The sequence below is a fragment of the Sorghum bicolor genome, chromosome 2, assembly GCF_000003195.3.
Source record: "Sorghum bicolor cultivar BTx623 chromosome 2, Sorghum_bicolor_NCBIv3, whole genome shotgun sequence".
Classification (NCBI taxonomy): Eukaryota; Viridiplantae; Streptophyta; class Magnoliopsida; order Poales; family Poaceae; genus Sorghum; species Sorghum bicolor.
The window spans coordinates 18,434,758-18,506,846 of NC_012871.2; the positions used below are offsets into that span (position 1 = coordinate 18,434,758).

The 72,089-nt window shown below is 46.3% G+C and overlaps 2 protein-coding genes across 3 annotated transcripts; one reads left to right on the forward strand and one right to left on the reverse strand.

Annotated features, from left to right (window-relative positions):
- Positions 24,225-60,087, reverse strand: LOC8061665 (anthocyanidin 3-O-glucosyltransferase 2). Of its 2 annotated transcripts, XR_002450546.1 has the most exons (3): positions 27,557-29,647; positions 27,323-27,482; positions 24,225-25,441 (listed from the first exon to the last, which is right to left on the reverse strand). XR_002450546.1 is itself a non-coding variant. In XM_002461915.2 (2 exons), the coding sequence occupies exon 1, from the start codon at positions 59,943-59,945 to the stop codon at positions 58,416-58,418; it is 1,530 nt and encodes a 509-aa protein (XP_002461960.2). In that variant the 5' UTR covers positions 59,946-60,087; the 3' UTR covers positions 24,229-25,441; positions 58,413-58,415. The 2 variants fall into 2 exon arrangements, 1 of the variants encoding a protein (XP_002461960.2); XM_002461915.2 differs by lacking the exons at positions 27,323-27,482; positions 27,557-29,647 and adding an exon at positions 58,413-60,087 and having other exon boundaries at positions 24,229-25,441.
- On the forward strand, positions 30,208-31,104 carry LOC110432639 (uncharacterized protein DDB_G0283697-like). Its single transcript, XM_021453415.1, has 2 exons — positions 30,208-30,333; positions 30,412-31,104. The coding sequence occupies exons 1-2, from the start codon at positions 30,208-30,210 to the stop codon at positions 31,102-31,104; spliced, it is 819 nt and encodes a 272-aa protein (XP_021309090.1).

The window sequence follows — 72,089 nt, forward strand, 5'->3', positions numbered from 1 at the left end:
GATTAATTGGGCCCAAATCAGATTTTGGTCCATTAAGGCCTATGTGCATTTTAATGAGATATGGTGGAAAGTTTAGTACCACATCGCCTGCTGAACCAAAAAGGCACAAAGGAGGAGGCTATATAAGCAAGGCCCCTGGCTCCTGGAGGAGAACACATCATTATAGAGTTGAAAGGTGCCCTCGAAGGATAACCTTTCCTCTATAGAGAATTAGGGCTAGACATTCCAATGTAGTAGATTAGTTCTAGTCGGGAGTTAGGGAGAGCGGAGCTGCGCTTCGGTTCTAGAGAAGTCTTCAGAGTTTTGGTATGTCTTTATATTTATTGTAAGACTTATGCTTTAATATATTTATCTTCTCTATTTACTTTTATGCCGTTATTATTATCGAGTAGTGTAGTTGTTATATTTTGGCATAGGATCTCCGTTTGCATCGAGTGCTCTAGTTATTCATGGTAATTAGAGTAGTAATCGTTAGTGTAGACGTGGTGTCTATACTAGAGGTTACCTGAGGTTGCACCCAGTCCTGCGGATTGTTGTGGTAGCCCTAGGGTAGTGACAGCCCTAACGGTCGACGTATTCCACCTCGTTCGGATCGGTGTTTGTAGGACCGTAGTTAGAGCTTCCCAGCCCCCTTCCATTCTCTTTCTGTGGTTGGTGTTCTGATGTCCCAAAGTGCTAATATGTGATTGCTATATCTATTCATTCTTTGTTATCATAGAACTAAAGTAATAGAGAAGTATACAGGAACCTAGGTCTCCCCCGTTGTCCTCCCGCTATGGCTATCTACGCATTTATCATAGATTTCTCACCTTTATATTATTACCTATCATAGATTTCTCACCTTTATATTATTACCTATCATATATCATTTACCCCTACTTTAGTATAGTTGGTTTATTAAATTAGTAGATGCATGATAGTAAGTTATCAGATTCATTGACCTTAGCTTCCCAGTGGTAAAATATAAATAACGATACCTGGAATACTCCCAGTAAAATGCTACGATGATGTTCTGTGCGCTTGTGGAAATTTTCTTATTCTTATTCAACTTAACGAATGTCAACAGTAGCCAACTCTCCATTCCATGATGGGGACATTCCAGGATGTAGTCTTGGAAGCGCTCCCATGCTTCTGGAACAGATTCATCATGTTGTTGCTGAAAACTTGTAATTTTCCCACAGAGAGCATTGGTTGCCCATGGGAAAGAACTTAGCCAGAAAGTTCGTCGAGCAGAGTGCCCACGTAGTACTCTTCTCCTTTGTAGCATAGAACCACTGCTTCGCTCTCCCTAACAGTGAGAATGGGAAGAGGCGAAGTAGTATAGCATCTCTGGGGACTCCTGACATGGTGAATGTGCTGCAAATCTCCAGGAAGTGTTGGAGATGAGCACTAGCATCTTCATGTGCCTTCCCACAGAACTGGTTGGCTTGCACCATGTTGATGAGCCCAGGCTTGAGCTCAAAGTTGCGGTCGATCTGTATAGCAGGTCCACAACGGATGTTATCCATAGTGGGAGCTGAGAACTCACGGATCGACTTGTTCGCCATTGCTTCGAACTCTGAAGACAAGTTCCAGATGAAACTTTGGCGGTCTTCTGGTTTGGACGAAGCTTTGCGTTGAAGTGTTGATGGTCTGAGCTTGGCTTTGGTTTTTCTGAATAGCGCTTCAGGGTCGTCAACAAAAGTTTCCCGAAGATGTCTTCTATTCATACATCACCCCGCATAAAATAATAAAAAATAGCAAAACACAGGGGTAAAGCTGTACGAGAGAATTGATGATCTCAATCATATTAGTGACACGAATGATGACTCATAATTCCGTATTCATTCCTTATTAGTAATCAACCTTCCCCGGCAACGGTGCCAAAAATACTTGTTGGGCATTCTTAACGTCATTACCAAAAGTAGACTTAGTTTTCTAGTTCTGATAACGGCGGCAAAAATGCCGAACCTATCCCTCATGCCACTTAAGCCAAATTGTCATCCCCAACATGACATGAGAGATGCAGTATTGAAATATGCAATTGCTCTTCTGAATGAATAATAAATGAGATCTGCAAATGCACAGATTAATACCGATGTAGCATTTTAACCGGGAAGTATTCCAGGTATCGCTATTTATATTTTTAACACTTGGAAGAGATTGCTAATCATCAATGTTGATTATGGAATGAAATATGGAATTGAGTATCTATCATTGCATGTGTAATAGAGAGCATTTATCTATCTCTTTCATACAGGGATAAATGTCACATAAAAAATAGATAAAGTATGAATGGTGACAAAGATAATTAATCTGATCAGCATAACTAGCCTCATATAATAATGATAAGCACCTCAACAGATATTCTAGCAAGTCATTAGCATGGAATTAGGATGAACTACAAGAATATTTCCTAAGTTATTCTTAACTATAAAGTCTAGCATATCATAGTCAGTGCAATTATACTTAGCAATCCTTGCGAGACAGGACTACGCCTATGCATAGTGATATTATCAAGGAAGATGAGAAACATAGCAATCACTCCCCTGTAATAATGTCGCTCTGCCTGCCCTATACACGGGAGGGAGACTATATAAGAATCAATGGAGGTGTCACCACCACGAACTACCCCGCGATCCGGCATATAGCGTACAATCGCAGATAAATACGGTATAGGCACCACGCCTACACAATACTTATCATTTACCCACTGTACACATGGATAAACGCTATACAATCCTAAACATGTATATAATTCCAATCTAAGTAAGCCAGGCATATAACTATGATAAACTAAGAATGATATAATTGCAAATATAAACAAGTAGAGCAAAGTCATAATCAATATATTGAAGTAGAACAAAGTCATATTCATGATATTGAAGAACAATGATGAACAAATGAAGAACAGTAGAGGAATTACCAAAAATCCTCTTGACAGATCTGGAAACCAATCGAAGATTGACTCTTTCTAGTTCTAATCCTATGTAGCTATGCTAAACTAGAGATCTAGTTGATGTGGTGGCTCTAGGGCTTGATCAGAGACTTCTCCTGAGATGAATGAATGAATTAGGGTTTTTCAGAGGTCCTCCTCTCTAGGGGCTAGGGGGCCTGCTTATATAGTTCTTCCAAATGAATATGGGCCGTCGGATCAAACCGACCTTAATCGCACGATTTTCCTCAATCCTCTAGGTCGGTGGAGCATGATCCACGAGACTCAGCCTGATTGGCTGCTGAGCCAGGGCGGGCGCCCAAGGGGGGAGGGCGGGCGCCCTGTCCCCGGGCCCGCTCGGCCTCCCGCTCGTTTCCGTGGCTTCTGGACTCTTCTAGGTTAGGGAAAATTGCGCGGCACATAATTATCTCTATGTAAACCCGACTTGTGGGCCTTTCCTCCATATTTCCTGATAACCCCCTACAGAAATAGACAAACACCAAAACTTGTGGAATTCTGTCAGATAAAACCCTAAGTCTAGGTGTTAGTTGCATTTGGGTCCTTTTCTCTATTTATTTGTTGATTATATTTGATACTTAAGGACCGTCAATAATCATGCACCTCTTCAAGAGTACCACTAGCCAAATTCCAAACTCTATAAGCTTTGCTAGTAGTGGAGTAACCAAGCAAGAAGCCTTCATCATATTTCTTTTCAAATTTGCTCAATCTAGTGCCTTTCTCCAATATATAGTATTTGCAACCAAAAACCCAAAAGTATGCAATATTGGGCTTTCTTCCATTCAAGAGTTCATATGGTGTTTTCTCCATCATTGGGTGACAATAGAGTCAGTTGCTATAGTAGCAAGCCGTGTTAATTGCTTCGGCCCAAAAAGAATGACTCACATTGTACTCACTCAGCATTGATCTTGCCATGTCAATCAAGGTTCTATTCTTCCTCTCAACAAGACTATTTGATTGTGGAGTGTACTTTTCCGAGAATTGATGCCTAATGCCAAATTCATCACATAGCTCATCAACTCTTATGTTCTTAAATTCACTTCCATTGTCACTTCTCACTTTCTTGATGGTTGTTTCAAACTCATTGTTTATTCTCTTGACAAATGTTTTGAAGGTTGCAAAAGCATCACTCTTGTTAATAAGAAAGAACACCCATGTGTATCTTGTGAAATCATCCACTATCACAAATCCATATTTATTTCCACCAATGCTTGTGTATGTGGTTGGTCCAAATAGATCCATGTGCAACAACTCAAATGCCTTGCATGTACTCATGATGCTCTTCTTTGGATGAGTGTTGCCAACTTGCTTTCTGGCTTGACATGCACTACAAAGCTTATCTTTCTCAAAAGTGACATCTTTCAAGCCTCTAACAAGATCATGCTTGACTAACTTGTTTAATTGTTTCATTCCAACATGATCAAGCCTTCTATGCCATAACCAACCCATGCTAGATTTAGTGAGCAAGCATATTGATAATTGAGCTTCACTAGCATTGAAATCAACCAAGTATAGATTCTCATATCTAAAGCCTTTGAATATCAAGTTAGAGCCATCTACACTTATGATCTCTACATCATCAACTCCAAATATGCATTTGAAACCAAGATCACAAAGTTGAGCTATGGATAGCAAGTTGAAGTTCAAGCTCTCTACTAGTAGCACATTGGAAATGCTCAAGTCATTAGATATAGCAATTTTACCGAGCCCTTTGACCTTGCCTTTGCCATTGTCACCAAATGTGATACTATCAACACCATTATCATCATTTGGATTGATTGAATTAAACATTCTTGAATCACCGGTCATGTGTTGTGTGCACCAACTATCAAGTATCCAATGCCTTCCTCTGGCTTTATAGTTTACCTACAAAACAGATCAATGTTTCTTGGGTACCCATACTTGTTTGGGTCCTTGGAGGTTAGTGACTAAGCTTTTTGGTACCCAAATGTCCTTCTTCTTTGGACCCACAATTGGTGTACCAACAAACTTAGCATGCACACCCTTCTTACCCTTGGTAAGCACATAACAAGAATCAAATGGAATGTAAGATACATTAGCATTTTTCTTGTTCTTGTTCATTTTATTGCAATTAAGCTTTAGGTGCCCAACTTGCTTGCATCTATTACAATAACGACCATTGCTCTTCACAAAACTAGTTTTGTGAGTTGCAAAGGCCTTCCTGCCTTTCTTGGGAGTATAGCCTAATCCCTCTTTGTTGAGAGAAAACCTTTGGCTATCTAAGCACTTTAGCAAGTGGGCCTCCCCACCATAGGCTTTGCCTAAGGCGTGAGTGAGCTCATCCACCTCTCTCTTGAGTCTCATTCTCAACCTTTAGTGAGGTATCACAAGTGACACCGACACTAGAAGTAGAGGTAGAGTTAGTGGTGGTAGATGAAGACCTACAAGAAGAGTTAGTGGCAACAACAATAAGTGGGTTGGGTGATTCCTTAATTAAGTCACATGTTGTGCCCACAACACATGATACAACAACTTTTTCCTTGTTCTCTTCCAATAACAAGGAGTGAGCTTTCTCAAGCTTGGTGTGAGCCTTGCCAAGCTTCTTATGGGCATCCACTAGCCTCTCATGAGTAGCATTGAGCTCATCAAAGGATTTCTCAAGAGCCTTTAACTTCTTGGCCAATTCTTTGCACTTCTTGTTTTTAGATTGAATAAGTGAATCGGCTTGTTCTAGCATGTCCATGAGTTGTTCATTAGTGAATTCATCATCATTATCACTATCACTATCATGTCCATTTTTCACTTTCACTTTCACTCTCATCATATTGTACCTTGTGGCCCTTGGCCATGAAGCATGAAGGAGTGTCGAAGAGTGATGGCTTGTTGTTGATAGCAATACTAGCAAGCGCCTTCTTCTTGGATGCCTTGTCATCATCACTTGAATCATCATCCGAAGAAGCATCACTATCCCTTGTCACAACATAGGATCCACCCTTCTTCTTCTTCTTCTTCTTGAAGACCATCTTCTTCTCTTTCTTTTCTTTCTTCTCCTTCTTGTTCTTCTTGTCATGTTCATCATTATCAGTATTGTAAGGACAATCTTCCACAATATAATCGGGGCTCTTGCACTTGTAACATAGCCTCACATGCTCCTTGTTCTTGAAGTGATCTATTCTCTTTCTTGTGTGATAGCCCTTCTTCTTTATCATCTTGCCAAACTTGTGGACGAAGAGTGCTAGTGCTTCATCATCACTATCATCATTGGAGCACTCCTCATCACTTGATTCTTCCTTCTTGGCCTTGCCCTTGTTCTTGCTCTTGGATGAAGAGCTAGCTTTGAATGCTACACTCTTCTTCTTCTTATCATTCTCATCCTTCTTCATGACCTCATCATCATCATTATCATTATACTGATCTTCGGTCATGACATCTCCAAGTACCTCATTGGGAGATACACCCGTCAATCCACCTCTAAAGATGATTGTTCTCAATGTCTTGAACCTTTTGAGCAAGCGCATCAAGAACTTGTGAATGAAGTCCTCATCCTTCACTTTCTCACCAAGGCCCATGAGATCATTGATGATGACTTGGATCCTATAGAAAATCTCTGGAATTGACTCATCATCCTTCATCTTGAAATTGGATAGCTTGTCCTTGAGCATGTAGAACTTGGCACTTTTTACCGTTGTAGTGCCCTCATAGGTTTCTTCTAGCCTTGTCCACACTTCACTTGCCTTCTCAAGATATTTGACTTGTTCAAATACCTTTGAATCAATGCCATTGTAGATTGTGTTGAGAGCCATAGTATTGCATTGTTTGTTGGCTCTTTCAATGTCAGTGGGGTTAGCGGGATCAAGGATCACAAAGTCATTTTCAGTGACTTCCCACACTCTATCATTTATTCATCCAAGATACATTTTCATCTTTCTCTTCCAATAGTCAAAAGAACTTGTGCCATCAAAGAACGGTGATTTGCCCCCAACATGGTTGAACACTAGTTGAGCCATAATTTGAGCATCAAGGTTGTTAAGCCTTCACAAACAGTGACCACGGCTCCGATACCACTTGAAAGGTCCTAATATGGCTAGAGGGGGGGTGATAGCCTATTTAAAAATTCTACAAACTCACTAGAGCAAGAGGTTAGTAAATAATAAAGCGAAGTTTTTTGCTCTAGCTCTAAAGGGGTGTTTGCAAGCCATCTATCCAACAATTCTAGTTGCTATGATCACTATGCACACAAGCACTAGGTCTCTACAAGTTACACTGGTGAGCTTAACTACACAAGACAAGACTAGCAACTAAACTAGTTACACTACTTTGCGGTAAGTAAAAGGAGAGGAAGAGATATTTATACTGCCATGTAGGGGATGAACCAGTCACCAATATATCAACAATCAAGCACCGAGAGAATGCCAAACAATCACAATTGAGACACCAATTTTTCTCCCAAGGTTCACGTGCTTGCCCGCACGCTACGTCCTCGTTGTGTTGACCAACACTTGGTGGTTCGGCGGCTAAGGGGTGTAGCACGAACCTCGTCCTCACTAGGACACTGCAAGAACCGACCCACAAGTGAGGTAACTCAATGACACGAGCAATCCACTAGAGTAACCTTTCAGCTCTCCACCGGGGAAGGTACAAAACCCCTCACAATCACCGGGAGATGGCCACGAACAATCATCAACTCATGCCAATACTCCTCCACTGCTCCAAGCCATCTAGGTGGTGGCAACCACCAAGAGTAACAAGAAAACCACAGCCAAATCAATCCCCAAGTGCCACTAGATGTAATCACTCAAGCAATTGCACTTGGAATCACTCCCAATCTCACAAAGATGAATATTCTATGAAAGAGATGAGTGAGAGGTGTTTGCTTAGGCTCACATGGATGTCAAGTATGCTAGAATGCCAAGAGATTGAGCCCCAAGCCGGCCAGCAACTATTTATAAGCCCCTCAAACAAATAGAGCCATCGGCTCTTTCACTGGGCTAAAAACGGGGTCACCGGACGCTAAGCAGGAGGCACCGGACGCTCAACCCCTGCGTCCGGTGCTCCAGAAGCAGCCATGTGTTGCCCTTTCCACTTTCACGTGTCGATCTCTAACGGTCACCTGCAGAGCACCGGACGCGGTGAAGTTGGCACCAGATGCGTCTGGTGCACACCGGTCTTATACGCAGGTAGGTCTGCAAACGCGTACGGTCACCAGACCCACACCACAGTCACGCTCCTGAGCGTCCGGTCCCTTACCCAGAGAGCACTTCAAAATGCGCGAACACCGGACGCACCCTGAGCGTCTAGTACTCTCAGTCAGAGACTCCCGCAGAAGTTAGGTAGCACTGGACACACCAACAGGGTTTAACCTATGTCCGGTGTCTAGCGTCCGGTGCCTAACCCTAACAGGGCCAGGCACTGACAGCACACCGGACGCATAGGCTCAGCGTCCGGTGCTACGTCTGGTGAGTGTTTCAGACTTCTCCAAACTTCCCACCAGCGCAATAGAAAATATGCATTCCATTTTCTCAAAAGCGCCGAATCCCGCCTCGCAAGCTCGGTGGGAGGGAGAGAGGAACCCATCCTCTCTCTACCCTTCAAGCTCCACCTCCTTCTCAAAGTGTGCTAACACCACAATATGTAAACCAACATGTGCATGTGTTAGCATTTTCACAATCATTTTCTTCGAAGGAGTTAAGTTAGCTCACTAGGTTCTAAATGCATGCTCATGAACAATGACACCTAGTGGCACTTCATAACCGCTTAGCCAAAGAATTCCCCTCTTTATATTACGGCTATCTATCCTGAATGTGATCACACCCTCTATGGTGTCTTGATCTCCAAAACCAAAACCCTAAGCAATACCTTTGCCTTGATCTCCATAGGGTTTTGTTTTTCTCTTTCTTCTTTTCCAAGTTGAGCACTTGATCATCTTGTGGTCATCACCATCATTACCATAATCATCACTTGCTCCATCACATACTTAGGATAAAGGTTAGTACTAGGGTTTCATCAATTATCCAAAACCAAACTAGGGCTTTCAACGGTTTGCTGATATTGACTTAGTTTAGCTTAATCTTGTATAATACTTTTATATTTTCCTGTTTTTATCCCAGTCTCTTCATTATTTTTGTGTTTATCCTTATGGATATTTATTTAAATTCCATACCTATCTTTATGGCATGTGCAAAAGCTTAAAGTATAAACCTTATCATAATATCTATAAGCTATGCCCATGTCTACTTAATATAATAAACCCTTCTCAAATATATCTTGGGATAATTAATCCTGATCTTGGTTTGCTAGGCCCCATGTTTATTCAACATTTGGGTCTTACCAAGATTTATAAGGAATCCTTTGATTTATCTTCTCGATTGTTCTTTCTTATCTTTTAAAAAGCAAGAGATTATGCTCAAAAGAGTTGCTCTAGCTATTTCTAAACTCCCCAAAAGAAGAAAAGGATTTATTATCTGAACTAGACACGAAAGTCTTGGTATGTAAAACACAATCATTTTATTCCTAATATTTAGCTATCAATCCTAAACCTTTAAAATTCCACTTCGATGATTTAGACTTCCAATTAGCTAAGATGCTCCTAAACCAATGCATATCAGATCTTCTTAGAAGAGTATCTTAGAAAAAGCATCATCAACTTTCCTTCCTTCCTAAAAAGACATTGGGGAGAATTCAGGGATGGCCTGCCAAGTAATGCCATAGAAGGAGAGCCAAGCCACTTAAAAAAATTCTATCTTCTCCCCTTCTTTGAACCATTCTCTAAACCCATCCTTGACCCCAATAAATCTTTTCATGCTCCTTCTACTAAACTTCATAATGACCGTAGAAATCCATCCTAAGAATAGGAGTCATGAAAATTATAGGAATACCTAAGAAGAGCAACAACAATAGCAAGAACACGTAGAACATATTAGAAATACATATGCTATTGTCGAAGAATGGATGGAAGAATATGAAGTTTTAGCACTAGCATCTAAACTTGGTCTAAATTCAAATGTTAAGCTTAAATCAATTTCTTTGCTAAATAAAACTCCCCCAAGTTTAGAGAAAGCTTTAAATGAGACCAACCTTAGGGACATCAATTCATGGGAAATTCTAGAAAATAAAATATCTAATAAATGTCATAGGCATGAAATAATAGAGACAAACTTATTGCCTATATACAACCATGAAGAGACACCCTTGGAGTTTGAAAAGGGAGATCATATTGTCGAGCATGTGAATTATTTCATTAAACACCCTATCAGACCCATGCTCATATGAGAAATTTGCTAGATCAATTAGTCTTTAATATTATCACACATGAGATCATCAACCCCCTTATTCTACCTATTAATAAAATCATTAAGAGGGTGGTTGTAGACACATATGTTTACCATAAATATTGTAGATCTCGTTGTGGTGAATAATACACTTAGAGTGGTGTTGGAAGGGAAACCACTTCACCAAACCACATCTTGAAGGTTTCCCAAGGACAAGCTTAATGTCCTAAAACAAGCACTGTTTAGACCAGAAAATGAGTGTTCTTCTACTGTGCTACCCTTGTTAATTGAGCATAGAATATAATTATGAAAATATTCCTTCGGGTATTCTTGTCACTAACCCTCCTAGATTAGAGCAATAAGATCAAAGGATTGACAAATGCAAGGTATGTCCAACCAATCATTATGCAACATTGAATTACTTTCATTCAATCTTGACTTTTGCAAAAACCAAGCTTGGGGGGATATGCTTACATAGATACATCTTTTGCCACATTGCTCTATTGTCTTGATTGCCTCTACCTTTAAGATATCCTCATTGTGCTAAACAATAATAATACTCTTTCATCACTGTTTGAGTAAGGCACTGTTTGGTTCCCCTTGCGAAATTTTAGCTAGCTAAACTTTAGTCACTTTAGTAGCTAAAGTTCCAAACACATTGACTAAAGGGAGCTAAAATAGTTTAGTTTCATTAGTCACTCAAGAGTAGCTTAAATAATTTTAGCTAGCTAAAATTTAGCAAGGAGAACCAAACAGGCCCTAAATCTTTATAATGCTCTCATGCTACCTTTGTTTGCTATAGTATATGTTTAGGTTTGGAGTAGTTTCATACATCTCTTAAATGAAGCATGGTGCCTAGTTTAGGAGTGGTGATCTTAAATTCAAAGGCTTTTTAAATTAAGCGTGGTGCTTGTTGACACTAGCTAACACCACTTAGATACTAGGTTGTCATCCCTAGCATGGCGCCAGAGTGTACAAAGGTATTTATAAATGTAAAGGCTCTTTAGAAAATAATCTATTCTATCCACAAGCGCACAGATAAAACACCTCATTGTAGCATTTCACCAGGATAAGTATTCCAGGTATCGTTATTTATAATTTTGCTCAAGGGATCTCAAGAAGATGGAATTAAATCAAGGGGCAAAATCTATCAAGGCATAGACTAGAGATAAACTTGCAAGAACATGATTACTAATGAGAAACTCGTCACACAGTCACTTACTTTAGCAGGGGGTAAACCATAAAGATAATGATAATGAATTATAAGTTCATGGGTAGATAACACAGCGATTAGAAAATAGACTACTCCTCATATATGTAGGTGATGTCGGATTAGCTAGAGAATGGATTCTAAGTTATCTACTAACTACTAAGTCATAATCTACTCTAGTTATCTACAAGATCATGTATAGCATAAAAGACTCTTCATTCATGTATAAGGAACATTGATAAAGTAAATCAGAACATCGCATGACTTACTCCACAATACCGGTTCTGCCTGTCCTATCAACGGAGGGTGGACTATATGGGAATCAACGAAGCTGTCACTATCGCGAACTACCACACGACCCGGCCAATAGGATACATTTGCAGATAAATAACCTCTAAGCACCACGCTCACATGTGATCTATCACCTAACTCCCTCGCGTCAAGAGCTAAGCGCTTTGGAAACTTATACATAAACTCATTATCAATCATAACTATATCAAATATGGAACTAGAGCAAACTAAGAACATAATAATTAGAGACATAATGCAATTAGAACAAAGAATTAGAGAAAGATATGAATAATACCAATCTTTATTACCGAAGATCCGAATCCAGAGCGTAGTGCTCTACTTCTCTAATTGCTATCTAATCAACCTCTAAACTTGAAGGATTAGGGAGTAGCTAATTCTAATTCTCTGTGGGAGAGAAGCTCTAAACCCTAACTTTGATGGCTACCTCTGAATAATGATTTCTCCTCCTCTCCTCCAGGGGCCAGGGGGTCTGGTTTTATAGTCCCTTCAAGTGAACGTGAGCCATTGGATCAAACCGACATAGATTGTATGGTTTAGATTGATCCTTTAGGTCGGTGGAGTCTTGCCCCGAAGCAGAGTCCTGTTTGGCTTCCAACCCTAGGCGGGCGCCCAAGGGGGGTGGGCGGGCGCCCTGCCCCCGAGCCCGATTCGCTTCCCGTTCGTTCCCGTGGCTTCTGGACCCTTCTAGATCAAGGAAAATTGCGCGGCACGTAATTATCTCGTTGTACACATGACATGTGGGCCTTCTCTCCATATTTTCTGATAACTCCCTGCAGAAATAGATAAACACCAAAGCTCGTGGAATTCTGTCAGATAAAACCCTAATTCTAGATGTTTGTTTCATATTGATCCTTTTTTATGTTTATTTGATTATTAATTTTAGTACTTAAGGACCGTCAACAAACTCCTCCAAGCTTACCCTTTGCTCGTCCCTGAGCAAACAGCTAAACTCAGACGGGTCAGGAGTTGCTTCGATGTTTTCCTTCCTGACAGGCACACATGCTTTTACATAAAAAATTCTTCTAGATTAGAGTGAAGTGTTATGAAGTTTAGTACCTGCACTTAAATCTTAAGTAATCGAGAGACAAAATAGTTAAGTCAAGCACTATTCCTCCTGTCTATACTTCACCTTTGTTCTAGAGTTTTTCATAAGTTTTCAAAATAAAACTCAGAGTTCCCAACAATGATTCTCTCAAGTCTCTCTATATGTGGTATTTGTGGATCCTTACCAAAATGTCACTTACCTATAGCTAATGGAATATTTAAGTGGAGCTCATAGGAGTGAAAACAGCTCATACATATGTTGTCTAATCGAACCATGGATCCAAAGGAACTCAGCATATAATTAAATCAAGATGTGCATGTGTGATGGAGTAAATGATAGTGATGGTGAAAAATGCATAAGTGATTATAAAACTTAGTTCTCATTGCTCCTCATACTGCTATCTCTCCTCCTCTTTGATCTTTGCTTTGGGAAAACATGGGCTATCTTTTTCTTCTTTTTTTTAAGATGGGTAGTAGATACCCCTAATTCTACTGTCGGACACTTGTCCATTTTTTTTCCGCTCAAGTGGGCATTTTTGTACCCCTAATTCTACTTCGGACACTTGTCCATTTTTACCTCTCATCTCACTCTTTTTCTTTCTTTTCCGAGGTTCCGGGCACTTGCCCCTTTTTATTTCCTCGTATATTTTTGCATAACCCATGCCTCTTCTGCATTGAATCTTTTTAGAGAGAGAATAACAATATTCGGGACAGGGAGTGATAATATTTTTTAGCAATTTTAATGATGGATGCTGTGGTAGATGCGTGCAAGTGAATATCTTAATTTAACCACATGAAAAGCTCCTAAGGGTCTACACAGCTCGATCAAACTCAATGTGAATATAGTAAAAGATGTTATAGCAAGTATGGCTGTGGTAGGTAGTTTTGTTATGCTAGGAACTCATCATGTGATTTGTAGGTTTTCAAAGTAAATCTCTAGAACTTAGTGTAGTAGGAACAAGATAAACAGTAGCTCAACTTTATATCATGCCTTTCTCTTACCTAGACTTTAGTTTCATGCTTCCCAAAGATAGTAATTTTAGTTTTAGTAATTCCTGGAAGAACTCTAATATAAAAGCTAGGTACTTGTAAGTAAGCAAACAGAGCAGCTATTCATCATTTCCATCATGTATCTTTTTGGGCTTTTTATTTTTTTTCTAGAGATTAAACTTAGCAGGAAAATAAAGCACACTTATCTACACACTCTTTTTATTTTTTTTTCATGTTTATTAAAGTGCAGTGAATTAAAGCAAGAAAATATTTATTTGGTTTTCTAAGTTTTTCCTTTTAAGATAAATTAAATACTAAGACAGAATAGAATAAATAAGAAGAGCAAATAAAAACTTACTTGATAAATTTGGGAGGAACTCCCCCAAGCTGGATGTTGACGTCGGTCTTACCCGATGTTCCAGAACCGCATCATGGTTGTGATGTTGTCGTTCATTGTTGTTGTATCTTGTCTTAGCTCTTCTACTGCAGCGGCATGGTCCTGGTTCCATTTTTGTTGTTCTTCCAGGAGTCTTCCATGTTCTACTTGCGTGTTCTGGATGTTGAGGAGGGTGTTGTCGGTACGAGTGAAGAAAGCGCCGGCCTCTTGATAGTAGTCATTCGTGAAGGCGTAGGAGGCGTCGGAATATCGTCCTGCATCAAATTGGGGCGGAGGTCTGGATCCTGAAGCTCCGTATGGATCAGTGGAGTACCTGCCCGTATGAAAAGGCGGGTTTGTCCACTGGTGGTCTTGGCTCTCCGGCCATGTCTCTTCTGTTGGCTCTTGTGGTTGCGCATGTCGAGCCCATGGGTCTCGAAGGACTCGTGGATTGTAATCGCAATAATGCAGGTACACTGCTTCTTCTGGTCTAGGGTCAGCTCCATACCAAGTGCGTTCTTGGTGAGTGGTTATCCTTTCAGATGCCACTCGCTGTGGAGTTCTCTGGTTCACTGGTGTTGCTGCAATCTCAATCAAAAAGTTTTGCACAGCGTAGAGGCCAAGGTTCGGGTTAGGTAACCGAATCTTGCCTTTATCATCATATAGCATATACATTATATTCCCCTCTTTCTTTAACATCCGAGATTGTCTAAATGTGTCATAGCCATGATAAATTCTTAATTCTTCTATGAAGTCCAGTGATGAGTTTTCTAGTAAGTGAAGATTAGTGGCTAGACGAGTGATAAGTGAAGTACATCCTATTGGTCCCTGAAGACTAGGTATACTAAGCCAATGTGAAACTAATAATGTAACAGGTGAAGTAGGTACTTTACTAATAGCAGCATATAAAAGTTGTAAATCTCCTATTCTTACTTTCCTAATATCATCGCGATAGAAAAGATTGTACCCAAGCCATTTGTGAAACATCCTAAGAGTGGGGTGTTCGATGTCACTGGTTCGGGCTTGACTATAAAAATTATCTCTAGATATTTCTCTCCAAAACTGGTGTCTCTCAAAATTGGGTAAATCGGAGTCAATGTTCAGGATGCATCTTGAAGAGAAACCAAGATGGTCTCTCAGCTCTCTCCAAGACAACATAATTTCTTGTTTGAACATCCGAAAAACAATTCCCCCCTCATAATATTGTAAAGTGTAAAGAAATTCGAGGGTGAGAAGACGAGAACCCAGCTCAGTTATATTCCAAAAATTTGTCCAACCCATCATCTGAAAAATTAAGTCAAATTCAGTGTCCATACCTGTTTCTTGTAGTAGGGTTGGATCGAGAGTAGGGGTATGAATGAAATCTTTGTTCTTCAATTGCTGATAGACTTCCTTCTCCCTTCGGGTCTTCAGTCCAAGGTCTCCTATCTTGAGAAGGACCTTGACTTGCTGACCTGATGAAGATGACGGAGCTTGTGTGGGCGTCGGGTCAACGCTCATCTCTGATGGCTGTGAGGAGTGTCGGGTTGAACTCCTTGTACCAATGTTCTTGAGAGCCTTCCCTGCATTCTTTACCTTCTTAAACATCCTGTAAACAAACGTTGGCAAAAACACAACTAGTGGAAAATGTGAGATAAAATTTTAGTGGTTAGCTGTCCGTAGTGTCAGTAGTCCAGGGGTTAATTGTTCAAGACAAGTTTCTATTTTGGTAGAGCCTCCCCTAAACAACTTTTACTTCCACTTAGACAACGGGATCACTACTTGCTAGGTGATAATCACTTTCTTAAAAGAACTCCAACTTCCTCTTCCACTCTCCTCTTCCTCTCTACTCTCTTCTCTTCACTACAAGAACTCTTTCTTGGGAAACTGAAACTTGTGTGGTTTTCTGGAGTGCTTGTGTGGAGAGGATGGAGGTAGAAGGTGGCTATTTATAGGAGGAAAAGGGGACAGGGCGGGCGCCCTTGGTAGGTGGGCAGGCGCCCACTTGTAATGCCCATCCTGGGTGTGCTTCCTCCATTTGCTTCCTTACTTTGATCTCACGCAGAATAATGTTGTGTTGGTGGTGGTTGGACGGTGGAAAGATGTCAAGTGAGTGGAAACATATTGGTGGATGAAATTATATGATGGGATGTATGTGAGGTGAAGTGTATGACATGTGGGACCCAAAGAGTGTGGGTCATGCTTCTAGAAGGTTAATATAATTAAATATAATGCAGGAAAATCTATAGGAATTAAAACTTAATGAAAATGATAATGGAAAATATTTTTGTGCCTCCACAATAATTAATAAATATGGGTTGTTTCACACCACGAATATTATTTATATGGGGCTTTTTGATTATTATAATTATGCTATGCATATATATGACTAATGCAAGAATTTAAATATGGGAAAATTAATAATGCGGATAAATACCGATTTACCTCCCGGTGAGGGTTTGGGATTTTTAGGTCCCCCAAGCTAGACCTCCAAATCTTTTAATCTCCTGAGTTGCCTTCCTCCGGAGATGGTGTCTCCAGTGGTTCTTCATGAACTTCCTTCACTGTAGAGTCTCTCTCTGGTCTGGGTTTGAATGTGAAGTGTTCTTCTTGACCGTTTATGTTGAACTTGATTTCTCCCTTCCCGACATCAATGTGGGCATTGGCAGTGCTCAGAAATGGCCTTCCAAGGATGATGGACACTTTTGAGTCAGGACTCATGTCCAGTACTACGAAGTCTGCTGGCACCAGGAAATCTCTAATCTTGACTGGAATGTTCTCGGCGATGCCCAACGGGTGTCGAACCGATTGATCCGCTAGTTGTAGGCACATTGATGTTGGTTCTAAGGTTGCATGCTCAAGCTTTTTGTAGACTGATGCTGGCATCACACTGACACTTGCTCCGAGATCACAAAGTGCATTGTTGAAGTGTTGGTTTCCGATCGAGCAATCAATAGTGGGACATTCAGGATCTTCCTTCTTCTTTGGTGGTTTATTGAGGATGGCCGCACTACATTCTTCTATCAGCTTGATAACCTCAGTGGTGGGCAGTGGCCTCTTCTTGTTAAGAATATCTCTGATATACTTTGCATATGTAGGTACCTGTATGGCATCGAGCAGAGGTATGTTGACATATAATTTCTGAATGACCTCTACAAACTTACCAAACTGCTCATCCGACTGCAGTCCTCTGTTTCTTCTGGGAAACGGCAAATAGTTGGTATCGTAAAAATCTTTCCTCATTTCTCCAGTTCTTGGTGGTTGGAGCAGATCTTCTGCTTCAACTGGGCTTTCTTCTTCTATCACTGCTGGTTGCACTGGTGCTGATGTTCTTTGTTTCTCTTTTGGGTATGGTGGATCTCTGGTAGCTTTGCCTCCTCTAGTAGTTATATTCTTTACCTGCTCAATGTTAGTAGCAACAGGCAGTGCAGTAGCTAACTTTATTAATTTAAGCTCTACCCTCTTATTAAGAGTGTTTTGCTCATCAAAGGCAGTTATTAGAAAATCCATTTTATTGTGTATATCTTTTAGAGATGATTCATTTGTATCTAGCCTTTGTTTAACTTCATTATTAATTTTGGTTTGTTGAGCAATTATCTCTTTTAATGAAAGTTGCTTGACAATATTACCTGAATTCATACCTTTGCTATTGGGTTGACTTGAAGTTGGTTGATATTTGTATGCTGTCTCAATGGCCCTTTGATCTTCTTTGAACTTGGCCCTCTGGTCAATCCAATGGAGCAAATTTTCCATCTTAGTTGATAATGCTTTTACTTCCTCTGGTATTTCTTCAGTTTGATGACATTGTTGAACTTTATCTTGGAACCAGCTCTGATTTTCTGCTATCTTATCCAAAAGTATTTCTGCTTTTCCAATTGTAAGCTCCAAGAATGATCCTTTAGCAGTTGCATTTAGGCACTCACGAGCCTTCTGGGTTAATCCATGGTAGAAGGTCTGCATAAGTAACCATGTGGCCATTCCATGGTGAGGACAATCTGATATGTATCCTTGAAAACGCTCCCATGCTTCTGAAATGGTTTCTGTCTTCTGCTGTTGGAAACTGACAATATTTCCTCTTAAGGCAGTTGTTTTGCCTATAGGGAAAAACTTTGATAGAAAGGTATCTGACAAGTTCGTCCAGTTATTGATGTTATCTTGATGAGTGTAGAACCACTTCCTCGCTTTTCCTTCTAGTGAGAATGGAAAAAGGCGAAGCAGTATGACGTCTTTGTCAACTCCGTTGATGTGGATTGTGCTTCCAATCTCTAAGAAATTCTGCAAGTGTGCACTGGCATCTTCATGTGCCTTTCCACTGAATTGTGTAGCTTGTACCAAATTGATGAGGCTTGACTTGAGCTCAAACTCGGGTATTCCTTCTTCTACTGCAAATCTTGGACCAGTTGGAATGTTGTCAAGACTTGGAGCAGAGAATTCTTGCAAGGTCTTTTGTGCCATAGCTTCAGCAATTGGTAGCTAGCTTCTTCTTCTCTTGATTGCTTTGGTTCTGATGATGAAGAGTTGAATGTACCCAAAGTCAATCCTGTTATACCCTGTATAAAAATATAAACATAGAAAAACAACAGGGTGAACCTGCCAAAGCAGAGGTGCCTTGTTATGATTTCTCACTTAGTAGCTGTTTTTATGCAATTATTTCTCTATAGTCTAGTCTAAAATTTATATGAATAACCTTGATTGATTTCCTGGCTTTCCTAAGCATTACCCTTTTGTTCCCTTTTTATGACTTATTCCTGAGACTCGTATAATTATCCTATAATTCCCCGGCAACGGTGCCAGAAATGCTTGTTGACACTAGCTAACACCACTTAGATACTAGGTTGTCATCCCTAGCATGGCGCCAGAGTGTACAAAGGTATTTATAAATGTAAAGGCTCTTTAGAAAATAATCTATTCTATCCGCAAGCGCACAGATAAAACACCTCATTGTAGCATTTCACCAGGATAAGTATTCCAGGTATCGTTATTTATAATTTTGCTCAAGGGATCTCAAGAAGATGGAATTAAATCAAGGGGCAAAATCTATCAAGGCATAGACTAGAGATAAACTTGCAAGAACATGATTACTAATGAGAAACTCGTCACACAGTCACTTACTTTAGCAGGGGGTAAACCATAAAGATAATGATAATGAATTATAAGTTCATGGGTAGATAACACAGCGATTAGAAAATAGACTACTCCTCATATATGTAGGTGATGTCGGATTAGCTAGAGAATGGATTCTAAGTTATCTACTAACTACTAAGTCATAATCTACTCTAGTTATCTACAAGATCATGTATAGCATAAAAGACTCTTCATTCATGTATAAGGAACATTGATAAAGTAAATCAGAACATCGCATGACTTACTCCACAATACTGGTTCTGCCTGTCCTATCAACGGAGGGTGGACTATATAAGAATCAACGAAGTTGTCACTATCGCGAACTACCACACGACCCGGCCAATAGGATACATTTGCAGATAAATGACATCTAAGCACCACGCTCACATGTGATCTATCACCTAACTCCCTCGCGTCAAGAGCTAAGCGCTTTGGAAACTTATACATAAACTCATTATCAATCATAACTATATCAAATATGGAACTAGAGCAAACTAAGAACATAATAATTAGAGACATAATGCAATTAGAACAAAGAATTAGAGAAAGATATGAATAATACCAATCTTTATTACCGAAGATCCGAATCCAGAGCGTAGTGCTCTACTTCTCTAATTGCTATCTAATCAACCTCTAAACTTGAAGGATTAGGGAGTAGCTAATTCTAATTCTCTATGGGAGAGAAGCTCTAAACCCTAACTTTGATGGCTACCTCTGAATAATGATTTCTCCTCCTCTCCTCCAGGGGCCAGGGGGTCTGGTTTTATAGTCCCTTCAAGTGAACGTGAGCCATTGGATCAAACCGACATAGATTGTATGGTTTAGATTGATCCTTTAGGTCGGTGGAGTCTTGCCCCGAAGCAAAGTCCTGTTTGGCTTCCAACCCTGGGCGGGCGCCCAAGGGGGGTGGGCGGGCGCCCTGCCCCCGAGCCCGATTCGCTTCCCGTTCGTTCCCGTGGCTTCTGGACCCTTCTAGATCAAGGAAAATTGTGCGGCACGTAATTATCTCGTTGTACGCATGACATGTGGGCCTTCTCTCCATATTTTCTGATAACTCCCTGCAGAAATAGATAAACACCAAAGCTCGTGGAATTCTGTCAGATAAAACCCTAATTCTAGATGTTTGTTTCATATTGATCCTTTTTTATGTTTATTTGATTATTAATTTTAGTACTTAAGGACCGTCAACAGTGCTTAGGTTAAAATGTCCTCCTAAGTCAAATTAGACGTGGTGTCTAGGTTGATTTTTGAGCCGATAGTATGCTGTAGTAGATATTGGAATATTTTGTTAGACTAACCCTGCAGGAAAACTTCCAAATTCAAATTGGGAAAGTCCTAAGATGAACTCACACTAGAGATGAAGAGAGACACAATAAATTTGCACAAGGGTAACATAACTCACTCGTAGCCAAGAAGAAAGAAGGGTGCCACAAAACATGTTCCACAATCAAAGCAATCTCATTTCTACGGTCAAGAAGCTGAGACATGAGGAAGAAAAAGTCAACCCCTCCATATGATCCAAACAAGTTCTTCCACATCTCATGCTTTCATCGCTCCACACACTAGTTTGCAATCTCTAAATTTACTATTGCTGTATTTCTATAAGTTTGAATTGATTCATAATGCCTATATTTCAAATTTAAAACATAAGATGGGAAAATAAAATCAATCCTTTAGAAAGAAGTAATTGTGAATAATAAATACGCTATGCTAAGTATGCTCAAGCAAATTCCTTTTTGTAGCATAGAAAGTGACCCTTAGCTATGTTACAACAATGCCCTTGTCATTACTTGTATATTCCTTCGGGTATGTGTTGTCCACTAATTTGTTGCAGGCATAATAATGACTGAAGTGAAAAGAGTCAACAGATTAAAGAAGCAAAAATGGTAAAAGAATGAGTACAACAGAGGAGACAAGATGTCTATGAATAACTCAAGATGTAAGAGGAAGGACTACCAGTCATTTACCCTTCATTAGTTAGTGCCATCACGCTCTAATAAAGAAGGTAATATTCTAAGGTAAGTGGTCACTCTCTCCTCTTGATCTTAGTGTGCACATAAATTAAAACACAGACATGTTAGAGTTACAACTTAAATTGATCAACCTGGTTAACTCAACATGATTTATCTTTTAAGATTGTTTATGACATCGTCCTCTTAATCTCAGTCTTAACTAAACAAGTTAAAACATTATATTCATTCTTGGGAAGATGATAGTCATACTTATTTGAAAATTTATATAGAGATGGACAATCCTTCCATTGGTTAAGCAATTTCATTCTTTTCTGCCATGTGAACTTAAATGCAACATTAAATGCTTAAGCTTTTGATCTTACCACTTATAAATAAATAAATCATGTAACACAACTTTATCTTGTTTAATGTGCCTAAGGTTGTAGAAAAATAAATAAAGAAATAGATTTGGTTCTGTTGGTGTTTTTCCACCAGTAGAGCCCATGCACTTGATCTCTACCTTAGTTTTGCAAACATGACGACACATCAAGCAAAGTTTATTAATTCTACAAGTGAAAGATCTGTAAGCATGCACACTGAGCAAGATGTTGCCAGCTACTATTTAAACTCTCTTTCAAACTGCAGGCCAAATCAAAGAACAAAGGTGACATCATCATCACTAGAGGTATGCAACCATCAAGACCTCCATCTCTCGAGATGGAGAGATACACTAGAGTGGAAAAAGAAGACCTATCAGTAAACTTTAAATTTTACATCATTGGCGTAAGGTAGTATAGTAATTGTCGGTGTTTTCCCCCGGGGGGTCACACCAACGAGTAAAACTTGTATGCGTGCTCCCTTTTCCAGATGGTGATGCAAGAAAAGACACAAAGATTTATCCTAGTTCGGGCAAGAGAAGGCCCTACGTCTAGCGGGGGGGAGTGTATGTATTATCTTGCACCTAAGTGCTTGTACAGGGGTGAATACAGGCGTGGTATGAACTGAGATGGACTGAGGTTGCTCTACTATGTATGTCTTGTGTTGTATCGCGTGTCTCGTATCCGCTCTCGGACCTCCCCTTTTATAGTTCCAAGGAGAGGTCTAGGGTACATGTATAGGTGACAGAGTAGGGGTCGATAGAGGTATGGCGTGCTGACCTACTCGAGGCCTCCGTACCGGCGTGGCCTCGAGCCGTCCCGTCTTGGTACCTTGATGATGATTAGGCGTGCCCCTGAATCCTGCTCCCGTGCACCGTCCAGGACTGATTTATCTGTTGCATGCTCGTACGTCGCGGCAGCAGCTACGTCGGAGTGGTTGAAGTGCTGTCGTTCGTCGCCCGACCCTTCTCCGGGAAGGAAACGTGCCTACTCGAGGGTCAGATGTCGTACGACGCCTTGCCGGCCACTGCGCTGACTTTTGGCATCTCGAAGGGGGTCTTGACTAGACGTTTCGACCCACTCCCTGCACCCTGCCACGCTCTGGCTTGTTTGGTGGGGAAGGCTGCAAAAAGAACGACAGGACGGGTGCTCGTTCCCTATCACGCTTCCCGTGACTGACGGGTTAGGTGAGAACGCGGCAGGCACATTAAATGCCCTGGTTCCTATGCCCGCATTAGGCGGTGGACGGCGTCCTTGTGCTCGAGGCCTCCTGATTCGTACGAGCCTGTTTCCGTATTCGACGGTAGCCGGCGCTCGAGCCCTGGCCGATTCGCAGGACGCTCTTTCCATGTTCGAGGCTACGGTCGTCGAGGACCATGCGTACAACTAGGCGTCGAGTTGGTGACCTCGACTTTCATATGGATACTCTCGATATGCACATCAGTTAGGGTACCCCTTACCGATATCCTCGACAGTAGCCCCTAAGTCTCTACTCGAGAGCTTACGCTCGAGTGGAGGCTATATTTTGTGGTCGAGTTTCCGTGGGGGTGCGCGAGCGACCCCGCGGGGGTAGCCCCCAAGCCCTTGGAGGAGTTTTTGACTCCTTCGAGGGTTATATTGCCTAATCTACAGAAACACTCTGGATGTCCATCATGAAGACGAGCTGAAGGCCGGGATTGGTTTATTTCGCACAGGGGTCTCGACGTACTCCCGGTGGAGCGGGCGTCATCTACCCCAGATTGAGCTCCTAGCGGGTAATCCAAGCGAGAACCTATGCCCTGTTCGAGGGGGTCAGCTGCAGCCCGGAGGTGTTCTCATAAAGCGGGGTCGACGTGGTCGGAATGCTGGTCTCGTTCGATAGAGTCCAGTGGCTCGATGCATCCCTTCTGGGGGATTCCTCTTGACCATCTCAACCCTACCTTGGACATCCCAAGCGAGTTCTCGAGGCGGGCCTCGATTTTTGACCACTCACCGGGCATCCCTGACTCTAGTACTCGAGATCGGTTGTCAAACCCATTCGGCGGGTCAGCCTGCGACCTCTCGAGATTTTCGTGGGTACATACCTTGGCTTACAGGGGAAGGAATAGGCCGTGGCAGTTCACCTTTTTGCCCGTCGGCGCGTCTTTTCAGGCGGGAGCCGATGCAGCACTGTGCCGGCGTGGAATTCATAGCGTCCCATCTGTGAGAGAGATAAGGACCGTTAAGCGGCGCATTTATGGGGGGAGTTACCGTATCCATCGGATCTGTCCGTTGGTCGGTTGCCGTCTATAAATGCCCCGTGGCCTTGTTGCTGTCGCTCCTTCTGCCTTCTGCCTCCGTTCTTGCCTCAGCTTCCTTGCCATCTCACACGTGCGCACCCTCGAGCAGTAGTAAAGTCGCTTTTCTCCCACCTGAAAATGCCTGTGAGACTCATCGTCGCCGATGACTGGCGCCCGTCGTCGATGATGGAGCGCCGGCTGCTGGAGCTCGAGAGGGAGGGACTCCTGTGACCCCGCACTTCGTCGTCGTGGCCAGAGTGGATCACGCCGGCGGCGGACCACCGGGAGCCAAGGCCGCTGTCGCACCCGGTTTTCCAAAGAAGACCAAGCGTTAACTATATGTGTGCCCAGGATGTCCACACGACACATATAGCGACAAATATAGAGAATATCAAGAACAATGCTTTATTATTTATCGGAACATAGTTACAACATGGCTTACATCTATTACAAAGCATAGCGGAAACTAATTCTAATCTTCACTTTGGGTCTCCATTTTCCACAGAGACGGTTGACTGGGGGTACACTCGCCTAGTACTCCTGGAATGTCTTAAGGAACTCCACCTTTGATTCACCATCTGGTACCATCCGGGATTTTTGATTGTTGAATGTAAAGCAAGTGTGAGCGCACCATACTCAACAAGTATAACATGAGGGGATGCAAGGCTCAAAAGGCTTGACTTGGTTTGACTGCGATAAGCATTTTTAGTTGGTCATATTTTATTATTAGACCTATGTTTCTAGGTTATGCTTAAGCTCCCAAGGTGAGAAGTATAATTAACATCAACATTACTCATCACCCAACCCATCCATAGAACCATCTATCTCGAAAAGGATCCAGGCCGCTCTTGACCGAGAGCACGACTGATATCTCAGTTTTTATAACTCTACAGAGTATGTACATCTTTACCCATGAGTCGTGATTGCCCTTTGCCTGAGGGAGCCAACCTCTTGACTCACTTCCAAGGTAAGTTGGTAGGGATCACTACGTAACCTTTCACTAGACACCCTAACTAGTTAGTGGCCGCGAGGTTTCAGCGGCAAGTGTGCATAGAGACCTCCTCCAAGAGGCACATGTGGTCGCGGCACTGTACACACCAAGGTAGGATCAAAACTATACACCACGAGGCACCCCCCTCTTGCGCCTTTCGGTAACCACTAACAAGCTAGAGACGTACTAGATACTTGATTAAGATTAGAGCCATGTGATTCTCATGATTGTACTGTAAGTCCTGGGTTGCTGCTTTAAGATTCAGTCCTTATGGAGGGCAGACTAGAGCACCCAAAAAGGCCCAATGCTCTAGCCCCATGATATCCATGTTGCTAGAAAGCATCATTATAATATTGATTCCATAATCATTAATCAGTATTAGTATTATACAGTTTGGTGATTGCAGACTAAGCAAACTACCCATATGCATAACCCCAGGGTAAACAAGGATACAAGATACAATATTCTAGGTAAAGTCCTTATGGGTTTATCATATTAGGCACATGCACATTAAGAGGTGATTAAATAGTTATTAGGTAACAAGGGAACTCATGTTACACTTGCCTTCCAAAACACTTGCCGATGGTTCCACTTCTCAAAGATATACTCCTCATGTAGCTCCACTTCTAACGTCAGCAATCAATCGATACAAGCATCACAAGAGAACCTAAAAACAATACACCAAGCATTACAAAATAAGACTTAAAGGTTTTAAACACGTAAGGATTGTAACTACGAACGTTGAGCGCAAAAACAACTAAAAAACTACTATATAAGGGCATGAAGGATCGAAGGTAGAAGTTAGAGGGTTCGGTAAATAATAGGAATAGAATAGACATGATGTATGTGGGCTATTTTGAAAGACTTGAGAATAAGGATTTATAGATGAAGAGTAACTGTTGAAGGATTGTATACAAGATAGACTAGAGATTATGGAGAATGAAGTAAGCATATGAAGAGTTAACGGCTTGATCACACAGGATGACTATACAAGTATGATGAGAGGAAACATATACTTGGCATTGACTATGCAAGAGTGAGATGGTATGATAAGATATTATCAAGAATATTTGACTATGGTTATAGAACACAATGAGGCAAGGACAACTATGATTGTTGGCATGGCTAGAACTTCGCGAGTGCATGCGCCCATAGATTTAAGGTGGAAGTGAGGCTGCACATAAGGTCTTTGTATTCTGATTACTCCATATATTATATATATATATGATGGAGTACTGCTGCATATGAGAGGTCGTATGGGATCATATTTTGGTTACAAGTGCACTAAAGCTAGTAGCTAAATCCACAGGGGATGTGATTACAATGATCTGCATAATGGTTGAGCATGCATGTGCGATGGGAAGTAGTGGTTCTTGCCAACAAAATGCAGGTCTATGCTAAGCTTCTGGGATACATATTTGTTGGATTTATGTGCAGCAACCATAGACATAGTCATGCAAGAGAGACGAGTGATTTGAACAATGGTTTGGTGGGGAACGTGGCGAGACATTGGTGCACCTATGATGTGCATGGCAGCAGACAACAGAGGTTATGATCCTTGATGACATGCTCTGATTAGCACAAATGAACAATCCATATTTTTGAGTCATCGTGGACTGTATGAGGTATGCTCTTGTAAAAGAGAATGGTAGTTTGACCATCTGTTAGGCGGAGAACACGAACTGAAAATGGGTGGCATGGCTGATTTCCGGACAGCAAGAGTAGCAGGTACTTTGGCCTCAACATCTCAGCAATTGGGGCACCTATGGCCAAGCCAACCAGTAGAGATTTGTACAAGGATAAGACACACATGATGCCTAAAGGGTTTGATGATTTGACTAATGTATGATGAGGAATAACACTACCAAACAGAGCCACAACGCTGCTGAAACAGCAGAGACAACAGAAAACCGAAAAGACAATGATATCTCTTTCATCTTGAATTCTATTACCATGGAATTTCTCAGGGGTGTGTGCAAAGGTACAAAACACACTATGGTTGAAGGACACGGTCACTGGAGCGATGGTTCAACGGGAATGCACATGCCAACCGACAGGAATGCTAATGCGGGGCAGCAGGGACATCATGCACAAGAACATTTATAACTGTTTTGTGTTGGGCTCTATGGTGATGAAATTTGGCAAAGACATGTGCAACTTCATGAAGAATATCATGTTCAAAGGATTTGATGATTGGAGGAAACGATCTTATGGAACATGCATGCCAATCGGAAACAGTGCTGCTGCAAGGATGCAGGAGCAGCAAGCATGATGATATCAATAACTTCGGTATCGCTGGTCCTATGACCAAACTAATTTGCAGAGGTGTGTACAATATCAAGAGCTATATTATTATCAAAGGGTTTGATGACTAGAGGCCTGGATCACTCAGAAAGTGAACTGTAACCGGCAGCAGCATTGCTGTCCAAAAAGGACAGCAACACAATTGCAGGGATACATCACCAATATTCGATCAAACTCGGATTATGGCTCATGATTTATGTAAAAGAACATATATATAGGATGGGTACAGGGGAGAGGGCCTCACATCATGGTTCGTGGTTGCCAGGGATGAGCTCGATGGCGTCCAACACTGATGATGGACAGCAAAGCGGTTGACGATCGACGGGATGGGGCTGCTGGTTCGGGAAAACAACAAGGCATGCCGGGGTGGCATCCATGAAGTGCTGCAGCTCTGCTATGTAGCCCTGGGAGTCACAACGGACAGGGGACAGTGAGTATGACCTTCATGATGAAGAACAAAGAAGGAGAAACTCCTTACCATGGCATGATGCACTGGATTCCAGTGATGAGTTTCGATGTGTAGTGGCAAAAACAAATTGTTGCACTGAGAGGGAAGGGGAAGGAGGCAGCCATGGCTGTATTTTTGTGTCCTCTTCTTCACCTGCAAGAGGGAGGGGTGTCCAAGAGATATCTTTAGGGAGAGTAGAACAGCAGGAATGCAAGGGAAATTGTAGGGGGCAATGGGGGTTATATTTATAGGAGAAGGAGAGGGAGCCTCCTGCGTGAGAGAGACAGGAAGGAGATATTGCTGTAGTTATGTGCATGCATGCAATGGAGTAAAGGAGCTGACATAAGAGAGCATGAAAGAGAGGTGTAACGAAGGGAATTAAGGGAGGAGGGCTGTGGTTATTTCTGCATGAGGGAGAGACAATGACGGCATAGGAGAGGGGGAAGAGGGGCTGTCCATCTGCAGTGTGCGTGAAGGAGAAATGGAGGAGGAAATAAAGCTACTGCCCCTTCATGCAATTGAAGAAATAGATTAATGGAGTAGAGATTGAGAGGGAGATTAAGGAGAGTAATGTTGCAATTGTTTTGCATGATGGAATGGGAGGAGGTGTCATAGAGGAGGAGAGTGATTCGCTGTGCGTGAGAGAGAGATGAGGAGAAGATGCAGCTAGTTGTTCTCTGCATGGTTGCATGCACAGGAAAGAGGGAGTGTAGGGGTACTGCCAAGAGAGAAATAAAGAAAGAAGATGTTACCATGAGATTTGAAGAAGGAAGAATTAGTTATTGTTGCTGTTTTGCATGAGAGAATTGGGAGAAGGCGCCACAGTCAGGAGAGGTGGTTTGCTGCTCACTTGATGAGGAAGAGAAAATATTGTTGGTTATTTGCATGCATGTAATTGAAAGGTGGAAACAAATGTAGAAAACAAATGAAGGATTAAAGGAGCACTATTAAGAGAGAGATGGGTATATGAAATTAAAAGGAAAAAAATGTTGCATCGTATTTTGGCATGAGGACTAGAGTGGCGTCTAGGCAGCAGAAGACTGTGGAGGCCAGCCATCTATTTTCTTTAGTGTTTATGGGCATTAGAGCTTGATCAAAACGGAGACATAAAGAAGATTATATAGAACTAATATACTGAGGAGTTGAGCTAGGAAATTAAGGGACCGAGAGATTAAATGGTATTGTCATTTGCATGAGGTGGAAGAATATTGTGTGACAGGAGAAAGGCGAGAGGATGACTATGAAGGAAGGGGCTACTTCTCCACGTGAATGGGAAGGAAAGAATATATTAATATCTGTTGTATGCTTTCATGCAATTGAAGATAAGAAGAACAATTGGAGTATTGCATTTGTTTTTGCACGAGAGCAGTAAAGGAATGTGGAGTCTGGCCATGCTCTGCTATTTAGTTGCTGCTCAAAAATAAAATGGAGAGATTAAGGGGTGGTGATTAAAAGAAAATGTATCAAAGAAAATTTGTGAATGAGCATTATGTGTAACTGTTATTTTTGGTTGAACGGAAAAAGTAGGGGCTATAGCATAAGGAGAGGGATGTTGTTTTCATAGGAAAGAGCAAGGAAATTTAAGATTCATTTATAATGAATGATTGAGAGACAATAGAAATTGGCCCGAATACTTCATGGACACGAAAATGATTGAGAGCTCAAGAAAGAAAAGAAAGGAAAGAGAAAGAGAATAGGACATGCTAGATTTTTGTTGGATGTTAGCAAAAGACTTGATTGGAGTTTTGAATACCGATTTGGTATTTTAGGGAGATGAAGATGGGATCAAACCCTAGGCGTATTTTGGAAACAAATAAATTCATTTTTCAATCATAAACATTGTGCAACAGCATGAGTGCAACAAACATTAAGTTAAATTGAAAAAAAATTAGAAACTCACATTTTTCCCAATATCTAAAATGTTGACAACATAACTAAAGTTGGAACATTTTATAAAATAATAAAATCTTTGGCTTTGTTTTTAGTGTTTTCTAAGTCACATTCCAATGTAGGAATTTTGGGGTGTGACAGCCGCCCAAGGGATACGTGGTCTCCTTCGCCAAGTTCCACTGCCACGGCTTGGGCTCTCCCCCAAGTCGCTTCATGCGGGCACTCTGCCACCACTACGGGGTGGAGCTCCAGCATTTCTCCCCAAACGCCATCACCGCCGCGGCGGTTTTTGCCGCGGTGTGTGAGGGCTACCTGGGGATGATGCCTCACTGGGACCTGTGGCTCCATTTATACCGGGGCGAACTCTTCAACGCCCCCACTGGAACCACAGGGGTGAGGAAGCCGGTACGGGCCGGATGCCTCAACCTGGTGCTCAAGACCGGCAAGTCAGAGAGGCTACGCGAGTACATCCCGGTGGGCTGACGTCGAACCATGTCGGGTGGGACTCCCAATGGTTTTATTTGCAGAACGACGACGACCTCCTCCCAGCCTACACCGGACGCTTGATCTCGGAGCGCCCGGACCAATGGACGTACGGCGTTGTCCAAGTCCACCAGTCGCGGCTCGACCCCCTCCTCAACGCCTTGAAGAAGCTACACGAGGAAGGCCTGATGGCTGCTTTCGTCCTCTCGGCCGTCCATCATCGGAGGGTTCTCCCGTTGATGTCTCGGCCGTTGAGGATGGACGAGATGGGTCCCGGTGTTTCGTCTCGGGATCTCGAGGCTTGCCGGATGTCTAACGAGGCTCCGGCGGACAATGAGGTTGCGGCCCAAGTCAGGGCGGCCGTTGCTGGCGACTTCCAGCCAGAGCACATCGACGGCTTCCCTATGAGGCCTAACAAGGGATCGGTCGATCTGGTAAGTTCTTTTCTCACTTATGGCTTCGATTCCGGATTTTCTTCGATCCTTTTTTAAAAATTGTCTTTGCTCACGCAGGGTTCGATCGATGTTCGATCCTCGAAGCCTCCGGTAAAGGAGGACGACGTTGATCCTGACAAGCGGCGAGAGTCCGCGGAAAAGCAGAAGTCCGCAATGGACTTGAAAAAGAAGAAGGAAAAGAAGAAGAATCTCGAGCGTCAAGCGCTGGAGACGCGTCGAGTAAAATCCAGGCAAAGGGGGGAGCCTGAGGAAGAATCCCCCGATGAGGACGATGGCGGCGATGGTGACGACGATAGCGATGATTCCGAGGGAATGGCGTCCCATCTCGACCGGATCCTCGAGGGCCCACCTCAGACCGGCGTCGACGTCCCGCGGACGGGAGTCCAAAAGGGGGCGCCAAGCAGGTCTCATGAAAGTCAGCAGAGGGAGTCGTCTCCACGCCGTTCCCGCGCCGACACTCCTTTAGAACCCGCTCCAGGTCGGACCGTCCCCCGCCCCCAACCTCCTCCTGCGTCTAAGGCGGGCCACCGGGTTAAGTCCCTGACGACGGGGCCGTTGACTCGTGGTCACGCTGCGGCCTCGATTAAGGGGGGAACGGATCGCGAGAGTACCAGTCCAAGTGCTGGCCAGGCGGGAAACGCCGAGCCGAGACCGGCGCCCGCTCGCGAGGGGCCAGGAGCCTCGACATGGGGTAGCTCGAAGCCTGCTGGTCGAGGGACCGGTAGGCGGGTCGCCCTTCCTGTGGGGTAAGATTTTCGACGTTATGATTCTCACCCTCTGATGTTTTGGCATTTTCTTGGGTAACGTTTCCTTTTACGCTTGTTCCTCTCTCCTTGGTTTGAAGCGGACGCTCGAACAGGCCCAGCTCTCGATGGCCAAGAGGCTTAAAGTGGGAACGGCCTCTAAGGACTCAGGTTAGCGGTTTATTCTCATCGTCATGGGAGTTGTGTTGTCCTTATGTCGATCATCATGGAGATTGACTTTTGCTTTCGAGTGCTTGCAGGCTCCTCCGATCCTCGGCCGTCGACTGGCGTCGAGAGCGCCCTGTCCCGTCCGTTGATGGGGAAGTCCACCCCGCCGTCGCCGAAGCGGGTCGAGGCGCCCCGCCCTCAAGAGAAGGAGGGAGCCCCCGAGCCTCCCCGATCTGGGGTCGAGGGGGATCCTATCACAATAAGTGATGGGTCCAGCGGCGACGGGCTTTCAAAGGGAGCTCGATCCATGGACGAGGAGGTCGAGGCTTCCCTTGCGGCGAAGCGGACACCATGGCCCATCGGACTCCACTCCGTCGAGGAGCAGAAGAAGAGGGAGGAGGAGGAGCGCGAGCGGGAGACGCGACAACAGCTGCAGGAGGGGCAGCAGCAGCCGTAGCAGGAAGGATAGGAGAGAGAGAAGGGGCGGCGGCCAGAGGGACCCTAGCTCGAGGAGCTGCTGGAGCAGGACCGGTAGCAGGAGCTGCGGGAGCTCTAGGAGTAGCAGCAGCAGAGGAGCCAGCAGTTAGAGGAACTGCTCAAGCCACCACCTCACAGTCCGCCCTAGCCAGTGCTGCCAACGTCACAAGAGCCCGAAGCCAGGGAGGATGGCTTGCCGGTTTATGGTCCGCCGACCCCGGTGTGGCTCCGTCCGGGAGCGCCCGCTTCGATCCTAGCCGAGTCAGGGCGGGCGGACGGCGTGGTGGCGCTCGCTTGTATGATGCGCACCCCAGTCGACCCTCAGTCCGAGATCAAGGGCATGATCTACGGTATCGACGGGATCGCTCCTGGATTCCTTCGAGAGCGTCGGTCGTGGGAGGACCGCATTCCCACCGAGGAAGACGAAGCCGGGACGTCGGGCGGCGGCGGTGCTGGCGAGACGGGAACTTGGAAGACGGTGGATGACGACGGGCGGTTCCCCTCCCTCATCGACCTGTTTTTGCGTCACGGGGGGTCGCTCGAGACCATCGAAGAGCTCATCCGGGGCGTCAAGGCGCGCACGGATCAGGAGATGGAAAACTGGTGTCCTGACCGGATCCGCATTCGGGCCTCCACCAACCCGTCCAAGCCTAACATTTTTTTGGATGACCGGAAGGAGGCCGAAAAGTGGGAGCATCTCGAGGAGCTTCGCCTCTAGATGAAGCATGTAGTGGAGCTCCTGTCCGATGTCGTCAACAACAGGCTCGGACCGGCCTACTTTGTAAGTATCTTTAGGCTTTAATTACCGTAGGACGTTTGGTTTTGTGTTCTTACTGTTCCACTGCTGGCTCGCAGGATCTGAAAGAGACCTCCCGTATCAAATAGAGTGTTATCCACGCGACGAGAGGCGGCTGGGAGCAACTCCCTATCCTCAAGGACTAGCTCCTGGAATCGCAGGAGAAGCTCCTCAAGGCCTACAAGGAGCTTTTGGTGCTCGAGGAGGAGAAGAAGGAGAGGGAGGCCGCTCTGGCTGAGGCTCGGGAAGCTTCGAGGAAGGCGGTGGAAGAGGCCGCGCTGCTGAGGGAGCGGACCATGACAGTCGAGGAGGCCGCGTCCAAGGCCCGGGAAGAGGCCGTGTTTTACAAGGGCACGGCTGCTGACATAGACAAGGAGAAGGGTCTCCTCAGGGCTGATCTCGCCTCTGCCCGAGAATCTTTCCAAAAGATGAAGACGGAGTGCGTGAGGGGCGAGATTGCTCGGAGCGCCGCAGAGGAGGCCAAGAAGAAGGCCCAAGAAGATCTCGAGGCTGAGCGAACTCGCTCACACGAGCTCTCTGACGAGATCGATCGTCTCAAGAGGGCGCTGTTGGAGAAAGAGGGAGCTATGGCACAAGCAGGCAAGGTGATCGAGGACCTGTGCGTCACCAACACCGACCTGGCGCGTTCCTACAAGGAGATCGAGAGGGCCAACACCAACTTGGTTGGTGAAAATACGGCTCTGGAGGAGAGGATTCGCGGTATGTTTCTATTATCGAACTTCCTTTCTGAGGTGTGCTTTGTGTTATCTAACTTCTCCATGTCGGTCCTTGTAGGGCTTAAAGATGAGCTGCTTGCTGCTCAAGTCGAGGCCCGCTCCACCAAGGCTCAGCTCGAGGGGGAGGTCGCTCTGAACCGCCATCTGCAGACGGCGATAAGCGATCTCTCGACCTCTTTGGAGCTCGAACCCGTGGACGAGTCAAGGGAGGAGGCTCGAGGCGACGCACTGGTCGACCAACTATGCTATCTAGGTGCTACGCTGAGGGACCGGGTGCGGGACGCCCTTCATACCGGGTTAAAGCGGGCAATGGCGGTTGTCTTCTCAGGCTTTCCTACGATATGGAGGTGGTGTCCCACGGCTTCGTCACTGATATTTCCAAGACTGACACAGAGAACGAGGAGAGGCTCCACGCCTTGATCGACGACGCAGAGGCTCCTGGGGAAAGGCTGGCGAGGCTGTTCAAGCCAGAAGTACTTCCTCCCGAGACTAGCTCGGGCGCGGACGATGGTGGTGAGGGCTGAGATGCAGACTGAGGCCTGCGAGCCTACTCTAGGTGCTAAGGCCCCTTATACAGTACTTATTATTCTGTCTTTAAGTGATACTGTGTTTTTTTAGCGGTTTATAGATCTGTGAATATTTGTCTGTCTTTCCGCTCGAGGTTCCTTCGTTTCCTTTTCTGCCTATGTCTGTATTCCCCGTTCGATCTTTTGTTAAGGCAACCTCAATTGCCTCGAGGGTGAGAAAGCGAGAAGAGTTACCATACCCCGGGGGCGTAGGAGTTCTCAGGCTCGTTGTCTCTCGGCCCTTGAAGGGCTCGAGGTGCCTCTACTACTCGACCGTGTGAGGTTTACTAATAGTGCCGAAAAAATAACTTGGTTTTTTCGGCACTTGGGGGGCACCCCCCTGCTAGCCCCCGAGGGGGTATCGACTATGATGGGTCATAGTTGGTACTCCCTTCTAACGTCGAGATTTCGACCAACGAAAAAAGTAAATTACTCGAGGGAAAGATCTTATTCATTCATGCGTTCATTCATAAGGTCTTGGTACAGAATGTACATGGGAACATAAAGCTTTAAAATTCTAGGGGTAGAATCGACGTAGCTGCTCGATGTTCCACGCGTTGGTGAAGACTGCCCCTTTTTCGCTTGTATGACCCTAGCTTCAGGACCTCGGCCACTACGTATGGGCCTTCCCAGGGCGGAGTCAGCTTGGGGCGTCCTTTGTTGCTTTGCCGCCGCCGTAGGACGAGATCACCCACGTTCAGATCCCTCTTGCGCACGTGCTTGTCGTGATAGCGTCGAAGCTTCTGCTGGTATCTAGCGGAGTTGAGGAGGGCCATGTCTCGAGCTTCCTCGAGTTGGTCGACCGCATTCTCTCGAGTCTCCTTGTTTGATTGCTCGTTGTATGCTTTGAGTCGAGGGGACCCATACTCGAGGTCCGTTGGGAGCACGGCCTCGGAGCCGTAGACTATGAAGAATGGGGTGTATTTTGTGGCCCTGCTTGGTGTCATCCTTAAACTCCATAGGACCGAAGAGAGCTCTTCGACCCATTTCTTGCCGAATTTCTTCAAGCGGTTGTAGATCCTCGGTTTGAGCCCCTGCAAAATCATGTCGTTGGCACGCTCGACCTGGCGGTTAGTTCGAGGGTGGGCCACTGTAGACCAGTTCACACGGATGTGATGCCTATCGCAGAAGTCCAAGAACTTTTTGCCAGTGAACTGAGAGCCGTTGTCGGTGATGATGATGTTGGGGATCCAAAACCGGTGGATGATGTCGGTGAAGAAATGGACGGCTTGCTCGGAGTGGATGTTCGTGATGGGTCGAGCCTCGATCCATTTGGAGAATTTGTCGATGGCTACCAGCAAATGGGTGTATAATCCTGCTGCTTTCTGTAGAGGTCCTACTAGGTCGAGTCCCCACACCGCGAACGGCCACGTGATTGGGATCATCTGGAGGGTGTGGGCGGGAAGATGCGTCTGCTTGGCGTAAAATTGGCACCCATGGCATGAGCATACGAGCTCGATGGCGTCAGCTACGGCCGTTGGCCAGTAGAAGCCCTGTCGGAAAGCGTTCCCTATGAGGGTCCGCGGAGCGGCGTGGTGACCACAAGCCCTCGAGTGTAGATCCTCGAGGAGCTTCCGGCCTTCCTCTATGGTGATGCAATGCTGCAAGATCCCTGTCGGGCTTCGCCGATATAATTCATTATCTTCACCGTAGATTGCGTATGACTTGGCCCGTCGAGCGATACGGCGGGCCTCGAATCGATCTTCTGGTAGCTCACATTGAATCAGGCAGTCGAGGAACGGCGTGCGCCAGTCGAATGGTCGACCGGGCCACTGTTCCACCTCCATTACCTCGCCTGCCGCTAGCAGCGCTTCGATGGTGTCAGTTTGTTGGAGGGCGGTGGTTTCGACGCCAACCCCCAAGCCCAAGTCGACGGATGGCTCGTGCAAATCTCTTGAGAACGCGTCGGGCAGGACCATATTTCGAGTCAAGGCGATCTTGGCGAGTTCGTCGGCTGCTTCGTTGTAGCGTCGGGCGATGTGAACAAGCTCGAGACCGTGGAACTTATCCTCGAGTCGACGTACCTCCTTGTAGTACGCCTCCATTTTCGGATCGTGGCAGTTGGAGGCCTTCATTACTTGGTCGATGACGAGTTGGGAGTGGCCTCGAACGTCGAGGCGTCGAACTCCTAGCTCGATGGCGATCTTCAGACCGTTGACAAGGGCCTCGTACTCCGTGACATTGTTGGATGCGGCGATGTGTATTCTGATGACGTACCTCATATGGACGCCAAGGGGTGAGATGAATAGCAGGCCCGCCCCAGCTCCTGTCTTCATGAGAGACCCGTCGAAATACATCGTCCATAGTTCCGCTTGAACTTGGGCCGGGGGGAGCTGGGAGTCTGTCCACTCCACAACGAAATCCACTAGAGCTTGAGACTTGATGGCTTTGCGGGGCGCATAAGTGAGGGTCTCACTCATGAGCTCGACGGACCATTTGGCGATCCTTCTCGTGGCCTCCCAACTTTGGATGATCTCACCCAAGGGGAAATATGATACCACTGTGATAGGGTGGCCGAGGAAGTAATGTTGCAGCTTACGTCGGGCAAGGATCACCGCGTAGATTAGCTTCTGGATCTGCGGGTACCGTGTCTTGGTCTCTGAGAGTACCTCGCTGACGAAATAGACCGGCCTCTAGACTGGCAGTGCATGTCCCTCTTCCTGCCTTTCGACCACCACTGCCGCACTGACGACCTGGGTCGTCGAGGCAATGTACAGAAGCAGAGGTTCTGCGGGTTGAGGCGGGACCAGGACCCGGGCAGAGGTCAGTGTTTTCTTCAAGTTATTGAGGGCTTCCTCGGCTTCGGGGGTCCAAGAGAAATGCTCGGCTTTTTTCAAGAGCCTATATAGTGGCAATGCCTTTTCTCCTAACCTCGAGATAAAACGACTTAGCGCCGCCAAACATCCTGTGACCTTTTGCACTCCCTTGACGTCTCGGATCGGCCCCATTCTCGTCACGGCCGAGACTTTCTCAGGATTGGCCACGATGCTGCGTTGGGAGACTATGTATCCCAGGAGCATGCCTCGAGGTACACCAAAGACGCACTTCTCAGGGTTGAGCTTGATCTCGTTGGCGCGTAAGCAACTGAAAGCGATCTCGAGGTCCTAAATCAGGTCTCCTCGTTGCTTTGACTTGACGACGATGTCATCGACGTATGCTTCGACCGTCGACCCTATATGTTTGCCAAACACGTGGAGCATGCAGCGTTGGTATGTTGCTCCCGCGTTTCGAAGCCCGAACGGCTTGGTTACATAACAATACATCCCAAAAGGCGTGATGAAAGATGTCGCGAGCTGGTCGGACTCTTTCATTTTTATTTGATGGTAACCAGAATATGCATCAAGGAAAGAAAGAGTTTCGCATCCCGCAGTAGAATCAACAATTTGATCGATACGTGGTAATGGAAAAGGAACTTTCGGACATGCTTTATTTAAACTTGTATAATCGAAACACATCCTCATTTTCCCATTCTTTTTCTTAACTAGTACAGGATTTGCTAACTAGTCTGGATGGTGAACCTCCTTGATGAATCCGGCCATCAAAAGCTTGTGGATCTCCTCGCCAATGATCTTGCGTTTCTCCTCGTCGAAGCGACGCAACCGTTGCTTCACTAGCTTGGAACCGGCTCGAATTTCCAAGGAGTGCTCAGCGACTTCCCTCGGTATGCCTGGCATATCCGAGGGACTCCATGCAAACATGTCGGCGTTTGCACAGAGAAAGTCGACGAGCAAGGCTTCCTATTTGGGGGTCAAGGTCGGCGTTGATCGTCAGCACCTTGCCGTCGGAGTTGTCGGGGTCGAGCGGGATCTTCTTCGTTCCTTCTGCCGGCTCGAAGCTGCCCACGTGGCACTTGGGCTCTGGAGCTTCTGCGGCCAGGGCTTCGAGCTTCGAGGCGAGCTCGGCGGAGCTCTCGATAGCTTCCCCATACTCGGCGCACTCGACATCGCATTCGTACGCGTGCTCGTAGGAGGAGCTGATGGTGATGACGCCCTTGGGTCCGGGCATCTTCAGCTTCAAGTAGGTGTAGTTGGGGATAGCCATAAACTTGGCGTAGCTCGGGCGTCCGATGATGGCGTGGTACGTTCCTCGGAATCCCACCACCTCAAAGGTGAGGGTCTCCTTTCTGAAATTGGCTGTCGTGCCAAAACAGAATGGTAAGTCGATTCGACCTACGGCAACGCCTTCTTTCCTGGTACGACACCATGGAATCCGCCGGTGCTTGGTTGGAGTTGCGCCCGGTTGATGCCAAGAAGGTCGAGGGTCTCGAGGTAGATGATGTTCAGACTGCTGCCGCCGTCCATCAGCACTTTCGAGAGTCTGGTGTTGACAATGATGGGGTCGACGACGAGCGGGTAGACGCTAGGGGCGACTACCTTGTCGGGGTGGTCGTCTCTATCGAAGGTGATGGGGGTGTTTGACCAGTTGAGGTACTAGGGCACTGCCATCCTTGCCGCAAAGACCTCACGGCGCTCCCTCTTGCGTTGCCTTGCGGTTAGCTGCGTCGAGGGTCCACCGTAGATCATGTAGCAGTCGTGGACGGCCGAGAAACCTTCGTCGTCTTTGTCGTCCCCTTGTCGTCGTTTTTCTCTTTCTTCTGGTCATCCTTCTTGAACCCTAGGCCGTCGAAGTGCTTTTTCAGCATGCGGCAGTCCTCGAGCTTATGGTTTGCCCCTCCCTTATGGTAAGGGCAGGGCTCCTTTAGCATTTGGTCGAAGATAGCCCCCTCTGGGGGTCCTCGAGGCCTCTTGCGCTCCATGGCGGCGACGAGGTCATCGTCGAGGGCTTCCCGCTGGAACGTCCGTGCTTTCTTATTTTCTTGTTCTTCTTTGGACCTCGACTGGGGCCCTCATCATCATCGGCGGATGACTTGCCTTTACCTCCTTCGCAGCTGAAGAAGGCGCCGACCGCTTCTTCCCCTGCAGCGTAGTTTGCCACTACATCCATCAGCTCGTCGACGGTCTGAGGACGATTCCGGCCCAACTCCCGCACCAGATCTCGACTGGTGGTGCCTGAGACAAAGGCCAGGATGACGTTGTGGTACGGGATGTGCGGCAGCTCCGTGCGCTGCTTCGATAAGCGTCGATAAGCATCGAGAGTTTCTCCTGACTTCTGCTTGCACTTGCTGAGGTCCCACGAGTTGCCGGGTCGTATGTAGGTTCCTTTGAAGTTACCCTCGAATACCCTAACCAAATCAACCCAATCGTGGATCTGGTTGGCCGGGATATCCTCGAGCCATCTGCAGGCGGTGTCGGAGAGAAAAATTGGTAGCTATCGGATGATGGCTCGATCGTCCCCTCGTGCGCCTCCCAGCTGACAAGCTAGCCGGAAGTCTGCCATCCATAGCTCGGGCTTGGTCTCGCCGTTGTATTTAGCGATGCTGGTCAGGGGTCGAAACGGGTTGGGTCGCGGCGTGCTGCGGATTGCTCTGCTGAACACCCGAGGGCCTGGTGGTTCCGGGGCCATCCGGTCCTCGTCGCTGTCATATCTCCCGCCGCGGTGGGCGCTGTAACCGCGCTCTTCTGCGTCCCCATATCGACGACGACGGTTCTCGTCGATGTCGCGTCGTGCGCCGTGTCGTCGTTGGTTGTCGACGGGATGGTGGAGGACGAGCACTGTCTTTTTCCCTCGAGGGGGCGGCTGCTGGTGGACCGACACCTCCTTTTCGTTCTAGGCTAGCTCATCACGCTTTTCTGTGGCCGCTCCTCGACGTCGAGAGGCCGAGCTCTCGGCCTGCTGAACTGCCGCTACTTGGAGCAGAGTCTGCACCTCGTCACGAAGGTGTCGTGCCTGAGAGTTCGATGGTTCAGGCATATTGCGTAGCAGCATTGTTGCCGCCACGACGTTCTAGCCCGCTCGAGGGAAACGACTGACGGGCTGCTCAGGTTCCCCGTCTCCGACGATCTGCCGGTGTACATCTCGAGCCCGTCTGCAGACACTTCTGCCAGGCGGGTATGGCTGGTCCTGCTCGAGGATCTATTCAAGCAAGACAAGGCGCTCGTGATCTTCGTCAAGCTTTGCTTTGAGCTCTTGTAGCTGCGCGAGTTGCGCGGCTTTGTCTTCTTGTGGAGGTGGGTCGACCTGACCGTCATTCCCTGGCGTCCTAGGGTCCTCCCTTGCCGCAGGGGCTCGACCGCCTGCAACGGCGTCCTGTGTCTCGTTGGTAGTTTCCACCGCCCCGTCGATGTTGAAGCATTCCCTAGTAGGGTCGTAGCTGTTGGACTCAGAGTCGGAGTCCGGCTCAGCGGCGTAGAAGCATCCACGTCCCTCCTCCAGCAGCCGTTGCCTGAGGGAGGTGATCGTGTATCGCCCAGGTCCTAAGCGATGGAGGCCTCGTACCTGAGAGAAATCTAGAAGCTCGGACGTCTGTTGCCGTGCTCCACCGTCACGTGGGAGGACCATTGGTCTCTCGACGTACGTTTGGGCGTTTGGACATATCGTCCTGGCGAGTGACGCTGCGGCGTTGTCCAGACCGACCGATAGCGCTCTTCTCGGGGCGAACAGCCCGTGTGGAAGCAGCGTCGTGGCAGGCGAGAGTGCGCAAGGTGCGCCGTCTCCCGTCATGGTCGTGCGATCCTCGTGACGTTGGGCCGTCATACCCATGGTTTCGGCACGCGGGGTTGTCGGCTCCTGTGTCACCTCCCACCTGGCACGAACTGGTGATCGTGCCGAGGGAGAGGGGTGATGGTGGCGCTGTCCACGCCTCTTCTTCAGCGGGGAGGCGTGGTGGCGAGGCCGCCTGGGAGCCCTGTGGGGGTATAGACCCCTATACCCTTACGGCTAGACTTGGGCCAGGAGGCTTGGCCCATTACGAGACAAGCTCAAGGTTTGATCCGATAGCTTGGAGTTTCGCGCAAGGAGACAAGACGTGGAGATCAAGCAGGATTCTAGTCGGTTAGAATAGGAATTGATATCGAACTATCTATGGCAATTGTAACCGACTAGGATTAGTTTCCAGATATGTAACCCTGCCCTCCGGACCATATAAGGAGAGGCAAGGGACCCCCCTAGGACATCATATTCTCTCAACACAAATCAATACAACCAGACGCAGGACGTAGGTATTACGCCAACCCGGCGGCCGAACCTGGATAAAAAGCTTGTCCGTGTCTTGCGTCACCATCGAGTTCGTAGTTTGCGCACCGTCTACTGATAAACTACTATCGTGGGTATACCCCAAGGTAGACTGCCGACTAGCTTTCGTCTACAGTGGCGCGCCAGGTAGGGGGTGTGCGTGCAACTTCTCTGGCGAACAAGATGGTTACAATCCCAGCTTCCGCGACCGTGCCTGAAGGCCTCACGTTCACCGTCGGCCAGATCACGTGGACGACGTGCAGCGACGGCCTCACGACTACAGTTTCGAAAGAAACTCAAATCCGATCTGAGACCACGCCGTCTCCGACCACTCGCGTGGCAGCACCGAGCACCCGACCACCGCTCCCGCACTATAAGGGAAAGAAGATCGGCTGCTCGGACCTTCTCCAAGCGCTCGATCGCGTTGATTCCAAGCTACTTGAAGCCTCCCAACTAGTGGACGGAATCCTGCGTCAGCCTGATCAAGCTCCTCCAACGGATTTTTTCAAATCCCGTCGGCCAACTCGTGTCGTTACACACGAATGGCTGGGAACATCCCTGACGATAACCTCAACTCCCTCAGGACGATCTGTCAAGCTCAAGAAGGGAGACTATCCTTGCGGCCTGAACAACTCGGCCTCTCTCTACTCGCGGCACATCCAATCCGTTTTCAGCAAAGCGGGTTGGTCGCCAAAAAGGAACGATCGTCACTACGTCAACATGGTGACAGTCCAAGAGCCACGGGACGGCCAGGCTTCCAGCACCAACTCGAGCACCGGTTCCGTTCCCACCGAAGTTATAAACACCGAAGACGAGGACTACGACCTGGATTTGCCCTCACACCCTCCGGGTTTCCCTCGTTTCCCGGTATTCCCCCCTCGGCGAGGAGATATTGTCTTCAACGTCAGCGCCAACGAACCGGTCGTGGATGGAGAAACAGGCGAGCAGAGGCAACTCCGCGAGCAGCGCAACGCCGATCGCACCCGACGACGTGCGGACGAGCAACAATAAATTCCACCGCATAATCTCAACAACGCTTTTGACATGGTCGGGGACCAGCCAGTCTACAAGACGCCAAGCGCCAACGTGGCTGTCGCCATGGCTAATCTAGATCGGCTCCCTGATACCCCTGAGTGCCAAGGAGTCCGGACCAGCATCCGAGCACACCTGATCGCCGCAATGGGACAGACAGCCACTCTGCTCAAGAGAGTCCAGGACGTCTCTTACACAGAAGCCACCTCCGACCAGACTAATCGTAGCCGGACCTCACCACCTCCAAGCAGGCGTCGCCATAGCCGCTCTCCCGACAACCATCGAAAAGATTCACGGCGCGACGATGATGGTCGGGACACTGACGGTCACCGTGAGCAGAACCGCAGACGCGGTCAAGAAGTAAACCAACACAGGGATCTCCGGCACAACATCCCTCCCAAAGATGCCCGGGACCGCATCAACAAGCGTGCCACAGAGAGAGCAGCCCACGAAAACCTGCGCCGTATTGAGTACGATGCAACACACGGCCCCCCGGGCCTAAGGCAATTCTCCTCACACCTCCGCCAGGTCGTGTGGCCCCGCAACTTCAAGCTCGAAAAACTTAAAAAATACGATGGCAAGGAAAATCCAGAAAACTGGATCACTCTCTACGAAATCGCCGTCCGATCAGCAGCGGGGGATGAGCACGTCATGGCCAACTACTTCCCCGTAGTCCTCGACCAGGCTGGTCATCAGTGGCTTCTTGGCTTGGCCGAGGACTCCTTCGACTCTTGGGAAGAGCTACGCCAGGCTTTCATCGACAACTTCATCGCCACATGCGAGCAGCCTGGAAATAAGTATGACCTCGAAAGGATAAGGGACAGGAAGAACGAACCTCTGCGCGATTACATCCGACGATTCTCGGATATGCGCCTTAAGATCCCGAAGATTTCCCACGACGAGGCCATCTCTGCCTTCATCAAGGGCCTGCGCTTCCATGAAGCGCTAAGGAACAAGCTGTTGCGTAAATGGCCAACAACGGTGGCAGAGCTCCTCGCCACGGCCAAAAATTATGCCGACGCCGACGACGCGGAAAAACTAATCCGAGACGATGCGAGAGGTCCCGACCAGCCTCCCCGGCGAGATGACGGTCATGGTCAATACGACAACAGGAACAACCGCCGCCCCGACAACCGCGATCACAGAGAAGGTTGGGATCGGCGGCGCGAAAACCGCGACGATTTCAGAGGAAAGCGCCCCCGTGACTACGACCACGAAGTAAATACGGTCAAGCGTCCCAACGGGTGGCGGGACTACCAAGAAGACTACAGCAAAACGTTGAAGGGACCGTGCCAACTACATCCAAAGTCTAATCATACCATGGAAGAGTGCCGCGTCCTCAAAAGCATCTTTACACGGCGGGCCGCCCAAGACGACTCCGCTAAGAAAAATGGCAAGCGAGACGGGCACGACCACGAAGACGAGGATGAGGACCAAGATAGGGACCCCCGACACCAATACGTCAGCTCCACTGACGTGGTCCACTCCATCTTCGGGGGCAAGGTCTCCATCGAATCTAGGCGAGAAAGAAAGCTATTAAAGAGAGCCTGCCTCAACATAGACAGTACAGACGGGCTGATCGCAGACCCAAAATTTCCCCCGTGGTCGCACAGGGAGATCTCATTCAGCAGGAAGGACCAGTGGGCCGCTATCCCAGAGCCAGGTCGTTTCCCTCTGATCCTGGACCCTTGCATCAACAGCATCAGATTCGAGCGCGTGCTCGTGGACGGGGGAAGCTCCATCGACATCCTTTTCCGCAACAGCCTGCCCGCTCTCAAGATATCTCCTGCACAACTAAAACCCTACGATGCCCAATTTTGGGGGGGTCTTGCCAGGTCAGAGCTCAGTGCCCCTCGGGCAGATAACATTGCCTGTCCAATTCGGCACACCCGACCACTTTCGGACAGAGTTTATCAACTTTGTGGTCGCGGACTTCGACGGGACCTACCACGCTATACTAGGCCGACCATCACTGACAAAGTTCATGGCAGTCCCGCACTACTCATACCTGGTCCTTAAGATGCCTACGGAGAAGGGTGTCCTAACCATCAGAGGCAACGTCTATACCGCGTATACCTGCGAAGAAGAGAGCTTCAAGATCACCGAAGCAATAGACCTCTCAATCCGCATGGCAGAAACAGCAACCCAAGCCGCGCAGCTGCCCCCCGACCAGCTTCGACTACCCGAGCAGGAGACAGCCAGGAAGAATTCAAAATCCAAGGAGTACAAGGAAGTACAGCTGGTCAACGGCAGCCCCGAAAAGACGGCCCTCATCGGGGCCAATCTGGATCCAAAATAGGAAGACGCGCTCGTCAGGTTTCTAAGGGACAACGTGAGCGTTTTCGCATGGAAACCCGCAGACATGCCCGGCGTCCCACGAAACCTGATCGAGCACTCCTTAAATGTCTCGAAGACCGCAAGACCAATCAAGCAAAAGCTGCGACGGTTCGCTCGTGACAAAAAGGAGGCTATTAGGACAGAAATAACACGGCTTCTAGCAGCCGAATTCATAAAAGAAGTGTATCATCCCGATTGGCTCGCCAATCCGGTTCTTGTATGCAAAAAGAATAATGAATGGAGAATGTGCGTTGATTACACTGATCTCAATAAACACTGTCCTAAAGATCCTTTTGGTCTCCCTCGCATCGACGAGGTGGTCGACTCAACGGCCGGATGCGAACTCCTCTCTTTTCTAGATTGCTACTCTGGTTATCACCAGATCTCGCTGAAGGAAGACGATCAGATAAAAACATCCTTCATTACTCCTTTTGGCGCATACTGCTACACGACCATGTCCTTCGGACTCAAAAACGCCGGAGCCACTTATCAACGGGCTATCCAGCAATGCCTCCACGACGAGATTCGTGATGACCTCGTCGAGGCCTATGTAGACGACGTGGTCGTAAAAACAAGGGACGCAAGCACCCTAATCGACAACTTAGACCGAACTTTCAAGGCGCTTAATCGGTACAAGTGGAAGCTTAACCCCAAAAAGTGCATCTTTGGTGTTCCTTCTGGTCTACTACTCGGCAACGTTGTCAGTCGTGACGGCATACGACCAAACCCTTCAAAAGTAAAAGCAGTACTCGACATGCGGCCACCCAAGAATGTCAAGGATATTCAGAAGCTTACCGGATGTATGGCCGCCCTCAGTCGCTTCATCTCAAGACTAGGAGAAAAAGGCCTCCCTTTCTTCAAACTCTTGAAAGCGTCGGAAAAATTTTCTTGGATAGAGGAAGCCGACGCCGCATTCACTCAGCTCAAGACTTTTCTCACTTCGCCACCTGTCCTTACAGCGCCTCAGCCCAATGAAGACCTACTCCTTTGCATTGCTGCAACCGACAGGGTTGTTTCCACAACAATAGTGGTCGAGCGAGATGAACCAGGTCATGCCTATAAGGTCCAGAGGCCCGTTTACTTCATAAGTGAGGTCTTAAACGAGTCCAAGGCCAGGTACCCATAGATACAGAAGCTCATATACGCTATCCTAATAACGTCAAGAAAGCTGAAACATTACTTCGACGGCCATCGAGTCTCGGTGACCACCAGTTTCCCTCTCGGGGACATTCTGCGCAATAAAGATGCCAACGACAGAATCGTAAAATGGGCAATGGAGTTATGCCCAATTTCCCTGGAGTTCCAGAGCCGCACCACAGTTAAGTCTCAGGCCTTGGTCGATTTCATTGCTAAGTGGACGGATCTCAACGAGCCTCCCGTTCCCGATGTCTCTGACCACTGGTCAATGTTCTTTGACGGGTCCTTGAACATCAACGGTGCCGGCGCTGGGACACTGTTCGTGTCGCCTAACAAGGACAAACTGCGTTACGTCCTTAGGATCCTCTTTCCGGCGTCAAACAATGTCACCGAATACGAAGCATGCCTGCATGGCATAAGGCTAGCCGTTGAGCTGGGAGTCAAACGCCTCTATGTCTATGGCGACTCTGCTTTGGTTATCAATCAGCTCAACAAGGAGTGGGACGCAACCCACGAAAAGATGGATCTCTACTGCAAAGAAATTCGCAAATGGGAAACCAACTTCTACGGCATAGAGTACATCCATGTGGTCCGGGATAAGAACCAGGCAGCAGATGCGTTGTCAAAGTTAGAATCATCTCGGGCCCAGATCCCGCGGGGTATTTTCGTCCAGGACATCCACGAGCCCAGCGTAGGCTCCCCCTGGTCGACAAGCAACCCACTGAGGCGATGCTCATAGACGATGCCACTCCGACAACCGGTGGTCATGATTGGCGTACACCGTTCATCAAGTATATAACGGACGGAACAGGCTTCCAGGACAAGACAGAGAACGAGCGCCTCATTCGACGGTCAAAGAACTACATCCTGGTCGACGGCAAACTTATGCGAAAAAACGCAAGCTCTGAGGTACTGCTCAAATGCATATCCCAAGACGATGGTATCAAGCTCCTAGAAGACATACATGCTGGATCCTGCGGCAATCATGCCGCATCCAGAACGTTGGTCGGAAAAGCCTTCCGGGCAGATTTTTATTGGCCAACCGCGGTCAACGACGCAGAAAAATTGGTCCGACACTGCGAAGGATGTCAGTTTTTCGCTAAGAGGACCCACGTACCTGCTCACGAAATTCAAACCATCCCGTCGTCCTGGCCCTTCGCTTGCTGGGGGCTTGACATGATCGGGCCATTTAAACCAGCTCCCGGCAACTTCAAGTTTGTTTTCGTATTAATCGACAAGTTCTCCAAGTGGATTGAATACATGCCTCTGTTCAAAGCAACCTCCGAGAAGGTTGTAGAGTTCCTCAATCAAATCATACACAGATTCGGTATCCCGAACAGCATAATCACCGACCTGGGTACTCAGTTTACTGGCACCACATTTTGGGACTTCTGCGATGACAGAGGCATAGTCATAAAATATGTGTCAGTGGCTCATCCACGGGCCAATGGTCAAGTTGAACGCGCAAACGGAATGATCATTGACGCCCTAAAGAAAAGGCTGTACACCAAGAATGACAGAGCACCCGGTCGATGGATGAAAGAGTTACCTGCCGTGGTCTGGGGCCTCCGAACTCAGACCAGTCGAAACACAGGAGTATCTCCCTACTTCATGGTCTACGGCTCCGAGGCAGTCCTGTCGTCTGACATAACCTTCGGATCTCCTAGGATTGAACACTTCGACCAGGCGACAGCCGACAACGCCAGAGCACTCGAAATCAACTGCATGGAGGAAAAGCGTTTGAATTCTTGTCTCCGAACAGCAAAGTACCTCGCGGCAGTCAGGCGATACCACAACAGGAACGTCAAGGACCGTCCTTCGTGGTCGGCGACCTGGTACTTAGGTGGAGCACAAGCCAAGAGGGAATGCACAAGCTCTCCACTCCCTGGGAAGGACCCTTCGTGGTCGCCGAAGTCACACGACCCACGTCCTACAGATTGGCATACCAAGACGGGACACGCGTGCCTAACTCTTGGCATATTGACAAACTTCGACGATTTTACCCATAAGTTCTAATAACTTTCGCTTGTAAATATCTTATAATTGTCAATAATAAAGTTTTCTATTTTTTGCCTATACTTTGTGGCACGCAGAACTCTTGGCAAACCTTCTGCAATGGAAGCTCCTAGCGACTACAAAGTCGAATACGGTGACACGTCACTTAGAAAATTGTACAGCGCTCAAAATAATAGTCATGACAAAAGCAAACTTCGTTACAAACTTTACATACAAAGTTTACAATAAATACCCTGACGGGCACACGCTAGTCTATCCCTACAGACTACCCTATCGGCCTAACTGCTCGGGCTGATCACCCGTTTGGCCCTGCTGCCCGGACGAAGGGGTCGGGGCCACCGGCGCCTAGCTGGTCGAGACCGCAGGCGTCGACCGCCCATCTCCCGCAACGGACGCGCCCGACAGCTCCCTGGCCGACCTGTCTGAGCCTGGCTGGTCGGGGGGAGTGGCCGTTCCGCACAGATTGATGTCGACGATCACCATCGACGACAAGTCCAACAGACCACCCCGAAGCTCGTTCGCCTCCTGCGGGCCGACCTCCTTGGGGTACCCCTTCTCCATCCTGGACAAGTCGACCAGGGGGTAGTGGGCGCGCACCATGCTAAGGACATGCGCGCCAGCGAACTCCCCAGCGTCCTTCACAAATTGCTGGAGCCAGTCCCACGCCCGTTGCGCCTTCTCCACCGGAGTCAACTTCGGCGCGCGGGGCTGGCTCTCCGGGAGCTCAGGACTGATCAGATCCAGGACCGGGGATACTCCCTTCCAGATCTTACAACAGTTGACCTTCCAGGAGTCCCGGTCCTTGACTAGCTCATCCAGGTGTTTCTTGGCGTTCACCTTGAGCACTGCAAGTCAAGCAGGACGTTATCTTCGACATATCAAAAAACAAAGGGGGTGACAAGGGGCAGATAACGAGGCGATGCGTATTACCAGATAACTCCCGGTCCTTACGACCCAACTCCTCTCCTGTTCGACGCCCGGACTCCAGCGCACCAGCAAGCTCTTGGCTGAGATGCTCCTTCTCCTGTCGGAGGCGCGTCACCTCCTCCTCCAGGTCTAAATGAATCATAACCTGGTCAGCAAAACAAACTACACAGATACACGCAGGTGCTCGGAGCACGTGACTAACCTTCTCGCTGACGATACTGGTCGGCCAAGCGACGGGTAAGCTCGAGACGATGCTCCTCTTGGGCATTCATCTCGGCCACTTTTTCCCCAACCTCCAATCGCAGCCGGTCCACCTCCGCGGCCAGGGCCTTGTTCTCGGCCACAACGCCTTCTATCTGGTCGAAGCACCGTCTCCGGTACTTCGCCGTTTTCATCGCGCCCTACAAAACGAACATATGACAACCAAGCAAGACAACGCACAGAATGTACAACAGCGCAAAGAACCGCTTACCTTGACTTCGTCGACGAGGCGTTTGGCTGCGCGCTCGACCCTGGCGGCCTCCTCGGTCTCGGCGAGCTCCTCATGCCCGATGAAGTGATCCCCGCGTTGGCGCCACACATACACGTGTTGGCGGCCATCGCGGGGACGACCTTCAATCTCCTCCACCTCGTCGTCGGAGGCCGCCTGGGTTTCCTCCTCAACCGTCGTATTGCCCCCGGTAGCAGTCGAAGGCATTACTGGCCCCCGGGATCCTGCAGTCGAAGCGGCCCCTGCTCGGGGCGGCGTGGGGACTTCGCTCTCCTCGGCGGGGGGAGGGGTCGGGGCTCTCCTCTCCCTTTCTGTGGCGTTCGCTGGGGGAGGTGCCCCTGTATCCTCCTTAGCCTTGGCTGGGCTGCCCGCCGTGGTCGGTGCCGCGACAGGGGGCTCCTCGGTGCTCACAGGCACGGCTGCAGCCGCAGGCTGCTCCGTGGTCTGCGGCGCCGCGTCTTCAGCAGCGCAGGCAGGCTCACCCGTCCCCTGGCCGGCGGCATGGCCGGGGTTGACATCCGACGCCGCGCTAAGAACAAAAGTAAAATAAAAAAAAGGGGCCAAAATACGTAAGTCGAACGCTTACAGGTCTGATCGACGGTGGGTCGCGGTGAACCTCCTCCTCGTCCGGCCAGCTGGCACCTGCGCTCCCATCTCTACAATGCGCGGTACAGGAGGGTCACTGGCCACCCGATCAGTAGTGGCCGGCGCACTATCTGTGCGGCTCCGAGGACGTCGAACTAGCGACGGTGCGGCCTCCTCGTCGTCGTCGTCGTCGTCGTCGACGATCCGCACGAGCCGACGGTGCTTCGGCGCTTGGCTGCTCTCTGCCGGCAGTGTCGCCGCCGGTGACGGATCCGCAGGCATTGGCCTTTTCCCCACCACCCTTTCCTCGGTGGTCGGGACAGGGCGGGCTTGTTCCTCCTCACTGCTGGTGTAATGAGTACACCGAGCAGCGTCCTCCTCTGGCGGGACTTCTCCCGCAGGATTCTCCATCCCCGGTGCCAGTGATATATACACTGTGCACCGGTCGACATCGCCGATCTGCAAAAGCAACAAAGATGAGTCAGCTGCAGACAATATACGAATGCTAAAACAAAATAATCTGCAACATACCTTTGGTGCTGGTCGTCCTAACTTGAAGGCTTGCACCCGATCACTGCCATGGATGAAGCCTCCGTCCGCGAAGTTGAACAGCTCGTTCAACAGCTGCTGTACCTCCGCCTTCTCCAAAATCTCCGGTCGCATCCTGGTCGGGTCCACGCTTCCGGCATACTCGTACGCCGAGTGCACCCTCTTCTGGCAGGGCATCACCCGACGACAAATGAAGTTGCCGACCACGCCAAGCCCGTCCAGGCACGACCAGTCGATCAGCTTCATGAGATCCGCCACTTGACCGTCGAACTTCGGGCGGTCGGTCCAGCTCACCCTCTTCTCAGGAATGTATCCCACGTCGCAGAACGTGGAGCTGCCCGGTTCCTCCCTGATGTAAAACCACTTCCTATACCATTCGGCCAAGGAAGTGTTCCATGGACAGTGCAGGTAGCGGTTCTTCATTCCATCGCGAAGGTTGAGGTATACTCCACCTGCAACCTTGGAGCCTCCAACCGCTCCCTTCTTCCTCAAGCAGAAAAGATAACAAAAAAGATCGAAGTGCGGCTCTATACCAACATAGGCCTCGCACAGATGAATAAAAGTGGAGATAAGGAGAATTGAGTTCGGGTGCAGATTGCAAATCCCGATCTCATAATACAAAAGAAGACCTTGAAGAAAAGGATGAACAGGAACCCCAAAACCCCTCTTAATGAAATCTTCGAACACGACGATCTCACCGGCACGAGGGTCGGGGAAGCTCTCCCCTTCCGGCGCTCTCCAGCCGCCGAGCTCCGAGCTATGCAGGAGTCCCATCTCGACGAGGTCACCGAGGGACTTGGTGGTGCTGCGGGACTTTTTCCACTCCCTGGCCATCAGTTCGGCCCTCTTCTTGGAGTCGCTCTTCGCCATTGGAGGTGAGGAAGTGGACTTGGGTTACGAAGATGAAGGTGATTGACGGAGGCAAAAGAGGAAGGCCTGATAGCAATGGCAGGGTAAGCAGTGTAGGCGGAACCGTCCAGCTATTATAAACCGCAGCTCCACCCCTCCCACTTTCTGTATTCTCGGGAAGTGGGCGGGCCATGCGGCGGATGCGGCATTTCGGTTTTCAATGATTATAGACAATCAATGCGGAGGAGTTTTCGTACCAATTGATGGTTTCCTTTTTTCAAACCACGCAAAGGGCGGCTGCACAGTTGCCAGGCGCAACTTTTCATGCATCCATCTGACACATCATCAGAAGGTCTCGTCACGTCAACTTTAACTGGAAAGATTTTTTCAAAAACAAGAAGACAAATGTGGCAGAGAGTCAACAATCCGGAGACTGTACCGACCACCGAGCAGTTGATGCTCGGGGACTGGTCGACCAGTCTATCAACTCGGATGCCAAGGACTGTACCGACCACCGAGCAGTTGATGCTCGGGGACTGGTCGACCAGTCTATCAACTCGGATGCCAAGAACTGCACCGACCACCGAGCACTTGATGCTCGGGGACTGGTCGCCCAGTCTATCAACTCGGACGCCAAGGACTGCACCGACCACCGAGCATTTGATGCTCGGGGACTGGTCGCCCAGTCTATCAGCTCCGAACTTTAATATATCGCACCAACCATTGAGCGCTTGATGCTTGGGGATTGGCCGTCAAACAATTGTACACCCGGGGACTGGTCGATTAGTCTATTCAATTGCTGATGAACTAGTAAATTCAATTTTAATTTTTTAGACCTTGCTACAAGGCTCATACTTCGCTTTCCAGCAAGCTCGGGGACTACATCGGTACGATGCATCTGGCGATGCATCTCAGTTTCAGAATTTCTGTGAGGACTTTTCTTTTGACCCTGGCACCACGTGCCTACGTCACCTACTACCAGGCTCGGGGACTAAGTGGGCACACTTCACCTTGCGGTGAATATGCTTCCTTTTTTGAGGTTTATACTTTTCTTAAAAGTAAAGTGGGCACACTTCACCAGGAAAGAAATCTTTTCTAATTTAGAGCACCATGCATTCTTCGAACAATCAGTTTCTTCAATGTCAATATTGATCAACTGTCTTTTGAGTTGGTCAAAGTACCGTTGCAACTGTTTGGGCGACTCTTTTGTTTACTGAAGACGTCAAGCCTCACTGGTCGAAGAAGCCCAAGACGACGTGTTACATCACAATACATGGTGCTCGGGGACTAGCTGTGGGGGTATAGACCCCTATACCCTTACGGCTAGACTTGGGCCAGGAGGCTTGGCCCATTACGAGACAAGCTCAAGGTTTGATCCGACAGCTTGGAGTTTTGCGCAAGGAGACAAGACGTGGAGATCAAGCAGGATTCTAGTCGGTTAGAATAGGAATTGATATCGAACTATTTATGGCAATTGTAACCGACTAGGATTAGTTTCCAGATCTGTAACCCTGCCCTCCGGACTATATAAGGAGAGGCAAGGGACCCCCCTAGGACATCATATTCTCTCAACACAAATCAATACAACCAGACGCAGGACGTAGGTATTACGCCAACCCGGCGGCCGAACCTGGATAAAAAGCTTGTCCGTGTCTTGCGTCACCATCGAGTTCGTAGTTTGCGCACCGTCTACCGATAAACTACTACCGTGGGTATACCCCAAGGTAGACTGCCGACTAACTTTCGTCGACAAGCCCTCAATCGGGCGGGCGCAATACGAGCTCCTCCCGGTCCTTTGACCGAGAGCAAGATCATGTCGTAGCCGAAACCGGTGGACATGAACTCGAGGCTTCCGAACCAAATCACCGTGGAACGCGGAATCGGCGAAACATGGGTGGCCATCTTGAAGAAAGATGGGAAATCGGTTAAAACACGCTGGACCCCTACCTGGCGCTCCAACTGTCGGTGTTTTCACCCGGGGGGTCACACCAACGAGTAAAACTTGTATGCATGCTTCCTTTTCCACATGGTGATGCAAGAAAAGACACAAAGATTTATCCTGGTTTGGGCAAGAGAAGGCCCTACGTCCAGGGGGGAGTGTATGTATTATCTTGCACCTAAGTGCTTGTACAGGGGTGAATACAGGCGTGGTATGAACTGAGATGGAGTGAGGTTGCTCTACTACGTATGTCTTGTGTTGTATCGCGTGTCCCGTATCCGCTCCCGGACCTCCCCTTTTATAGTTCCAAGGAGAGGTCTAGGGTACATGTATAGGCGACGGAGTAGGGGTCGATAGAGGTATGGCGTGCTGACCTACTCGAGGCCTCCGTACCGGCGTGGCCTCGAGCCGTCCCGTCTTGGTACCTTGATGATGATTACGCGTGCCCTTGAATCCCGCTCCCGTTCGCCGTCCTGGACTGATTTATCTGTTGCATGCTCGTACGTCGCGGCAGCAGCTACGTCGGAGTGGTTGAAGTGCTGTCGTTCGTCGCCTGACCCTTCTCTAGGAAGGAAACGTGCCTACTCGAGGGTCAGATGTCGTATGACGCCTTGGCGGCCAGTGCGCTGACTTTGGGCATCTCGAGGGGGGTCTTGACTAGACGTTCCGACCCACTCCCTGCGCCCTGCCACGCTCTGGCTTGTTTGGTGGGGAAGGCTGCAAAAAGAACGACAGGACGAGTGCTCGTTCCCTATCACGCTTCCCGTGACTGACGGGTTAGGTGAGAAAGCAGCAGACGCATTAAATGCCCTGGTTCCTGTGCCCGCGTCAGGCGGCGGACGGCGTCCTTGCGCTCGAGGCCTCCTGATTCGTACGAGCCTGTTTCCGTATTCGACGGTAGCCGGCGCTCGAGCCCTGGTCGATTCGCAGGACGCTCTTTCCGTGTTCGAGGCTACGGTCGTCGAGGACCGTGCGTACAACTAGGCGTCGAGTTGGTGACCTCGACTTTCATACAGATACTCTCGATATGCACATCAGTTAGGGTATCCCTTACCGATATCCTCGACAGTAATTATCTAATTAATTAGTATTCCTGTCTACATTAATAATTTCACTTTAATATTTTCATCTGCATAAATATAAAAAAATAAAATAAAATAAATCTTTATTGCTTCGTTTACTGCATCATAAAATATTAAAAGCTCCACAGAAATAAACTTATGGTAACCCTGTAGGAATATTTACTGTGGTGACATAAAGAATAATAATATTAATATTAATAATAGCTTCTGTATTTACTTTCTTGCATTATGAAAAGCCTAAGCCCCATAAAAATAAATATTCTCTATGGAGGCATAAAAATACAACTATATATATCATGCACACATATTTAGTTTCTACATAATTAAACTAGAAAATCCTAAAAAAAGAGAATCCTGCTAGAATCTGTCAATTCAAATCAACTCAAAGAACAATCAATCACTTACTGGCTGACCGCTAACCTATTATTAAATTCGAGCCTCGAGTTTTGGTTTTCTTTTTGGAGTGTAATTATGCAAGACAACATTACGACGAGGAGAGAGTCTATTAGTGGCACCCACATGGAGCGATGCCGGTTAGCTCACTCTGAAGATCATCAACATCAATTATTTGCAAACATCTAGCTTGGGGGAGGAGCATCCCCTAGTTAGCAGGTAACTATACCTAGGTGGTTATCGAGTCTATTTTATATAGTCATAAAATACCAAAGTGAGCACATAAAGGTTCACAATAGTATCATAAATATAAAAATACCAAAAATATATGGGCACATGAAGGTCCATATCTGTAGAGTCTTCTGAGTCCAATAGAAATGAATAAAAACCAAACAAAATACTTATCTATATATTAAGGTGTGATCATAGAGTGTGTCTATAGTCAGTCTCGTTTAGAGCCAAATAAAAATTAGAGAATATTAAAATTTTATCTTGGAGATGATGAATAGTTGCTCTACAGTAATTCCTTTCAAGTGCCTAGTTTTCAACCGTGAATTCTCCGAAGTTTTAGACATGACCACTTTAACATAAGAATTTACTCTGAACCTAAAATTTGTGGAGGCATTTGTTTAAGCTGAGTCTAGGTAATTGATTTTATACATGAAGGTCTAAGCTGCTATTTATCTTATTTCTAGCATTACTAAGTTCTGGAGACTTATTTTCAAAAACCAAAAACCTTACATGATGAGCTCTTGTATGATAAAGTTTAAATTCCTACCAAAGCCATATATGATACATTTAGAGTTAGGAAAACCTTTGCACATTCATGCTGCTTGTTTTACATTGAGTTTAGTCAACCTTTACAGTATACCTAATGAGAGTCTTGTTATGCTTTTAAAATCAAGATCACTTACGCACTCCACCTACATATGCATTGCTCCTACTTTGGGAGTAAGCGCAATTATTTGCCATTTTCATCCACATCCACCTTAAAAATGTCTTTTTTTCTCCTACACTAGGAGTTAACACCCAAAAATATACCCTATAGGACAGCCCCCATTTAATTGCTCTAAGTTCTTATCATTATCTCTCCAATTATTAATATTCAAAGGATGCATGTGGCTATGCAAAAGTATTTAAAAAGAAAAAAAAAGAGAAAGAGAAAGGGAGTAAAAGATGGACAAGTGTCCCAACAATTAAAACAATGGGTACATCGATGCCCGCCTCCCACAGTAATGAAAAAGTAAAGAGAGAGAAAGAGAGAATAAAGATAGCCCATGTTTTCCTGCGAAAAGTTCTAAGGAAGGAGTAATTTTCAAAGAGCAAAAGTAGAATTAGGATTAGCCAGTAAATACTATATATACACCTATTCACCATATTCCATACACATACACATCTTGATTTGATTGTATGCCTCGATTCTCTATGGATCCATTGTTTGACTTTATAATATATGAAATGCAAGTATGCTCATCCTTGTTATTCCCACTCCTATAAGCTCCACTATATATATCCTTAGTTGTAGGAAGGCATAACCTCATTAATGTCTCAGTGAGATTTATAAATACTACATAATAAGAGACTTGAGGGTGTCATACAATTAAGCTCTGAGTTTTATTTCGAAAACTTGCAAAACTCCAGAATATTGGTACTGTGAAGAATTTGAGACATAGTGCCCGACTTGACTGTTCTATCTTTTGATTACTCAAGACTTATGCAAAATCTATAAAGCTCCATGGTTAAAGGTAAAATGGGTAAGTTTGAAAGTTAGACCAGAGGACAATTGAAATGAAAGTATTGTAGCAACTCAAGATCCAAGTTTACTAATTAGGCTTGGGTTGTTTGCGAAGGGACTGGCAAAAGGTAAGCTTGGGGGAATTGTTGACGGTCGATAACGTCAATATTTATTAGAACTTTAGACACAAGGGAACACATGAAAACACATTAGTCTAGGGTCTAATCTGACAATTTCCACGAGTTTTGTATATTCTATGTTTTCTAAGGTTTATTTCACAAAGAACTGAAAAGAGGGATTCAAGTGCAGAATAAACATGAAACTTAACCGCGACACAACAACACCGCCAACGGGGTCAGGAAGGCTCTAGAAGACACCCGAAGGAATGAGACCCACAGAGGAGGCAAGGTGGCGCCAGCCAGCCTCGCCCTGGCGCCGGCCGGCGCTCCCCTAGGGTTTCTGCCTCCTCCCTTCCGGAAGCTTCCTCCACCGCCTCTCTTGATGCATCTCGACCCTTGGTTAAGTCGGTTTGAACCTACGGCACACGTTGATCCACCGGGCTATACATAAAGGGGCAGACCCCCCTTCCCTGAAGACATTCTACACCCCGGTGCTTCATATTCTCTACATAATTAGGGTTAGGGTCCCTCTAGTTGATCTAGTTCTATTCATCTAGATCTAGTTCATCTAGATGTAGAAATTAGGAGAGACTAGTTCTTCTAGATCTAGTCTTGTTTAGAGATTAGAGAGATTAAGTAGAGGAGTAGAGATTCTGGAGGAGTTCCGGCATGTCGGTGCTTCTTCGTGGTTGTATTCTTCTCAATCCAGTTCCCTCGTTCGGAGCTGCGTTCTGAGGTACTTTTGTACTTACCATTCTGATTTAAGTAAGCAACTTATTTTTATTCGTTCTTTGGTTCACAACTCATATTGAGTTAGTATTTTGTAGTGTAGGCGTGGTGTCTAGGCTAGGTTGACTTGTGGATGTCCCCTGATCAGCCGGACAGTGATAGTTCGCGTAGGTGACAGCTGCGTTAATTCCTTTGTAGTCCACTTCTCGTCGATAGGATTGATAGGCGCCCCCCAGAAGTGCCGTAGGAGATTACTCTGTTTCTTCTCCTATTAGGTTACTTGCCCGATAAGACGATATTATACAATGTTTACCAGAGTCGGAACCAGAGTGCATTAGCTATTTCCTTTTTCTTGATATGATTTAGCCTAATTGTATGGTTAAGTCCATATACTTTGTCATCATCACAACTGTTCTCTGTGGATACGATATTTAAAACCTCCGGGTAAAATGTGACACTAGTATGATATCTGTGAGCTTGCGGATAATCCTACTTAAATCTATTTAAATGGAATGCAGTTAATTTATACCAACAAGCATTTTTGGCGTCGTTGCCGGGTAGGGTTTATCTCTATTTTTAGTAATGACGTTACAAGTGTCAACAAACATTTTTGGCGTCGTTGCCGGAGATAGGATTTATCTCTATTTTTAGTAATGACGTTAGAAGCGTCAACAGCGGTATTTGCCGAGTGTCAAAATAAAACACCCAGCAAAGATTCCTCTTTGCCGAGTGTAAAAAAAACACTCGGTAAAGACTTTCTTTGCCGAGTGTTTTTTTGACAGTCGACAAAGAAGCATCTTTAGCGAGTGTTTTTTTCGAGTGTTTTTTCTTTGGCATTTGGCAAAGAACTTCTTTGCCGAGTGCTCGAGAAAAACACTAGGTAAACTATTTAACACTTGGCAAAGAGCAAAATTCCGGTAGTGTGTGGAAGCAATAAACATTTAATTTATAAGGACTGTGACACCTAAGAGAGGGATAGAAGGTGAAATAGGACAGAAACTAAAGCCTAAAACCCACTACACAAATTCCATCTATACATGCACTAAGTTTTTCTAAGTATTCTTATCTCTAATGCAAAAAGATTTTTTACAACCTTTCCAATCAATTCAACTAAGCTAGAAATTTAGACAAGGAAAGTAAAGTAGACACCAAGGAGTACAAAGCAAATGCGGAAATGTAAATGAATTCCAGAATGCAAACTCCAAAATGCCCTCGTTGAAGCCGCTCTCAAGAATGCCCTCACAAGTGTCATGCTCTTGGCTGCTAACTCCATGGATACTTCGTGGCTTTCCCCACGCGCAAATCAGTTATTTACCATATGCACTTGGCACCCAACCAGAAAATAATAAAAGACTATATACAGTACCTTATATATGAATCTAGGGATGAAAGCGAAAAGAGTATTTTCCAATATCAGTCTGTCTCAAAAATAAACAATGGTTCGTATTCGTGTCCGTAAATACAGACGGGGAGACCTAGCTATTATATCAACCGAGGGCACTATAACATCCTACGTGCGGAACTGCTACATCAAAATTCAGAAGCTGGAGTGAAGCTTAGGAGACTGGAGGGGATGCTTACGCGTCAATCACCACCATGTAAAATGGTTGTTCCCGTGGACAATCGCGGTGGTAACCGCAACTGCTCGTCCACACGCGCCTCCAACCGATGCCGCACGGCCGCGGCAGCGCCTTGCAACGAAGCGAACGATGACCCACCTTGCGCCACCGCACTCCGGCACGCGTCCCTCATCTCCGAGGCCCGCTCCCTCGCCCGCCTTCCCTCCTCTTCCTCGCCGCCGCCGCCGCTCACGAGGCACCTCACGGCCCGCGCCACCTCCCCTGCGTCCACAAAATTGTTCCTCTTCCTGTCCACGTCCATCCTGACCGCGACGCCCATGGAGGCCACGAGCTCGAACGCGTTTAGGTGCTGCTCGGCGTACAGCGGCCACGGCGCCATCGGCACGCCCGACCACAAGGCCTCGATCACCGAGGTCCAGCCGCAGTGCGTCACGAAGCCGGCCACGGCGTGGTGAGCCAGGACCTCCCTCTGCGGCGCCCACGACGTCCAGACGAGCCCCCGGTCCTTTGTCCGGTCCAAGAACCCTTGTGGGAGAAGCTCGGCCAGCGGGTGCACTGTCGCCGTCGCCGTCGCCGCGGCTGGCGACGACGAGCGAAGAACCCACAGGAAGCGCTGCCCGCTGCGCTCGAGGCCGGCGGCGGCTTCCCTCACCTGCTCCGCGTTCAGGAACCCCAGGCTGCCGAAGCAGAGGAACACAACTGAGGCCCGCGGTTGAACGTCGAGCCACCTGACGCACTCGTCATCGCCACTCGTAGCATCGGCCAAGGGGATCACCGGGCCGATTGGGTATACCGGCGGCGAGGGGCGTCCACCCGTGCACTGGCCCTCGTTAATTGCCGCCAGCACCGCCGGCTCGAGCTCCGCCGCGGTGTTGACGATGATGCCACTAGCCTCCGCGAGGCGTCTGCCGTGGTACACGGTATCCGCGTAGCTCGGGCTCTTCCTACTCATCACGGACGCCGGCATGCATGACGCCGGAACCGGCGGCAAGCCTTGGACGGGCACGTGCTGGCCTTCTTCCATCTCGCCGAACTCCTCGGGCATCACGTCGTCGAGCGCCGGCAGCTGCAGCATGACGGCGAGCATAGCGGCGGACGACGCGAAGTAGACGTACGCCGGGATGCCGAGCTCTCGGGCGACGTCGAACATGGTCGTCGACGTGAACTCGACGACCAGCGCGGCGGCGGGCGCCGGCAGCGCGGCCACGGCGGCCCTGACGTGCGGCGCGTGGAGGTGGATGTACTGCGAGGTGAAATGCTCCACGCTGGTGCAGCCGGTGGGCGCGTCTACCGCGGGGAGGTGGTGGAAGCTCACCTCGCAGCCGATGGGCTCGGCAGCGGCGGCCCCGCGCGCAACGTGCGCGGCGACCTGGGACGTGGACTCAGGCGTCGGGGGCCGCATGACCAAGACGGTGAGGGAGAAGTCGGCTGTGCCGAGGACGGCAACGAGACGCTTGCCGGCCTCGAGCGCAGCCGTGAAATGGCCGGATGCCCAGACCGGCAGGAGTACGACCGTCGGCTTCGCCATGGCCATCCAGACGGCGAGCTCTGCTCTCCAGTTCGTGTGCGTACCACCGAAGTGGCCTAATTACTTGTTTTCTGCCGTATTTGTTGCTCTATCGTGTGCCTAGTTGAGACCATATGACAATTGAAAGATAGTGCCGAAGCCACGTTGCCTAAATCATTCCGTCATTATTATCTGATTTATGCTTCAGATCCAGCTCAGAGGTAGAGGAGGCAGAGCAAAGAAACAGTCCCGCATTGCACTGCCGTGCCGTTTACCTCGTAGCTGATCGCGAATTGCACAGCTTTGCTTTACTTAAAGCAAAACCTTTTTTTGTGGGGATTACCTTCACGAATAGTTTCCTGGATGAAACCAAAGCTGCTTTGGTGAACCATTTAGTAAAACAACTTAACATATAGATTTTTTTAAAAAATATGCTTTTATAGAATCCCACACAAGATCCACTTGTATGAGGTGAAACTGTGAAAAACTACTATTTTGAGCTTCACCCCACTTCATTCCTTTGTAAGAGCATGATTTAAGAAGCTTCATCTATAAAGTTGTTTGCAAAAAGGTGTTTAACAAAAATAAGACATCTCACAACAGCTCACAAAGCTGTGTCAAATATGACTTATTTAAATATCACTTTCATGGATTGCGCACCCTAAAAAAAATTCGAAATCCTCAGAGATTGTTAGTTTCCAAACTACTCCCTCCATCCCAAATTGTAAGTCATTCTAAGAATCTTGTAGAGTCAAATTATCTCAAGTTTGACCAAAATTTTAGATAAAATTACAAATTTTTGTGGCATTAAATAGATATATTATGAAAATATAATTAATGAAGAACTTAATGATACTTAGTTGATATCATAAATGTTATTATCGTACCATATAAATTTGGTCAAACTTGAGGTGATTTGACTCTCTAAGATTCTTAGAATGACTTATAATTTGAGATGAAGGGAGTAGCTCATAGTGAGAATAAGATGGAAGGGAGGAGATGGGTGGGTGGCCTTGTGGTACGTTTGAGTCTGGCGTGCAACAAAAAGATAGCTCTTTTCTCTTTTCTTCTCTTTTTGGCAAAATGACATGGTGGATTTCTATTAGCCAACAGATCTATCATTGCTGGAGGTGCACTTACCAACTTTGTCGGAGAAAATAATTTCCAGGGACAATTATATACCTTCCTGAATAATGCTTGATTTTTAGATATGCTTGGGTAGCAAGGGTTGCCAAAATTACCTCTATAAATCTATTTTGACCACAATGCTCATTGTTAGTTACAGTCATTTTATGCTGTTTGTTTTTACAGGTTTTAGACTAACACTGCAGATATATGTTCACATATAAACAATATTGGTGGCACTCATTTTCTACAATAAAAGAGCAAATATAGGGTATAAAACACTTGCATGGTGAGTCCCAACAATGCTCTCACATGTTCACTCTTATTAAGACCGCTAAGCTCGGCAGGCAACCGGCGTATCCACGTGTCTTGTACGACGTCCAGTGAAAACAACCCCTGGATCCTTAGTACTCTGGATCCTTAGTACGTGTCTTGTTTTCAATTTTTCCTGATGTGGGCGCATTCTCCTCAGACGAACTCTGGATCCTTAGTAGAGTTCGATGAGAATGTGGAATCATGATTATCACTCTTTCATGATTTCGTAAAGGGGTTTTTTTTTCATTTCTTCGGTTTTGTTTATTGTTTTTATATAATAATAATAATAATAATAGGTTTTTCAATATATATTTTATGCTGATACAATAGTATATATATATTACACGCATATTAAGCATATATAAATAAAAATTATAGGCTTAGCTTTATAATTAAGCTTTGCCTATAATAAAATGAATATGCCACATCAAAAATTAAATAAATATGTAAAAGCTTTATATATATAGTTCTATAAGTACAAAATTCGTAACACATATATACATAGAGTTCTTTCTCCCAATGTCTAAAATTGATACAAATGATCATCATTGTTTGGAATAAGAGTTTCGTTGCTGTTGAAGTGAAACTCGCCGTTTGGATTGATCACTTGCTCGCAGAGAAATCCTGCTATCGTCTCTTGGATAGCTTTGATTCGGTCTTTTTGTATGACCTTTTCCATCAACCATTCCGTCTTTAATTTGAAATAAACAAAAAAGTATTAGTTATCTAAGTTATTTAATATAATTCAGAAGATAATGAAAAGAGACATGTAACGTACTCCGAGCGTCTCTGTGGGTGTTTGATTGACTTGTGCCATCATGAATTTGCACACGTAATATGCACATAGGTTGTTCCCCACTTCTTGTCTTAAACACCACTGTACGATATATATATATATATATATATATATATATATATATAGAAATTCCTTTGTACACGTACGTGTAGTTACTCTCATCTTCATAAACTACATTGTGTATGTATTCATACTTGTTTATCAGTTTGAGTATGTTTATATACTCATATTAAGATACTCAGGATCTTACCACGCGAAAATTTTTTTAAAAAATTATATTTTAAATATATTACTAAAATGCCACTACTATAATATATACAATAAGTATAACCATATACTCTATGTATGTATGCATACTTAACATACATATCACTCTAGATGGTGTAGTATGATCATATACTTTGTCTATATACATTTCGTCCGGTTATATACACCTTAAATCTAGAGATACATAGATGAGAGTAACTACACGCGCGTGTAAAAGAAACGCGTCCTATATATATATATATATATATATATATATATATATATATATATATTCACGGCCACGACAATAAGAAGGCTAAAAGTTAGCAAAGTTTGCTAGCTAGTAAAACTTACTTGTGGATGAATTATATTAAGTGGCTGTTGGGTATTTTAAACGCAAACAGAAAAATCCGTAAGCGCACGGATACCGATGTAGCTTTCACCCGGGAGTATTCCAGATTATCGATTTTCCACAGGGAACGTGAGTGTACTAATTAAGATTCAAGATCGCCCAAGGATAACTATATAATTATTTTTGGTGGGAAGAGAGGAAGTTTCCTTTGATCTAAGAATCAAGAATTACTTCAAAGATTATTTATTTCGGGACATCAGAACACTAACCATAGAAAGAGATGAGAAGGGGGCAAGGAAGCTCTGACTACGGTCCTACAAACACCGATCCGAACGAGGTGGAATACGTCGACCGTTAGGGCTGTCACTACCCTAGGGCAACCACAAAAATCCACAGGATTGGGTGCAATTCCAGGTAATTGCAAGACTAAACACCACGTCTAATCTATTAATTACTACTCTAGCGTTTCAAAGACTAGAGCACTTGCTGCAAGCGAGAATCCAATAAATAACTTGAATGTAAATAAAAGTAATTAAAGAACTCAGGAATTATGAATTGAAGAACGATGAAGAACGAACCAGTTGCTGCAAAGGTACAATGTTGAGGAAGATCCGACAAATCCGGCTCCTCCGCTCTCCTCTTCTCTCTCCCTATTTTCTAGATTACAACTAGAACTAACTAGAACTAGAACTAGATAAACTAGAACTAGAACTAGATAAACTAGAGGGATCCTCTCTACTTGGATGAATAATTGAAACCCTAGCTTTGATTCTGTAGAAGAGATATGTTCTCCAGGGGCCAGGGGGCCTGCTTATATAGCCCCTCCAAATGAATCTGGGCCGTCGGATCAAACCGACCTTAATCGCACGGTTTTCCTTAATCCTTTAGGTCGGTAGAGCATAATCCGCGAGGCGAAGCCTGATTGGCTCCTGTAGCAGGGCGGGCGCCCAAGGGGGGAGGGCGGGCGCCCTGCCCCCGGGCCCGCTCGGCCTCCCGTTCGTTCCCGTGGCTTCTGGAGTCTTCTAGATGATAGAAAAATGGCGCACATGTTAATATCTCTATGTAAACCCGACGTGTGGGCCTTTTCTCCATATTTCCTGATAACCCCTGTAGAAATAGACAAACACCAAAACTCGTGGAATTCTGTCAGATAAAACCATAAGTCTGGGTGTTGGTTGCATTTGGATCTTTTTTCATGATTAGTTGATGGTTAAATGTGAGCATTAAAGACTGTCAACAGTGGCGCTTTACATCCACTGAGATGTTCACTGTTGACGGTCCTTAAGTATCAAATTTAATTATCAAATAAACAAAGAAAAGGATCCAAATAAAATCAACATCTAGACTTAGGGTTTTATCTGACAGAATTCCACGAGTTTTGGTGTTTATCTATTTCTACAGGGGGTTATTAGGAAATATGTAAGAAAGGTCCACACGTCGAGATTACATAAAGATATTAACATGCCGCGCAATTATCTTACATCTAGAAGACTCCAGAAGCCACGGGAAGGAAGTGAAGGCCGAACGGGGCCTGGCCCTGGGCGCCTGCCCAGGAGACCAGGGCGCCCGCCCCCTGTTGGAGTCCAATTAGGATACTCTTTCAGGACTAATCTCCACCGACCTAAAGGATCAAGGATAACCGTTCAATCAATGTCGGTTTGATCCAACGGTCCAGATTCACTTGAAGGGACCATAAAACCAGACCCCCTGGCTCCTGGAGGAGAGAGCCTCTCAACCCTAATTCATTATTCTCAAGGGAGAAGAAGCCTCTGATCAAGCCTAGAGCCACCACATCAACTAGACATCTAGATTAGCATAGCTACATAGGATTAGAACTAGAAAGAGTCAATCTTCAATTGATTTCCGGATCTGTCAAGAGGATTCTTGGTAATTCTCTAAATGTGCTTCTAATTGTTCTTCTAATCATCTTTGTTCTTCAATATTATGAATATTATTTTGTTCTACTTCAATATATTGCTTATGACTTTGCTCTACTTGTTTATATTCAAGATTATATTGTTCTTAGTTTATCATAGTTATATACTTGGCTTAGTTAGATTGGATCTATATACATGTTTAGGATCGTATAGCGTTTATCCATCGAATCCATGGGTAAATGATAGATATTGTGTAGGCGTGGTGCTTATACCGTATTTATCTGCGAATGTACCTAATATGCCAGATCATGGGGTAGTTCGTGATAGTGACAGCTTCATTGATTCTTATATAGTCCCCCTCTCGTGTATTGGGCTGGCAGAGCAACATTATTACAGGGGAGTGATTGCAATGTTTCTCATTTACCTTGCTAATATCACTATGCATGGGCGTAGTCTTGTCTCACAATGATTGCTAAGTATGCTTGCACTAATTATGATAATGCTAGACTATATAGTTGAGAATAACTTAGGAAATATTCTTGTAGTTCGTTCTAATTCCATGCTAATGACTTTCTAGAGTATCTAATTGAGGTGCTTATCATATTTATTATGTGGCTAAGTTATCCTAATCAGATTAATGATCTTTGTCACTATTCATTACTTCATATATCCTTTATGTGACACTTACCCCTGTATGAAAGAATTAGATAAATGATCTCAATTATACATGCAATGATAGATACTCAATCTCATATTCTATTCTGTAATCAATATTGATGATTGTTAATCCCTTCCCAGTGGTAAAAATATAAATAATGATACCTGGAATACTTCCCAATTAAAATGCTACATCGGTATTAATCTGTGCGCTTGGAGATCTCATTCATTATTTATTTAGAAGAGCAATTGCATATATCAATACCGCGTCTCTCATGTCATGCTGGGGATGACAACTTGGCTTAAGTGGTATGAGGGATAGGTTTGGCATTTTTGGCACCGTTATCAAAATTAGAAAACTAAGTCTACTTTTGGTAATGATGTTAAGAATACCCAACAAGCATTTTTGGCGCCGTTGCCAGGGAAGGTTGATTACTAATCAGGAATGGATATAGATTTTTGAGTTATCATTCGCATCACTAATGTGATTGAGCTTATCTATTCTCTCATACAGTTTTACCCCGATATTTTTCTATTTTTATCTTGTGCAGGGGAATGTATGAATAGAAGACATCTTCCAGGAAGAGATCATCAACACTTCAGCAAGAAGCATTATTCAATCCGCGAGCATTATTCAGAAAAATAAGAGCCAAGCTCAAGAAGAGATCATCAACACTTCAGCAAGAAGCTTCATCCAATTAAGAAGATCACCGGAACTTGTCTTCTGAGTTTGAAGCCATGGCGAACAAATCAATCCGCGAGTTCTTAGCTCCCACTATGGACAACATCCGCACTGGACCTGCTGCAGAGATCGATGGCAACTTTGGCTCAAGCCTGGACTTATCAACATGGTGCAATCCAACCAGTTCTGTGGGAAGGCACACGAAGATGCTAGTGCTCATCTCCAACACTTCCTGGAGATTTGCAACACATTTACCATATCAGGAGTCCCCAGAGATGCTATACTACTTCGCCTCTTCCCATTCTCACTGTTAGGAAGAGCGAAGCAGTGGTTCTACGCTACAAAGGAGAAGAATACTATGTGGGCACTCTGCTCAACAAACTTCCTGGCTAAGTTCTTTCCCATGGACAAGACCAATGCTCTCTGTGGGAAGATTACAAGTTTTCAGCAACAACATGATGAATTCGTTCCAGAAGCATGGGAGCACTTCCAAGACTACATCCTAGAATGTCCCCATCATGGAATGGAGAGTTGGCTACTGATGCAGATGTTTTATCATGGGCTTGGCAACAGTGCCCGAGAAACCATAGATGCTGCAGCCGGAGGAGCATTCCTATCACTTACCATACCACAAGCCATAGCTCTTGTGGAGAAGATGGCGTCCAACCAAAGCTGGAATGAAGAAAGGACCCAGACACGCAAGAAAGGTGGAGGTATGCATCAGCTCAAGGAGGTAGACATGCTGTCTGCAAAGCTAGACCTACTCATGAAGAAGCTCGATGATAGAGCTAGAGATAAGAAAGAAGTTATGCACATCTACGACTCTCACATGACTTGTGAGGAATGTGGAGATACTGGACACTCAGGCAATCACTGCCTTGAGATGCTTGAGGATGTGAACTACATCAACAATAAAAACAACTACTACTATAACCGTCCTCCACAAAATCAAGGTTGGAATCAACAAAGGCCTAACTACTCAGGTAATTATCAAGGTAACAATTCTTACAACAATAATAATAATAATTTTCCACCTCTGAGAGAGTTAGTGTCTAATCAAGGAAAGCTAATGGATAACCTATCTAAGAAATTGGCATCTAATGATAAAATGCTAGAAAATATAAATAATAGAATGGATAATTTCTCTACTACCATCAAGAATCAAATTAGCTTTAATAAAATGATTGAATCTCAGTTAAATCAAATAGCTGCTGCTGTTCCTGCTACTAACCCCGGTATACCATCACAACCGGAAGGATTAGAATCTGCAAATCTTGTAGACATGTTTGATGTAGGTAATAACTGGAGTAACCCCGTCACTGAAGTTACTATTGACCTTCTGCCGGTCAAGAGAGGCGATCCAGGACGCCCCGTCATCCCGATCTCCATCGGCATGGTGGACGTCCTAGAAGCACTCTGCGACTTTGGCTCTAGTGTCAACATTATGCCCAGGGTACTCTATGAAAAATTCTTTACATATCCTTTATTAGAAACAACCATGTGTTTGCAGTTTGTAGATCAGGCGTTAAGTTTTCCAAAAGGAATATTGAAGAACCTTTGTGTCTGAGTTGGTACCTTATATGCCCTAGCAGACTTCATGGTGATAGAGACCGGTAATGATGAGAGAGCACCCATCATCTTAGGGAGGCCATTCTTGAACACCTCAGGAGCCGTCATCTATGCTAGTGCTGCCAAGATCAGTTTCTACATCAAAGGGAGAAAGAAGATGTTTTCCTTCAAGAACAAGACTACACAAATCCCAGATCAATCTAGACGTGAATCAAGGAAGAGGACCAACAGGAGGAACAGGAACAAGCAAGTGTGGACCGAGTCAGCTAAGATGGTCACTGCAGTTCATGGAGGTCAAGATCATCAACTTAAGTCACCGTTTCTGACCAAGAAGTATGACCCAGGAATGCCAAGCATCTATTGCTCTATAAATGGATACAACTTCTACAAGACGACTTGCGACACCGGATCGGGCGTCAACATAATGGTCGCAGTCACCTATCGGCTCTTGTTCGGAACCATGCACGTATATGAGGTCATCTCCACGGAAGTAGTGATGTTGTCTAATACGAACAGAAATCCAATTATCTCCCCTTTTAGACGCCTCAATGCACCACTTGTTTATTGCAAACATTTCTGTGCCGAGCTCATGTAAACGCTGAGGGTTGAATAGACTCCTGCCCGGTTCATATCTTGCCCTCCATTGATCAACTACCTCAGCTTTTTCAAATGTTTGACATCCAATAATGGTGGCAATGTCTTCAATATTTAAACTGCTCTGTCCAAAGTATTGCTCAAGCGAATCAAGCTCAGACAACGCTAAGGATTTCTTTAGCATCAAGTCTTTATTTGAGCCGTATTGATTTGGCACAATCAAAGGGGGCACCGGTTTTGATACTTCTCCGAGCTGTGGGACCCCCTTTCCTACTCTCTTTCTAGGCTGTGAATACTTGACCAGACACCGCTCATAGTCTGAAAGTGCTGGCTTTTTCTGAGCTTCCCGTTGCTTCTTTTGCTGGTTCGCCACCTTCTTCCTCAGTTCCTCTGGCTTTACATTAAAGTAAGGCTTTTCTGGGTTTAGCCGCTTTTTCCTATCCTCCTTCACTTTATCAAAAAATTGTTTCACCTCATCTTTGGATGCAGCAATTACCTCCTCTTTACTCTTTTCATAAGGTAATTTCTCTAGTGTCTTAGCTCTCTTTGCTGAGGCAGCCTTCTTTGGAGGTGGGACCGATGACTTCGGTCGTTCTTGGGCGGACCGCTTCTGACTACCTCGCTTTGGAGGCGAGGGGACCGACCGTGTACTCTTTGGAGAGGGCGGAGCAGGCGGTGGAGGTGGTGGCACTGATCTTTTCGGTGTTGGAGAACGCGGTGGAGGAGTTGGAGACCTCGGTGGAGGAGGTGGAGACCGTGGTGGAGGCGGTGGCGGGGTCGGTGTGGCCGCCGCAGGTGTTGGAGGAGATCCAGCATTGTCACAGTTGACGGTCCTTAAGTATCAAATTTAATTATCAAATAAACAAAGAAAAGGATCCAAATGCAACCGACACCCAGACTTAGGGTTTTATGTGACAGAATTCCACGAGTTTTGGTGTTTGTCTATTTCTGCAGGGGATTATCAGGAATTATGGAAGAAAGGCCCACACGTCGGGTTTGCATAGAGATACTAATGTGTCGCACAATTATTTTACATCTAAAAGAGTCCAGAAGCCACGGGAACGAACGGGAGACCAGACGGGCTCGAGGGTAGGGCGCCCGCCGTGGCCTTTCCACCAATCACGGCCAATCTCGAGGATCATGCTCCACCGACCTAAAGGATCAAGGATAATCGTTCAATCAATGTCGGTTTGATCCAACGACCCATATTCACTTGGAAGGACTATATAACCAGACCCCCTGGCCCCTGGAGGAGAGCACCTCTCAACCCTAATTCATTATTCATCACGGAGAAGAAGCCTCTGATCAAGCCCTAGAGCCACCACATCAATTAGATCTCTAGTTTAGCATAGCTACATAGGATTAGAACTAGAAGGAGTCAATCTTCGATCGGTTTCCGGATCTGTCAAGAGGATTCTTGGTAATTCTCTATTGTTCTTCAATTGTTCATCTTTGTTCTTCGATATTATGAATATGACTTTGTTCTACTTCAATATATTGATTATGACTTTGCTCTACTTGTTTTTATTCGCAATTATATTGTTCTTAGTTTATCATAGTTATATACTTGGCTTAGTTAGATTGGAATTATATACATGTTTAGGATCGTATAACGTTTATCCATCGGATCCATGGGTAAATGATAGATATTGTGTAGGCGTGGTGCCTATACCGTATTTAACTGCGATTGTACCCTATATGCCAGATCGCGGGGTAGTTTGTGTAGTGACAGCTCTATTGATTCTTATATAGTCCCCCTCTCGTGTATAGGGCTGGCAGAGCAACATTATTATAGGGGAGTGATTGCGATGTTTCTCATATTCCTTGATAATATCACTATGCATGGGTGTAGTCCTGTCTCACAATGATTGCTAAGTATAATTGCACTAACTATGACATGCTAGATTGTATAGTTAAGAATAACTTAGGAAATATTCTTGTAGTTCGTCCTAATTCTATGCTAATGACTTGCTAGAATATCTAATTGACGTGCTTATCATATTTATATGTGGCAAAGTTATGCTGATCAGATTAATTATCTTTGTCACCATTCATTACTTTATATATATCCTTTATGTGACACTTATTCCTGTATGAAAGAGATAGATAGATGCTCTCAATTATACATGCAATGATAGATACTCAATTCTATATTCCATTCTATAATCAACATTGATGATTAGAAATCCCTTCCCAATGGTCAAAATATAAATAACGATACCTAGAATACTTCCCGGTTAAAATGCTACATCGGTATTAATCTGAGCGCTTGCAGATCCTATTTGATTATTTATTTAGAAGAGCAATTGCATATTTCAATACCGCGTCTCTTATGTCATGCTGGGGATGACAACTTGGCTTAAGTGGCATGAGGGATAGGTTTGGCATTTTTGGCGTCGTTATCAGAATTAGAAAACTAAGTCTACTTTTGGTAGTGACGTTAAAAATGCCAAACAATCACCGCCCGCAGCACTATGATGCGCTGGGGAAAGAACTGGACTTAGGTTGGAGGAGTCCCTGCAAAGAAAACAATTACAAGTTTTGTGAGCAATCTTTTTAAAATTCAATACATAATAAATAATATAAGAAGTAAAATCACGCACAAACCTATGGTGAGGAATAATTATGAAGCACTTGCGCCAACAAATAAATGTCTTCTCAGCTTCACCTAAGGTCTTCTCTTCGTCTCCCCCTTCTATTTCTAGAGGCACATTGCCACAACCTTTCTCAACCCTATCAACCGAGACGCTAGCATATCCACCAGGTACTAGTCGATTATGAATTCTTGGAGTTCTCGTTTGGTCGATAGGGTTGACAACAGCGATAGCCACCTTTTTTGTTGCATTCCCATCTGGTACATGCAGCTCACAGGTAGTAAAAGCCTCTGTGACATCATCCACGGGGAAGTGTAGCTTCGTGTCATTCTGAATGGTTGGTACTTCCGTGGATGCGCAGCTGCTTTTCAACTGGCCTGGGGGGCTAATGTTGACCTCAGGCTGTGATGTACCTTGCCCTTTCGTCATTTGACTAAGTGTTGCTTGCACTTGCCTTTGAATCTCCGTCTGCATCCGTTCCTCACGAGCTTTCACACGCTCTTCTGACTGCAAAACAAAAGCTTCCAGCCGGCGGATCCGCTCTGCCTCCTCATCCTTCTTTCTCTGGCAGCTTCTATAGGTATCTTGATCGGCTTGGAATGATTGCAGCCACGGAACTGCCCCATAGCCTCTCGTACGCCCACCGTGCTCAGGATTTTCAAGCACATAGGTGAGTTCATCCTTCTCCCTGTTAGGCCTAAACTCACCAGACTGAACCGCCTCTCGTGCACGGACTAGTCTCTCTGCTACTCTAGAGATTTCTTGTCCCCAAACTAGCACCTCGGTGTCTGGGTCCACGCTTCCCCCATGACCGTAGAACCAATGCTTGGAGCGCTCGCTCCAATTCTTTGCTATGGTCTCGGGTGTGACCCCCCCTAGCAAGCATCTCCTGTTCCATTCGGTTCCACTTGGGAACAACACTCTTATAACCACCTGATCCCATATGATGGTGGTATGTCTTTTTACTTGCATTCTCTTTGTTTCTAATGGCTCGTTCCTCGCCCTCTTCTGATGTTTTGTACTGCACGAAGTCATCCCAGAACGCCCTCAGCTTTACATATTGCTTGAGGTTGAAATTTGGAATCTTGTTTTTCTTGACAAATTTATTGTACAAAGACTTCTTCTAATTCGGAACAGTACCGCCATCTTCTTCATAGTACAGTCATAAATTCGCACCTTCAACACTTCATCGTTGGTGTCGAAGGTGAAAACATCGGTGACGGCTTTCCAAACTAACTCCTTGTCACGATCAGAGACAAAACTGATTTCAGGAGCACCTCGCTTCTCTCTCCAATCACGAGCACTGATCGGTATTTGATCTCTCACAAGGTATCCACAGTGACTAACATATTTATTTGCATGTT

What these genes read in the sequence shown, in the direction of transcription:
- LOC110432639 (XM_021453415.1), top strand. Translation starts at nt 30,208, where the DNA reads ATGTCTAACGAGGCTCCGGCGGACAATGAGGTTGCGGCCCAAGTCAGG. An exon ending in ACAAGGGATCGGTCGATCTG is followed by an intron (nt 30,334 to 30,411) that starts GTAAGTTCTTTT and finishes TTGCTCACGCAG; the next exon opens with GGTTCGATCGATGTTCGATC.
- LOC8061665 (XM_002461915.2), bottom strand. Translation starts at nt 59,945, where the DNA reads ATGGCCATGGCGAAGCCGACGGTCGTACTCCTGCCGGTCTGGGCATCC.